Genomic DNA, 72,089 nt, shown 5'->3' with positions numbered 1-72,089 from the left:
CTCTTGATACATTAATTTGGCCCATGATATAATTTCCGCCCCAAACTCCTGCCATCTCATTATCTTCCATAACGTCTCCCATTCCACACTATCATTTGCCGCCTCCCAATCTATAGCCAATACCCCCCCCCCTCCCAATCTTACTCTTTCTTCAATAAAACTTCTAATCATACCGTGACCTTCATACATAGACCTGCCCGGCACCCCATATTGTCCCTTGTCAATCACTTTGCCCAGGACTTTTTTTATTCTGTTGGCCAAGATCCTTCCAAAAATTTTATAGTCCCCACATAATAACGAGATTGCACGATAATCTTTAACCGTTAATGGCTCGCCTTTAGGAACTAGGACGACCACAGCCAACCTTTGTTGTTCCCCTAAAACCCCATCCCGCTTCATGATATTGAATAAACGTACCAAAAACCCCTTTAAAACGTTCCAATTTTGAAGATAAAAGTCGCTGGGCAACCCATCTATTCCTGGCGCCTTACCCAATTGCGCCCCAGATAAAGCCTCCCAAGTCTCACACTCCATTATCGGCCCTCCCAACATCAAACGATCATGCTCCTCCAGCTCACAACGCACAAACCTACCGATTGACTGCAATGCAATTTCACTTATTCCAACACTTTGCGTTTTCAATTTAACCCAAGCATCAATATACCCACTCATACCCTCCGTCGTCGTCAACACCTGATTCACTCTATACCCCTGCATACCTACCTGGACATTCAACCCCATTAACTCCATTGCTTTGCGACGTCTGTGTTGATTCCTCAACACACACGCCGACGGCCGATCTCCCCACAAAACCTCTTCGATTCCACCCTTAAGCCTTTCCCCATCAAACCTTTCGTTTTGTAAATTTCGTAGTTGCTCCTTAATTCGTTCAATTTCTGTAACAGGATAATTAGCATTCGCTTGTACATAGCAGTCGCGCAACTGCCCCTCTAAATATCGTTGGAAACCATACTGTAACTGATTATATCTCACTCCCTGACTAATATAAAATTCCTTAATTCGCTTTTTGGCTATCATTTCCCACCAATTAACCAAAGCCACATCTCCAGGTGCTTCAACCACAAGACGTTCCCACATATGCCCAAAAGACAAACGACTTTCCTCTCGCTTCAATAACTTTACATTTAATTTCCAAAATGACGGACCCCTTCTTTGGCTATCATTTCCCACCAATTAACCAAAGCCACATCTCCAGGTGCTTCAACCACAAGACGTTCCCACATATGCCCAGAAGACAAACGACTTTCCTCTCGCTTCAATAACTTTACATTTAATTTCCAAAAAGATGGACCCCTTCTAGGCACACCCTCAATATCTACATCCATTACAACTCCTCTATGATCCGAAAAAAACACATTTATCACACTCACTCTCCGCACTGTAACCGCACTAGACACGTACATTCTATCCAATCTCGCCGCATAATCTCGTCTAATGAAAGTATGCTCCACATTGCCACCCCCCCCCACACACATCCATTAAACCCACACTCGTCAATAAATCTCCCAGGAACCCCAAGCAACAACCCGTTCCTCGAGGCTCCACATCTTTTCGTCGTATAACACAATTCCAGTCTCCCCCTATTATCGCTACATTTGGTAAACTACGTAGATAATATACTAATACATCTTGTACAAAATGAGTTTTAAGTCGTACATCTCCCTCGGCCGGCCCATATACACCTACAAAACTTATATGTACTCTACCCCATAAACTATCCACCCTAATCACTCTCCCCTCCCCCCTTTCACTATGGCGTATTACAAACGGGCTATTTTCCTTTACCAGTATGGGGACGCCTCCTTTTAACCTCGTCGCATATTCCATATACACATCGTAACCATCTATTTCTAACTCATATCCAATTCTGTAATTGTGTTCTTGGATAAATACCACATCCACATCTAGACGCATCAAAAATTCATTAAACCACTTTCGCTTCCGCTCAGATCTCAAACCGTTAATATTTATTGTCAAAACCTTAAAGTCAATTAATGGGATTTTCCTTTGGTTCTAGGTATAGACTTTTCACTTATACATTTTACACCTCTATCCCTCTCCCCTTTTTTGGGAATCACCTTGATAAACTCTTGTTTCGTGGATTCACTGTTCCCTTTCCTCTGTACATCCGCCCAAGACTTTTTCCCTGGCCTTTGGGCAGGAGTAAGCACGTCGTCTGAGTCTGGTGGGGTCGCAGTTCGCTTTCGCGTCCTACCCTCCACCTGCATTGGGATTTCTTTAGTACTATCATGATGCACTTCCACTTCTGCTATATTTACCATCATACCATGCGACACCCTAGACTCAATGCTTTCATCCATCGCCTCACCATGATGCTCAACCGATCCCAAATTTGCACCTGGATCCTCCACACGGTTGACGATCGACTCGTCTAACAATACATCCAGTTCCTTCACTAAAGACGCCGCTACATCCTCATCCCCCATAGTGGGCAGAGTCTCTTCAAATACTTTATGTATGTCCAGTGATGGTGATTCTTCTCGCTGTTTTGCATCCTCCAAAGCATTCTCCTGCGCTTTTTCTACCTCTTCACTCCAAGATGTCCGTTGTCGAGACGGGTGAGCATAAGACTGTTCTCGTCCCTCAACTTCCTCGACCTCTTCCGGTTGTTGCTGTTGCGATATTTGGAGATTCCCACAACGCTTACCACACTGTGCCGCTATGTGGTCATACGATCCACACAGCCGACACGTACGACGTTGCCCTGCATATGTTACATATACTTGAGTTCGAAATGCTTGCAACATAATATAGGACGGTATGGGATGGCGTAAGGTCATTTTGACTGAATATGTTCCCTCCAAACTTCCAGCATAAGGTCCAGCGGCCCACCGACCTGCAGAGGCCATATGAACCGTACCATAATTACGTAGTTCATCTTTTATAACAAATTCATTCGCCTCAAAAGGCACATTCCTTATTTTAACCCATGTGTAGTGTCGTGATACATCATGTAGACGTACTGATACAGCTGAATTGACTGCTATAATGGTCTCTTGATACTTATCCACCACCGCTTCATAAACATTTGCTGACGTCATTTTAACGAAGATCCGTGTCGTCCCATTAAGTGCTACACCACATATCTCTTCATTTGCGATACCGTAGGTATCACGGATAATCGCCGGTAGTAACAAGTCCATCGTGGCTCCAGTGACAGCCCCACGGGTCAACTCAACGCAAACAGTGTTGATGCGCCTGTAGCTCTGCAGTGCCATGTTGGTAAATGAGCAGCGCACATCCTCACTTCTCAATGGTTGTGACGAACTGAGGTAGCTCGCCTGAAAACAGCAGAGGGGTGCCGTGCACAACCGCACTCCACCGAGGTCAGGCAGCGAATGATGAATATATATATAAGTCAAAAACGGTGGCTCGTAAGATGTACATATTTTACCAAACCAGTCAAGGGGTTAAACTGTCCAAACGTAGATCTACGTTCACCTGCGTGGTGCTCCGAATATTTTAAAAAAATAAAAAAAAATATTTTTTTGTTATTAAATTAAAGAGGGCTATTTTCTGTGTGGTATAAGACCAAAAAAAATAAAATTTAGGACCAGTACTTACTGAGATATAAGACCATGAGGTTGGCTCTGGATGCTCACCTGATGGCAACATCCAGACCTGCTGCTTTCAGAAGTGTTGCTGATTTACCTTTCTTTCTCATTTTTATTTTAATTTATATAATTTTTATACTCTGATAATTAAAATTTATAATAGTTCTTGTGATTTTGTAGCCAATCTTTGTTCTGACACTAATATTATGTACATAAATAGTACTCAAATTGCAACAATAACACTGACAGGAAAACATTTTCACCTGTCATAGTCATTTACTATTGTCTAGAAATATATGCAAAGTATTTATAGGTCCCAGCAATGTTTTAGAGATGCTGGAGTATGAAACTCCTTGAATGGTGTTATAACAAAGGTCAGATAAGTGACATTTAATGAATGTGCCCTGCTGGAGGGAACCTTGTCTTTATATGTTTCTACTCTTGCACATAAATATGTCTTTGTATGTCTGCCTGTCAGTCTATGTCTGCCTATCTATCTGTCTATCTGTACATCTATCTCTCTTCCTAGATCTGCTTATCTGTCTGTCCAGTTTAACTTATCTGTCTTTCTGTCTTCTATGTGTGCCTGAATAATGGTGTTATGACAGGCGTCAGATAGCAAGTGACATTTGATGAATATGTGCTGGAAATAAATGGTATAAAATACCGACACAATGGCAATATAAACACAAATGCAGTATAATGTGATCCTTTATTGACTACGTTTCGCCCACACAGTGGGCTTTTTCAAGTCACAAACAGAACTACCTGGGGTGGAAGGAACGCGAGTATTTATAGTCCGGCTGAGGTCAGGTGAAGAATGCTGCATCTGATGATGTACCGAGTTGGGTTGTAGAGTCTAAAAACTTGGGTAGCTTGGAAAGGAGACTGGACAAGTTTGTGAGCAGACCTTCTACAGTGTTCTTATGTGGGATAGCGATGAAGAAGTTTCTTGGCAAGTGGTTCTGCTATGTTATAGAAGCCACTATTCTGGTTGAAGTTGTCGGATATAGAAATAAGTGATGATTCCAGGATTCTTCGGTATTGAGTGTTGTCTTCTGTGGCGATAAGTCTTGAGTTTCTGTAGTTTATCAAGTGGTTGTGTGAATTACGGTGTTGTACGCAGGCATTCCTTGTGTCGTCAGACCTGCTTGCGTATTGGTGTTCTGAAATACGTGTTTGGAGGTCCCTTGATGTTTCGCCCACGTATAACTTGTTGCAGTCATTACAAGGGATTATGTATACCCCTGCAGAGGATGGAGGCTTGTCCTGCCTACTACTGGTGATGTCTTTGATGGTCGTGGTTGTGGAGGTAGATACTTGGAATGATGTTTTGGCAAAGATGTTGGAAACATGTTTGGCAATGGAGTTGGTGGGAAGGACTATGTATCTCTTCTCGGCAGTGTCTTCTCTGGGTGTGTTGAAGATGTTTAGTGCTCGCCGTCTGCAGTCTCTGATGAAGTGACGAGGATAGTGGAGTTTGGAAAATACCTGTTCAATTATAGTGCATTCTTCCTCAAGGAACTCGTTGCTGCAGATTCTGAGTGCACGCAGGAAGAAGCCTATAATTACACCACGTTTGGTTTTGGTGTCGTGGTGAGAGTAGAAGTGGAGAAGATCGTTTTGGTTGGTGGGTTTTCGATAGACTTTAAAACGAAGTTCGTGGTCAGCTTTGCAGAGTAGAACATCAAGGAAAGGAAGAGTGTTGTCGACCTCTTCTTCAAGTGTGAACTGGATTGAAGGCTCGACCTGGTTGAGCTTGTCTTGGAGAGCTTGAACGTTGAAGCGTTTAGGAGTTATGAGGAGAATGTCGTCAACATAACGGAGCCAGGTGACAGACGAAGGAATAATGGTGGAGAAACGTTCGGCTTCTAGATGTTCCATGTATAGGTTCGCTAGGACTGCACTGAGTGGCGAACCCATGGGTAGTCCAAAAGTCTGCTGAAAGAGGTGATTTTCAAAAGAGAAACACGTAAAGCCAACACATAGTTCAACTAGGTCGATGAAGTCGCTGGCTGGAATGGGAAGATCAAGTGAATCGTCAATTTTCTTGCGCAAGAGATCGATGGCTTGTTTAGTAGGTACTTTAGTGAATAGGGAAGTCACGTCAAGGCTGGAAAGTTTCTTGTTCCTGATGTTGATGTTGCGAATGCGATTGAGAAGATCACCTGAGTGTTTGAGATGTGCTGGACTGATAGTGCCCAAGAGTTTCGAGAGGTGTTTGGCGAGAATTCCTGAGAGCTTGTGGGGAGCACTGCCTATTCCCGAGGATATGGGCCTCAGTGGGATACCAGGCTTGTGAGTCTTTGGCAGGCCGTACATTCTGGCAGGTCTGGGGTTGCTGGGCATGGTGTGCAGAAGTTTCTTCCCTTGTTCTGAGCTCCTCAGAATGCGGCGAGTCCTTTGAAGAAAAGTTTTAGTAAGGTTGTCCACTTGGTTAGTTGTGAGAGGTTTGTAGGTATCTGGGTCGTTAAGTAGATTGAGCATTTTGTTCCTGTAATCGTCAGTGTTCATGATAACAACACCACCTCCTTTATCAGCGGTGGTGACCCTGATGGTCGTGTCTTCTGCTAAACCTTTGAGTGCATTGATGTAACGTCGGGGTATGACTGGGGAGCTGCGTGTTGAGATGGCTGCTGAGATGATGCCTTGAAGATAGCCTTTTTGGAAGTCGGAGTCATTGTGTCTGTAGTTTTTGGCTCCCCACAAGCTCTCAGGAATTCTCGCCAAACACCTCTCGAAACTCTTGGGCACTATCAGTCCAGCACATCTCAAACACTCAGGTGATCTTCTCAATCGCATTCGCAACATCAACATCAGGAACAAGAAACTTTCCAGCCTTGACGTGACTTCCCTATTCACTAAAGTACCTACTAAACAAGCCATCGATCTCTTGCGCAAGAAAATTGACGATTCACTTGATCTTCCCATTCCAGCCAGCGACTTCATCGACCTGGTTGAACTATGTGTTGGCTTTACGTGTTTCTCTTTTGAAAATCACCTCTTTCAGCAGACTTTTGGACTACCCATGGGTTCGCCACTCAGTGCAGTCCTAGCGAACCTATACATGGAACATCTAGAAGCCGAACGTTTCTCCACCATTATTCCTTCGTCTGTCACCTGGCTCCGTTATGTTGACGACATTCTCCTCATAACTCCTAAACGCTTCAACGTTCAAGCTCTCCAAGACAAGCTCAACCAGGTCGAGCCTTCAATCCAGTTCACACTTGAAGAAGAGGTCGACAACACTCTTCCTTTCCTTGATGTTCTACTCTGCAAAGCTGACCACGAACTTCGTTTTAAAGTCTATCGAAAACCCACCAACCAAAACGATCTTCTCCACTTCTACTCTCACCACGACACCAAAACCAAACGTGGTGTAATTATAGGCTTCTTCCTGCGTGCACTCAGAATCTGCAGCAACGAGTTCCTTGAGGAAGAATGCACTATAATTGAACAGGTATTTTCCAAACTCCACTATCCTCGTCACTTCATCAGAGACTGCAGACGGCGAGCACTAAACATCTTCAACACACCCAGAGAAGACACTGCCGAGAAGAGATACATAGTCCTTCCCACCAACTCCATTGCCAAACATGTTTCCAACATCTTTGCCAAAACATCATTCCAAGTATCTACCTCCACAACCACGACCATCAAAGACATCACCAGTAGTAGGCAGGACAAGCCTCCATCCTCTGCAGGGGTATACATAATCCCTTGTAATGACTGCAACAAGTTATACGTGGGCGAAACATCAAGGGACCTCCAAACACGTATTTCAGAACACCAATACGCAAGCAGGTCTGACGACACAAGGAATGCCTGCGTACAACACCGTAATTCACACAACCACTTGATAAACTACAGAAACTCAAGACTTATCGCCACAGAAGACAACACTCAATACCGAAGAATCCTGGAATCATCACTTATTTCTATATCCGACAACTTCAACCAGAATAGTGGCTTCTATAACATAGCAGAACCACTTGCCAAGAAACTTCTTCATCGCTATCCCACATAAGAACACTGTAGAAGGTCTGCTCACAAACTTGTCCAGTCTCCTTTCCAAGCTACCCAAGTTTTTAGACTCTACAACCCAACTCGGTACATCATCAGATGCAGCATTCTTCACCTGACCTCAGCCGGACTATAAATACTCGCGTTCCTTCCACCCCAGGTAGTTCTGTTTGTGACTTGAAAAAGCCCACTGTGTGGGCGAAACGTAGTCAATAAAGGATCACATTATACTGCATTTGTGTTTATATTGCCATGAATATGTGCTGCTGGAGAGGGAACTTTTTCTTTATATGTTTTTACTCTTGCACACAAACATGCCTCTGTATGTCTGTCTGTCAGTCTGTCTATCTATCTGTACATCTATCTGTCTATCTATGTGAGGGAAAAGTTCAATAGAGAGGGTATAGAAGGAATATATATATATATAGTATCAGTAGTTTCACTGCCGGCTTCTAGTTAAGGTAGGGTAAGTCAATCTCCCGTTTTTCCCGCCTTTTCTCCCCCTCCCTGAAATTGATAGTTTGTCTGCCGGCTACTAGTTAAGGTAGGGTAAGTCATGCTCCCGTTTTTCCCGCCTTTTCTCCCCCTCCCTGAAAGTGATAGTTTGATTGCCGGCTGCTTGTTAAGGTAGGGTCAGTCTAGCTCCGGATATCCCTTCCCCTCCCTCTCCCCCCCCCGGAAAGGTGACGTGTGGGGCTCTGGTTAAACAGTAAATCACTAGACTCACAGCTCCCAACTCTACTGTAAGTACATGCCTGCCTTGTATTCTAGTGGATTTATTGGTTAAAAGCTTCACTTTTAACCAATAATAAACTTAGTCCTTTCAGTCTTGCTCTAGGTTGACTGTTGTAATAATCACCACATCTTTTGAATATTGTACACTACCATGAAGAGTGATTATTTAAGCAGTGGGTAACCTGTCTATCTTTCCAGCTTGGATGTCAGTGAGGGTCACCTGGCAATCAACGAGGAGAAATGATGGAGAAGGACTAACGTCCAGAGACTTCGCCAATTTGATCTCACTATCTGTGCACCTGTATGAAATTGCAGGACGTAACTCCACAGCATTGCAGCGGTAAAGAACCTGCTTTCCTGTCATCGGGATATTATACTCGCTGGTATACTGTGAAGAACTAGCCAGTGGATGGTCACCAACACCTGCGACCCCCCCCCCCCCCCACATCAGCAACGGCTACGATTTCAACAAGCAGTGTCACCAACACCAGACACCCAATTACATTAGCGTTGAATTCAGTTATCATTTATATTTTTCATTTTTCATTTTCTTTAATGTAGGATTAATATTTCATATTTAAGTGTTTTACATTTTATATTTTCTATATAATAAAGTGTTTATGTTTGTCTGTTATTATTTCTTTTTCTATTCACTAATTTTCCTAAGGAGGAGCCAGCCTGAGTAATACTGACTGAAGTTGTTACAGGGCTGAGTAAGCCTTCACAAGTAGCGACCTTGCCAGGATCAACTCTACTGAATCAAGATTCAACTGCATCTCGAATCTACCATTGGAACTTCAACGCCGCATACCACAGACGGTTACCACCAGCCATGAGTAATCATTCTCTATGGTAGGACTACAGTACAGGTATTTAAAAGATTTGGTGATTGTTATAGTCTCAATTTATTGTAAGTCAAGTCAGGCAGGATATAATATTTAATTCTGCCACCATTTATATGTAGCTTGAAACACTTTGGAGGATTAGACTCTAGAGACCCGAGATTTTCCAGTGACAACTTGTTTCATTGAGCTCTTTATTGTATCAAGGGAACTGTCATAGGACACTCTTGATTTGTTGGTGAGAAGATTGGACGGTCAAGTGACCCCATTCTACTTACTGTTTGCTCAGAGCCGGCATAGAACCCTTCGTTTTCGTTAATACATATTGTTTAATTGAAGCACGGATCGAGCCCTCTTGTTTATTTACAGTTTGAGCGGAGCAGGAATTGAACCCTCCGTTTTCTTTAATACCCGTTTCATTTCCCCTGATAGTTTAAGTTATTCTTGCAAGTATGGATGAATACCAGTTTTGGATGAATGCTGGAAGTAAGTTAGGAATAACAGGGAAAAATTTAGAATCTTTCATTAGTGCTAAGATCCAGGAAAGACTTGAAATAGAGAGAATTGAGAGAGAAGAAAGACAGAAAGGGAAAGAGAAGAAGAAAAGGAGAGAGAGAGAATAGAAAGAGAAGAGAAAAAGGAGAAAGAGAGAATTGAGAGAGAAATCCGAGAAAGACAGTTAGAAAGAGAGCAAGAAGACCAAAAAGAGCGTGATAGACTTGATCGTGAGGAAAGAGCTAGAGTACGTGAAGAACAGGTTAAATTAAGAGAACTTTAGGAAAGAGCAAAGGATAGAGAACACGAGTTAATAGAGAGAGAAAAGGATCGCGAGCTCGAAAAATCTCGCCTTGAATTAGAGAATAAAAAGTAAACTTTTACACAACAACAATTAGAGGAAGGAGTAATGGAACAACGTGCAGTCAGTGCACATATTCCAACACCTAATTTACCTCCCTTCACAGAGGGGGAAGACATAACTTCATACATTATCAGGTTTGAAAATACCGCTACCCTCTGTGAATGGCCTGCTGACACCTGGGCTACCAGGTTAGGAATGTTATTTTCTGGTACAGCCTTAAATATCTATGCAACTTTGTCGCAGGATATCATATGTAATTATAACCTACTGAAGAAGGCAATCCTTAAAGCCTATCAAAAAAACACTAATTCTTACAGGAAAGATTTCAGGTGTGCCACCTTACAGCCTGGCCAGAACTTTCGGCAGTTACAAGTAAGACTCTTTCGTTTGTTCGACTTTTGGATAGAGAGTTCAGGAATTGATCACAGTTATGAATCTCTTCGAGACTTCATGGTTGCTGACCAGTTCCTGACAGCTCTTCCTCACCAGATACGAACATTCATCAGAGAACGTAACCTGATTAAAGCTGAGGAAGTTGCTGAGGCTGCTGACCTGTATGCTGAGGCTCACAATTCCTATAAAGACCTAAAGGGATCGAACCCTAAGGGTAAGGGTTCATCAGACCTTAAGAAATCAAAGCCTCTAGTGGAAAGTAAAATGAGTTCTTTTATTCCTGTTTGTCATTTGTGTGGTGTTAAGGGACATAAACGTCCAGATTGTCCTCCTAAGAAGGTCCAAAAAGTTGGAAGATGTTTTAAAGACTGTAATGACCAAGCACCCTTCTGTTCAGGAACAGTTAATGGACTTAATGTATCTACCATTTTACGAGACACTGGATGCACATGTATAGTCATTTCTGATAAGCTGTTCCCTAACCTTAAAGAAACTCATTCCTCTGCTATACTTTCAGACTACTTGGGCCTTACAGACACTTTTCCTACCATCCGTTGTTACATTAGGTCTAAATGGTTCACAGGTTGGTCAGAAGCCGTACTAGCTCCCATCACTTCTTGCTCCGTACTAATAGGTAATGTAAAAGGTGCCATTCTTCCTTCTGAGCTTGACCTGTCAGCACCAAAGATGGACATAAGTGTTTCGGATCCTCTTCCTGTAGAGTCAGAGAAGCCGCTCGAAAGTTCAGATGAGACAATGTCTCGCGAAATTCATGTGGGATTAAAAACCAGTGATGCTACTCTAGAAAGCAAGGAAGTAGGATCACAAGTTCACTTGTTAGATGAAAGTGAAGATATCACCTCCGATACCATAAATGTCTTGACTAGGGCTCAGACCAAAGCCCAGGCTTCTCCTACTGTCCATCCTTTGATTTTACCTGACTTGAAGCCTTTAGATATATCGAAGGACTCCTTTGTCAAGTTACAACGTAATTGCCCTTCTCTTCAGAATTGCCATAATGCCGCTAAACAAAATCAAGTTATCCAAAGGAAAAACTTTTCATATAAATTTGAATATATAAAAGGTATCTTGTACAAGTCAGTATTCAAATTAAATTCAGATGAGACAGACTATTCCATCTTAGTTGTTCCAAGTCAATGCAGAGAGACTGTTCTTAAAATGGCTCATGACCTGCCAGTGGCCGGACATTTCTCGCATTGTAAAACTTTAAATAAAATTAGGGAAACCTATTTTTGGCCTAAAATGTCCTCCGATGTCACTAACTATTGTAGATCGTGTAAAGTTTGCCAACTGTCATCCTCCCGAGGTACCAGGCGAGTACCTATGGTAAAAATGCCTATCTTTACGGTACCGTTTGAGAGAGTAGCTATTGACATCGTTGGTCCTTTATCTCCACTTTCATCTGGGGGACATAGATATATATTAACATTGGTTGATTATGCTTCGAGTTTCCCTGAAGCCATGCCCTTAAAGACCATAACTACTACAGAGGTGGCTGAAGCCCTTTTGTCCATCTTCTCCAGAGTGGGCATCCCTAGAGAAATTTTGTCTGACCGTGGGACACAATTCGCATCTGACTTAATGCAACATCTATACCAACTTCTGGGAGTGAAGCCTCTCTTCACAACACCCTATCATCCCAGCTGTAATGGGAGGATTGAGCGCCAGCATTCAATTCTCAAGTCCATTTTAAGGAAACTTTGCTCCCTTAAACCTAAGGAGTGGCATCGTTACCTACCCTGTGCTTTGTTTGCCATGAGGGAAGTTCCCAGTGACTCTTTGGGGTTTTCACCTTTTGAACTTCTCTATGGTAGACAGGCCAGAGGTCCACTGTCCATCCTTCATGACTTATGGACTAATGAGGAGGTAAATGCTGAGGTTCAGTCTTCTTACCAGTTCCTCCTTGACCTTAGATCCAAACTTGAGGAGACCTCTGACATAGTTTCGAAAAACCTAAGCTTGTCAATGGACCAGTACAAAACCTATTTTGATTCCAAAAGTCAGAGGAGAAGTTTTAAAGTAGGTGATGAAGTTCTTGTACTTTTGCCTATCAAGTCAAATAAATTATTAGTAGCATGGAAAGGTCCATATAAAGTATTAAAAATTTGTGGGAAAGTTGACTACCTCATAGAAGTCAAGGGGAAACCTAAGCTTTATCATATCAACATCCTTAAGAAATATTACCGAAGAAATTCGGTTAACTCCATTAACAACTTTGACTTAGTTTTTCCACACGAACTTGATAAGACAACTGAAGAATGTAAAGTGTGCGTAATTGACACCTCTAACTTAGACTATGATGAAGAACTACATGACTTGGTGACTCTTGACCACTCGGATGCAACCAACATTAATATTAATGAATCTTTGGATGACCATAAGAGGCATGAACTACTTTAATGTGTGAGTAACTTTTCAGACGTCTTTACTGATATTCCAGGTGTTACCTCCACGGTAGTCTATAAGATTGACTTATTGACGGACAATCCTATCAAACGGAAATTATACCCAGTTCCAGTTCACCTTAGGGATGCATTTGACCGAGAGGTAGACAAATTATTAAAACTAAAGATCATTGAACCTTCAGTATCCTCATATTGTTCACCAGTAGTCATGGTTAAGAAGGAGGATAATTCATATAGACTTGCTATTGACTTCAGAGGCCTTAATGCTATAACTCGGTGGGATGCTGAGCCTATGCCCTTAATAGATAGCGATCTACACAAATTTTATGACTCTTCCTTCTTTTCAGAGATTGATATTGCACAGGCATATCATCAAGTAATGTTAGATCCTTCTTCTAAGCAGTACACCGCTTTTCCTACACACCAAGGACTGATGCAGTATAGAACTATGCCCTTCGGTTTGGTAACTGCCTGTGCTACCTACGTGAGACTGATGAGAAAGGTCTTGGGTAATATGCCAAATGTTTCAGTTTATTTTGATAACATTTACGTAATGACATCTACGTGGGGCGAACATATCCAAACATTAACATCAGTTTTGCGTAGGTTACGCTCACATGGCCTCACTGCCAAGCCGAAGAAATGCTTCCTTGGGTATAACAAGATTAGATATCTTGGACTGATACTTTCTAATAACTCTCTGCAGCCTCTCCCCAGTAAGATCAAAGCTTTATTAGAATTTAAATTCCCCAAAACCAAGAAACTCATGCGTAGCTTTCTTGGTTCTGTAAATTTTTATGCACGGTTTATCCCGAACCTTACTGATCTTACAGGCATATTATCCGACTTCCTTAAAAAGTCTGTGAAGGAACCTCTTGAACTTTCTGACGTAGCTCGGGAAAAGTTTAATGAGATTAAAAGTATCTTTTCGAAAGACCCTATACTTTAGATTCCAGATATTAATAAAACATTTTGCTTAAGAACTGATGCCTCCAATACTGCCTTAGGTGCGGTGTTACTACAATACCATGATGGTACTCCCTTCCCTGTATGCTTCCTAAGCCGGAAACTCCTTCCCACAGAAACGAGATACTCCACAATAGAAAAGGAATGTTTAGCCCTTGTGTGGGGTATTTCCGAACTTAAATTTTATTTGCTGGGAAAAGAATTCATTTTAGAAACGGACCACAAACCTTTGATATACCTAGAAACTTTTAAGGGAACCAACAGTCGCCTCTTGAGGTGGACATTGGCACTCCAGGCTTTTAAGTTCCATATTGTGTATATCAATGGTTCATCCAATTATTTCTCTGACTGGTTAAGTCGTGACAGTCAGTAGAAGATTTCTTGCCTTACACGACTTCCACATGTTAGAACTTTTTCCTCGCATATTCTTCTTATACTCCTTGACTATAAGTCTTGGTATGGGGGAGTGTGAGGGAAAAGTTCAATAGATAGGAGTAGCGATATAGTAACAATAGTTTCATTGCCGGCTACTTGTTAAGGTAGGGTAAGTCCAGCTCCCGCTATCCCTTCCCCTCCTTCTCCCCCCCCCCCCCCGAAAGGTGACGTGTGGGGCTCCGGTCCAGACAGCAATCACTAGACTCACAGCTCCCAGCACTACTGTAAGTACATGCCTGCCTTGTATTCTAGTGGATTTATTGGTTGAAAGCTTTACTTTTGACCAATAATAAACTTAGTATTTCAGTCATGCTCTAAGATGACTGTTGTTATTATCACCTCATCTTTTAGGTATTGTACTTATCATGGAGAGTGATTTCTTAAGCAGTGGGTAACCTGTCTATCTTTCCAGCTTGGATGACAGAGAGGGTCAACCGCCAATCAACGAGTAGAATTGAAGGAGACGGATTAACGTTCTGAGATGTCCCGAATTTTGATCCACTTACCTGTTTGCGTATGCAAGTAGCAGGATATAACCCCTCATCATTGCAGTGGAGAAAACCTGCTTTCCTGTCATCTGGAAGGATTATTGAAAGCTAGAAAATCTGTGAAGAACGAGCCGGTGGGTTGTCATCAACACCTGCGACCCCCCCATCCCCATCATCAGCAACGGCTACGATTTCAACAACACAGTGTCACCAACACCAGACACCCCTATATATATTAGCATTGAATTCAATTATCATTTATATTTTTCATTTTTCATTTTCTTAAACTAGTGTAGGATTAATATTTCATATTTAAGTGTTTTATATTTTATATTTTCTAAATAATAAAGTGTTTGTTTCTCAGTTTTTAATCTTTTTCTATACATTAATTTTTCTGAGGAGGAGCCATCCTTGGTAATACTGACTGAAGCTGTTACAGGGCTGAGTAAGCCTTCACACAGGAGAACTGTTCTAGTGTACCAGGAGAACTGTTCGAGTGTACTCGTAGAACTGTTCTAGTGTATCTGTAGAACTATTCTAGTGTACCAGAAGAACTGTTCCAGTGTACCAGTAGAACTGTTCTCGTGTACCAGTAGAACTGTTCTAGTGTACCAATAGAACTGTTCTAGTATACCAGTAGAACTGTTCTAGTGTACAAGGAGAAGTGTTCTAGTGTACCAGTAGAACTGTTCTAGTGTACCAGGAGAACTGTTCTAGTGTACCAGAACTGTTCTAGTGTACCAGTAGAACTGTTCTAGTGTACCAGTAGAACTGTTCTAGTGTACCAGGAGAACTGTTCTAGTGTACCAGGAGAACTGTTCTAGTGTACCAGTAGAACTGTTCTAGTGTACCAGTAGAACTGTTCTAGTGTACCAGGAGAACTGTTCTAGTGTACCAGTAGAACTGTTCTAGTGTACCAGTAGAACTGTTCTAGTGTACCAGTAGAACTGTTCTAGTGTACCAGTAGAACTGTTCTAGTGTACCAGGAGAACTGTTCTAGTGTACCAGTAGAACTGTTCTAGGGTACCAGTAGAACTGTTCTAGTGTACCAGTAGAACTGTTCTAGTGTACCAGTAGAACTGTTCTAGTGTACCAGGAGAACTGTTCTAGTGTACCAGGAGAACTGTTCTAGTGTACCAGTAGAACTGTTCTAGTGTACCAGTAGAACTGTTCTAGTGTACCAGTAGAACTGTTCTAGTGTACCAGTAGAACTGTTCTAGTGTACCAGGAGAACTGTTCTAATGTACCAGTAGAACTGTTCTAGTGTACCAGGAGAACTGTTCTAGTGTACCAGGAGAACTGCTCTAGTGTACCAGTAGAACTGTTCTAGTGTACCAGGAGAACTGTTCTAGTGTACCAGTAGAACTGTTCTAGTGTACCAGTAGAACTGTTCTAGTGTACCAGTAGAACTGTTCTAGTGTACCAATAGAACTGTTCTAGTGTACCAGTAGAACTGTTCCAGTGTACCAGGAGAACTGTTCTAGTGTACCGGTAGAACTGTTCTAGTGTACCGGTAGAACTGTTCTAGTGTACCGGTAGAACTGTTCTAGTGTACCAGAAGAACTGTTCTAGTGTACCAGTAGAACTGTTCTAGTGTACCAGGAGAACTGTTCTAGTGTACCAGTAGAACTGTTCTAGTGTATCAGTAGAACTGTTCTAGTGTACCAGTAGAACTGTTCTAGTGTACCAGTAGAACTGTTCTAGTGTACCAGGAGAACTGTTCTAGTGTACCAGGAGAACTGTTCTAGTGTACCAGTAGAACTGTTCTAGTGTACCAGTAGAACTGTTCTAGTGTACCAGTAGAACTGTTCTAGTGTACCAGTAGAACTGTTCTAGTGTACCAGTAGAACTGTTCTAGTGTACCAGGAGAACTTTTCTAGTGTACCAGTAGAACTGTTCTAGTGTACCAGTAGAACTGTTCTAGTGTACCAGTAGAACTGTTCTAGTGTACCAGTAGAACTGTTCTAGTGTACCAGTAGAACTGTTCTAGTGTACCAGTAGAACTGTTCTAGTGTACCAGGAGAACTTTTCTAGTGTACCAGTAGAACTGTTCTAGTGTACCAGTAGAACTGTTCTAGTGTACCAGTAGAACTGTTCTAGTGTACCAGTAGAACTGTTCTAGTGTACCAGGAGAACTGTTCTAGTGTACCAGTAGAACTGTTCTAGTGTACCAGTAGAACTGTTCTAGTGTACCAGGAGAACTTTTCTAGTGTACCAGTAGAACTGTTCTAGTGTACCAGTAGAACTGTTCTAGTGTACCAGTAGAACTGTTCTAGTGTACCAGTAGAACTGTTCTAGTGTACCAGTAGAACTGTTCTAGTGTACCAGTAGAACTGTTCTAGTGTACCAGGAGAACTTTTCTAGTGTACCAGTAGAACTGTTCTAGTGTACCAGTAGAACTGTTCTAGTGTACCAGTAGAACTGTTCTAGTGTACCAGTAGAACTGTTCTAGTGTACCAGGAGAACTGTTCTAGTGTACCAGTAGAACTGTTCTAGTGTACCAGTAGAACTGTTCTAGTGTACCAGTAGAACTGTTCTAGTGTACCAGTAGAACTGTTCTAGTGTACCACAAGGAAAGATTGCTTTATGGGATTGAAAATTCATATATAACAAACTTATATATATATATATATATATATATATATATATATATATATATATATATATATATATATATATATATATATATATATATATATATATATATGTCGTGCCGAATAGGCAGAACTTGCCATCTTGGCTTAAATAGCAACGCTCATCTTGCCATATAAGACAAGCGAAAATTTGTTTATGCAATTACTTCCCAAAAATCATTCTGAACCTAACGAAAAAATTTATTTCATTGCGTTTATTTATTATTAAATTATTGTAAACAAATCTAATATATTTCGTTGGGTTAGGCTAAAATAAATTGTTCTTGTTATAATAAGGTTAGGTAAGTTTTCTAAGATTCTTTTGGTGCAAAATTAAAAAATTTTACATTAAGATTAATGAAAAAATATATCTTCAAACGTATAAGAGAAAATTTTAGAAAGGACATAATTTTAAATGAGTTCTTGCTAATTGACCAGTTTTACATATTCGGCACGACATATATATATATATATATATATATATATATATATATATATATATATATATGAACACTGATCTCTGGCTGAAGGAGACTCGAACCTACGAACCTTGGAACAAGGTACGCAGTGCTTCACCAATCTACCCTCACTGGACAATACCTTGGAGGCCAGCTAGCGCTAGACTTTGATCCTAGGCAGCCAGCTTTCAGGGAGAAGGCTTACAGCTTTTCATCTCATCCCCTGCATGCATCAGCCTTACTAGAGATATTATCTATGCAAGGAATTCGCAAGAGCTGGCGAAATATTCTCTAACACTGATCTCTGGCTGGAGGAGACTCGAACCTACGAACCTTGGAACAAGGTTCGCAGTGCTTTACCAATCTACCCACACTGGACCAATGCCTTGGAGTCCCTGAAAGCTGGCTGCCTTGGATCAAAGTCTAGCGTAATCTCGACTCCAAGGTATTAGTCCAGTGTGGGTAGATTGGTAAAGCACTGCGTACCTTGTTCAAAGGTTCGTATGTTCCAGTCTCCTTCAGCCAGAGATCAGTGTTGGTGTATATTTCGCCTGCTCTGGCGAATTCCTTGCATTGTTAATATCTCTAGTAAGGCTGATGCATGCAAGGGATGAGATGAAAAGCTGTAAGCCTTCTCCCTGAAAGCTGGCTGCTTTGGATCAAAGTCTAGCGCAAGCTGGACTCCGAAGTATTGGTCCAGTGTGGGTAGATTGGTAAAGCACTGCGTACCTTGTTCCTAGGTTCGTAGGTTCGAGTCTCCTTCAGCCAGAGATCAGTGTTTATCTATATTTCGCCTGCTCTTCCGAATTCCTTGCATATATATATATATATATATATATATATATATATATATATATATATATATATATATATATATATATATATATATATATATATATATATTTGTCGTGCCGAATAGGTAAAAGTCGTCAGTTAGCAAGAACTCATTTTAAATTAAGTCATTTCTAAAATTTTCTCTTATACGTTTACAGAGGAGTTTAGCAAATGCTATTTTAGTGGAGATCACCCTGTGAGGCAGCTCAGATGAAAATTCCCACATACATGAGCGATTAAATCTCTGCACCAAATTCACCTTAAATCAGCAAATATTAGAGCCTTCAAGACTAGAAAATATGATGGATCTCATCTTTAATAACAATGACGATCTGGAATGTAACATAACCGTATCAAAGACAATACTCCCAGATCACAACATAACAGTGGTACAGACATGTATGTAAATGGCCCAACACCAGCGAAATGTGATCAGTCATGAGGGTGTCTTCATAAAATAAAATTCAACTTCAATAACTAAACATTCAATGGGAACAAGTCAACCATGTCCTAAATGTAACAAGCTGGGAAGATATCCTATACAACACAGATCTGAATCTATGCCTAGAAAAAAATAAGTCTGTGGTTCTTGAGATCTACTCAAGGCACATTCCATTAAGGAAAACAAAGAGAAGATATAAACTAGAAAAAGAGAGACGCTCCCTTTAGAGATGAAGGCGAAGAATCACAGAGCTGGTAAGAGGGGCTAATGCATCTGAAATACAAAGGGAGGCACTCTTCAATGAAATAGAAAATATCGAACTTAAGTTAAGGTGAAGGAATCTTACAGGAGACAAGAATCGCAGGAAGAGCTAAAAGCCATAGAGGAAATTGAAAAAAAAAAATACTTCGTCTCTTATGCCGAATCTAAGGGAAAAACAACATTCAGTATTGGGCCCCAGCATAGGAGAGATGTGACATACACAGATGACAGCCAAGAAATGGGTGAAATACTAAAGTTCCAATACGACTCAGTGTTCAGTGAGCCGATAACCAGACAAACGACACCCAAAATTTGGTCATCTTAAAAATCGCTGATAGTATCCTAATACGACAAAACTTTGGAAAGGCAATAAATAACATGCCCATGCACTCTGCCCCAGACTCGTGGAATTCCGAATTCATCAAGAACTGTAAGACGCCCCTGTCACGTGCCTTCAGCATTTTATGGAGGAGCATGGACACAGATGTCGTCCCACACTCACTTAAAACAACAGACATAGGCCCACTCTACAAAGGTGGCAGTAAAGCAGTTGCAAAGAACTACAGACCGATAGCACTGACATCCCATATCATAAAAAAACTTTGAAAAGGTTCTAAGAAGCAAGATCGCCAACCATCTAGATACCCATCAGTTACACAACCCAGGACAACACTGTTTTAGAGAAGGTCGCTTCTGCCTGTTCCAGCTACCGGACCACTATGACAAGGTCCTGGATGCAATAGAGGACAAACAAAATGCAGATGTAGTAGACACAGACTTTGCAAAAGCCCTCGACAAGTGTGACCACTGTGTAATTACACACAAAATGAGTGATAAAGGAATAACTGGAAAAGTTGGTAGATCAATCTATAACTTCCTGACATATAGAACACATAAGAACATAAGAACGAAGGAACACTGCAGAAGGCCTACTGGCCCATGCGAGGCAGGTCCAAGTCTCCTACCAGCTTAAGCCAATGCACCCAACCTAGTCAGGTCAGGTCACATTGACTTAAGGGAGGAACACGGCAACCGACCTGGTAGCACAAGCTATCAGGTCCAACTCACACCCACCCACATCCACTCATGTATTTATCCAACCTATTTTTAAAGCTACACAACGTTCTGGCCTCTATAACTGTACTCGGGAGTTTGTTCCACTCATCCACAACTCTATTACCAAACCAGTACTTTCCTATATCCTTCCTGAATCTGAATTTTTCCAACTTAAAACCATTGCTGCGAGTCCTGTCTAGGCTAGATATTTTCAGCACACTATTTACATCCCCTTTATTTATTCCCGTCTTCCATTTATACACCTCAATCATATCCCCCCTAATTCTACGTCTTTCTAGAGAGTGCAGATTCAGGGCCTTTAGTCTATCCTCATAGGGAAGGTTTCTGATACATGGGATCAACTTTGTCATCCTCCTTTGTACATTTTCCAGAGAATTTATATCCATCCTGTAATACGGTGACCAAAACTGTGCAGCATAATCTAAATGAGGCCTAACCAAGGATGTATAGAGTTGAAGAACAACCTGAGGACTCCTATTATTTATGCTTCTTGATATGAAGCCAAGGATTCTATTAGCTTTATTGCGAACACTTATGCACTGTTGTCTTGGTTTCAGATTACTGCTAACCAGAACTCCTAAATCTTTTTCGCAATCCGTAATATTAAGATCTACATTATTTAGTTTATATGTGGCATGGTTATTGTCCTGTCCAACGTTTAGAACTTTGCATTTGTCTATATTAAACTGCATCTGTCACTTCTTCGACCACTGCATCAGTCTATTCAAATCTTCCTGGAGTGCTCGAATGTCCTCGTCAGAATGAATTCGACGGCCTATTTTGGTGTCATCGGCAAACTTGCCGATGTCGCTCTTTATGCCCTCATCTATGTCGTTTATGTAGACTGTGAACAGCAGGGGGCCCAACACTGACCCCTGTGGAACACCGCTCGTAACGCTTCCCCACTCTGATTTCTCCCCATTTATGCAAACTCTCTGCTGCCTATTTGTCAATCATGCCTCTATCCAGGAAAAAATTTCTCCTCCTATTCCATGTGCTTTAATTTTCCTCAATAGTCTCTGATGTGGGACCCTGTCAAAAGCCTTACCGAAGTCCATATACACAATATCATATTCATTACCATGATCTACCTCCTCAAATACCTTAGTGAAAAAAGTTAATAAATTCGTAAGGTAGGAACGCCCCTTTGTAAAACCATGCTGAGATTCGTTGATTAATTTATGCTTTTCAAGGTGGCTACGAACTGCCTCGGCATTTATTTATTCCATAAATTTTCCCACTATGGAGGTTAGGCTTATTGGTCTATAGTTCGAAGCTAAGGACCTGTCACCTATTTTGAAAATAGGTATCACATTTGCCATTTTCCACTTATCTGGCACCATGCCAGTTTGTAGTGATATGTTGAAAAGATTAGCCAAAGGTGTGCTAAGCTCCTCTTTACATTCCTTTAGAACCCTTGCATACAGTTCATCAGGGCCTGGGGATTTGTTAGGTTTTAATTTATCTATTTGCCTAAGGACCATGTCACTTGTGACCCTAATCGTGCACAGTTTATTATCGTCCTGTTCTACATAATTTATCATTACTGGAATATCGCTGGTATCCTCCTGTGTAAAAACTGAGAGGAAGTATGTGTTAAAAATTCTACACATTTCCTTATCACTCTCAGTGAGCTGACCCGAGGAACTTTTGAGTGGGCCTATCTTGTCCCTGATCTAACTTCTGTATACCTGAAAGAATCCTCTTGGGTTAGTCTTCGATTCTCTTGTAACTTTAACCTCATAATCTCTTTTTGCTTTTCTAATTCCCTTTTTTATTTCTCTCTTTAACTGAATATATCGATTTCTTAATTGCCCCTCTTCTCTTTTGATTTGCCTATATATGCCTCTCTTTTGACCAATCAGATATTTTAATCTATTGTTCATCCATTTAGGATCATTTTTGTTTGATCTGATTTCCCTATTTGGAACATAATTTGACTGAGCAGCTAGAACTATGCCCTGGAAAGCATCATATCGGCAACCATCACCACCTACCTGACCCTTAGTCAGGTCATTCCAGTTCAGCCCACCTAAGTAATTTTTCAGTCCTATGAAATCAGCCAAGCGAAAGTCAGGGACGGAGACTTGATTGCCATTATTAGGGGAATTCCATGATATATTAAAACTGAGTGATTTGTGATCACTTTCCCCAAGCTCATCATTAACCTCAAGATTATTAATTAGTGTTTCCCTACTGGCAAGAACCAAGTCAAGGAGGTTATTTCCCCTAGTAGGCTCTGTCACAAACTGTTTTAAAAAACAATCCTGGATCGTATCAAGAAAGTCACCTGACTCTAAATTTCCTGTCAAATTGCTCCATTCACTCTGTCTATAGTTGAAATCTCCCATTAGCACAACATTTTCGTATGTAGATGCCTTACGAATTTCGTCCCATAGAAGTTTACTGCACTCCCTATCAAGATTTGGGGCCCTGTAAATCACACCCAAAATTAGTTTTTCTCGGCCCTCGAGAAGCTGTAACCAAACAGATTCAGTGGCTGACGCTTCTAATTTAATATCTTGTCTAACACAACAATTTAAATTGTCTCTGACATACATCACTACTCCACCACCTTTCCTGTTGACCCTGTCAGTGTGGAATAATTTATAGCCTTGTATGTGACATTCAGAGGGCATCTCTCTATCTTTCAGATTGAGCCAGGTCTCTGTTATAGCAATAATATCTATGTTTCCTGCACTTGCAATTAATCTTAGCTCATCTATCTTATTTCTTACACTCCTGCTATTAGTATAGTAAACCTTAAGGGAGCTAGTCCCTTGCTGCCCTCTGCTGTCCCCCTTTGTTTGCTGACCTGATCTATTGTCTTTATTTATAACTTCTTGCTGAATGCCTTTTATACATTTACTGTTTCCAACCCAAGTGTTGCAACCTGCTTGTTTCCCACACACACCCATACCTCTATCTTCCATCAGTTTAAAATCATAGGCATTTCACCAATGGCCTTCTCAATCGAGTCTGCAAGTACTACCACCCCTGCCCCAGAGAGATGTACCCCATCCCTTGCATACATATCATGTTTGCCATAAAAGTTGTTCCAGTTGTCAATGAATGGGATTGCAAGTTCCTTGCAGTATCTGTCTAGCCAGCAATTTACACCAATTGCCCTAGACAACCATTCATTTCCTACTCCCCTTCTAGGCAAGATGCTACATATGATTGGGATCCCTCCCTTAGACTTAATGAAATCTATAGCTGACCTGTACTTATCTAGCAGCTCTTCTCTCCTACCCTTCCCAATATCATTTCCACCAGCACTGAGACAGATAATGGGCTTGTTCCCATTACCTGACATGATATTATCCAGCCTGTTGACTATGTCCCCAACACCAGCTCCAGGGAAGCACACTCTATCTCTCATCTTCTTATTCCTATTACAAAAAGCACGGTCAATATATCTTACCTGAGAGTCACCAACCACAAGAATGCGCTTACCTCCATTAGCAGGGGCAGTAGTACCCTTACCTTCACTGGCCACTGAAGTACATTCATCCTGAAGAACAGAGAAGCGATTTCCTACCTTCAGATCTTCACTCTTAACTTTCCTTACTCTGATGCGCCTCCCATTACTGTGAACCACTCGCCACTTGTAGCAGGTGCTGGGCTGCACCTCACTGCTGGTAGCCGTTGCTACCTCCCCAACTACAGCCTCCTCACAGCGAGAGACAGACTGCACCTCACTGCTAGAAACCTCATTCCCCACAACTCCAGCCACCTCACACTCTCTCCCAGACCAAATACAGAGATGTAAGCCATAGCTCCGTGTCTTCCTTTGTGGATGACACCCGGATCACCATGGCAGTGACCTCCATTGAAGACACTGCGACACTCCAAGCTGACATCAACCAAATCTTCAAATGGGCCACTCAAAACATTATGACGTTCAGCAAAGAGAAATTTCAACTACTCAGATATGGAAAACTTAGAGAAATTAAAACTGTTTCAGGGTATACAACAAATTCTAACCGCACAAAAGAGCGAAAAAGTAATGTGAAAGACCTGATAGCGTTAATGTCATAGGATTTCGCCATGAATGACCACAACAATGTATCTACCTCATCCGCTAGGAAAATGATAGGATGGATAATGAGAACCTTCAAAACTTGGGAAGCCAAGCCCATGATGATTCTCTTCAAATCACTTGTTCTCTCTAGGCTGGAATACTGCTGTACACTAACTGCCCCCTTCAAGGCTGGCGACATTGCTGACCTGGAACTTTCACTGCACGCATAAGTACGATAAGGCACCTAAATTAGTGGTAATGGTTGAGGTCCCTTGATTTGTATTCCCTGGAACGCAGGCAAGAGAGATACATGATAATATACACTTGAAAAATCCTAGAGTGATTAGTACCAAATCACTCCCTGCAAAAGCAAAAGACTCGGCAGGATAATGCAACATTTTCCCAGTGAAAGCAGGGGCTCCACGAGTACACTAAGAGACAACACAATAAGTATCAGGGGCCCAAGACTATTCAACTGCTTCCCAGCATACATAAGGTATATTACCAATAGACTCCTGGCTGTCTTCAAGCAGGCACTGGACAGACACCTAAAGTCAGTACCTGACCAGCCGGACTGTGGTTCATACGTCAGTTTGCGTGTGGCCAGCAGTAACAGCCTGGTAGATCTCACACCCTGATCCATCACTAGGCCTGATCTCAGACTGGGCAACGGGGGCACTGACCCCCGAAACACTCTCCAGGTATTCTCCAGGTATACACTTACATAAGCGCTAACCTTGGACTAGAGATGCACTGCTGTTGCAACGTGAGGTGAGGGAGTGTGTTTGGTAACGTGAGGTGAGGGAGAGTGTTTGGTAACGTGAGGTGAGAGAGTGTGCTTGGTAACGTGAGGTGAGGGAGTGTGTTTGGTAACGTGAGGTGAGAGACTGTGTATGGTAACGTGAGGTGAGGGAGTGTGTTTGGTAACGTGAGGTGAGAGAGTGTGTTTGGTAACGTGAGGTGAGAGAGTGTGCTTGGTAAGTAAGTAAGTAAGTAAATTTATTCAGGTATACACAAATACAGTTATATAGAATTATCATACATAGCAGCATATGTGTAGAGAACCTGGGATAACCCAAAAAAAGTCAGACAGAGTGACTTATTTCCATTGGGGTCCTTTACTTATTTCCATTGGTAACGTGAGGTGAGGGAGTGTGTTTGGTAACGTGAGGTGAGAGAGTGTGTTTGGTAACGTGAGGTGAGGGAGTGTGTTTTGTAACGTGAGGTGAGGGAGTGTGTTTTGTAACGTGAGGTGAGGGAGTGTGTTTTGTAACGTGAGGTGAGGGAGTGTGTTTTGTAACGTGAGGTGAGGGAGTGTGTTTTGTAACGTGAGGTGAGGGAGTGTGTTTTGTAACGTGAGGTGAGGGAGTGTGTTTTGTAACGTGAGGTGAGGGAGTGTGTTTGGTAACGTGAGGTGAGAGAGTGTGTTTGGTAACGTGAGGTGAGAGAGTGTGTTTGGTAACGTGAGGTGAGGGAGTGTGTTTTGTAACGTGAGGTGAGAGAGTGTGTTTTGTAACGTGAGGTGAGGGAGTGTGTTTGGTAACGTGAGGTGAGAGAGTGTGTTTGGTAACGTGAGGTGAGGGAGTGTGTTTGGTAACGTGAGGTGAGAGAGTGTGTTTGGTAACGTGAGGTGAGGGAGTGTGTTTTGTAACGTGAGGTGAGAGAGTGTGTATGATAACGTGGTGACACGACTGATCTCCAGGGAATACCCTCTACCTCACTCTGGGAAAGTTTTAATCCAGATATTTTTGTGCTGGAAGGTTTGTTTACAGACAGTTGACATATTTAGTGAACATTATGTTTACTGTTTTTATATTTATAAGTCTGTCAGTCTTGTAACTTATTCAGATCAAATAACATTAAGTATGAAAAGTATCTTGTTTACTTATATATATCATAGTTACTTAAATATATTGTAAGTGATGATGGGTGGCAGTTGATGGTTCGTAAGTTGTATATAAGGAGGAGATGTGTGGTGATGTTACTCAGTGTGAGTCTCACTCTCTTACAAGTAACACCAGGTACGTAAAAGCCCAAACAAAAACAGTGGCACACAGCTCTTATTGTAGCGCTCTTAAGTGGTGATATCCAGATTAATCCAGGACCTCAAACTATTGTGCAGAGGCAAAATAGACAGATAAATGACGGTGATAATGACGGTCTAGTAGCTAGGGATGATAACCTTAAGTCCATATGTAATATATACATAGGTCAATGTGAGACAATGCAGCCATTATTATCTCAAACACTACTAAACAGGTGCATACACTGTACTAAAGTACGCATGAAAAACAGAAAAGGCACCTTATGTAAAATGTGTAAGGGGTGGGTGCATGATGGATGTATGTTCACTTACAGTAACGGTGCCAGAGTTCACTTTGTGTGTAACAAATGCTCTTTGGCACAGTTACCCTTTAGCAATGATGACATTGATTTACCTAATTTTAATACATATGGCCCATTGCCATATATTGATGATTATAATTGTTTTATGAAAGCAGGCCTTCACTTTATTCATGTCAACGCAAGATCATTTCTTCCTAAATTGGCAGAGATTAGGATTCTAGTTAACAAAATTAGGGCAGCAGTTATAACCATCTCTGAATCCTGGTTGGATGATACTGTGACTGACGACGAGGTCAAAATAGAAGGTTACAATATAAAACTCTTAGACAGGAACAGAAAGGGTGGTGGAGTATGTGCCTACATAAGAAATGACTTAGCTTACAACCCAAGACCTGATTTAAATAACAATAAACTGGAGATTCTATGGTTTGAAGTGCTGCTTCCCAAGACCAAACCCATCTTAGTAGGAACTAGTTACCGCCCTCCTACCCAGGACCAGTTCTTAGAAGACTTTTCCAGAGTCTTGTTCGGACTTTAAAACAATTGCGAGACAATAATACTGGGCGACTTCAATATCTGTTTTCAGCAGCAAAATAACGGGCTATGCAAAAGGTATAAGCAAATTCTAGGTTTAAATGGTTACACTCAACTATTTATCACACAGTTCTCAGCCACCCTAATTGACCACATACTTTGTAACCGCACTGAGAACATTAGTCAGTCAGGCGTCATTACCACAGGTCTTAGTGATCATTTCATCATTTACTGCACCAGGAAAATCACTAGGGATAAGATAGGTCTACACAGGACAATAAAAATGAGGTAAACTAGAAACTACAGTAAAGAAACACTGGTAAATAGGCTACACAATTGTGACTGGACAGAGATAACAAGTTACACGGACGTAAACGATGCCTGGGAAAAATTCAAAACAATGTTCACTACCATCCTTGATAATATTGCACCAGTTAAAGAGGTTAGGATTAAACGAAGAACTGAACCCTGGATGACTTCTGAGATATTAGATAATATGAAATTCAGAGACCAGCTGCTAAAAAGATTTAAAGCAAACAGACAGGATATTACAGCACTAAATGAATTCCAAAGGGTGAGGAACAGAGTACAGAGACTTATAAAAGGAGCAAAGGCAAAGCACTAATGCTCAAAAATTGAAGAGTATAAGCATAACCCCAGAAAGCTCTGGCAACAACTAAAACAGTTGGGGTATAGCCATAAGCCAGTAGATAGGTCTAACATAGTACTCACTATCGATAACGAGGTATGCCACGAAACATCTAAGGTGGCAAATTGCTTTAATTCCTACTACACATCTGTTGCGTCAACACTAGTAAGTAAACTACCAGCTGCATCAAATACCTTTAACACAGACTCTGATAAGTTTCAAACATACTATACCAATAAAGGGGTAACTCCAAACAGTTGTCAACTAGTAAGTGTATCTCATGACTTTATTCAAAAAGAACTAAGCAGGTTAAACCCAGCTAAGAGCACTGGCCCGGATAACATCCCGTCTAAGTTCCTAAAAGATGGTGCTTCTGAACTGTCAGTCCCTATTGTTCACATAATAAATCTATCAATCACCACTAATACTATACCGGATGGGTTCAAGGATGCCAGAGTTGCTCCTATCTTCAAGAAAAATAGTAGGCCTGATAATATACTCAGTATAATATTCAAAATTCTAGAGAGGGCGGTGTACCCAAGCATGTCAGGAGAATTGATAGGGAACAGTGTAGTAAAGAAAGCGAATGCCAGACTGAATTTCCTGTTTAGACAAGCACAGTGTCTACCTACTGAGGCTCGCAGGACCCTATGTCTAGCCCTTATACAATGCCATATGGATTACGCTTGCTCTTCATGGTACTCTGCCTTGACAAAAAACTGAAAGATAGACTGCAAATCACACAGAACAAAATCGCAAGATTCATCCTGGGGCTGGGATCAAGAGAGCATGTAGGCCAGGATGAATTACAGCAGTTGGATATGCTGAATGTTGAAGACAGAGTAAAACAACTGAAGCTAAATCATGTTTATAAAATTGCTCACAAACAGTGTCCAGAATATCTTGCTGTCAATTTTGTCAAGGTTGGGAACCAAAGCAATCATAGTACTAGGGGGAGAGAGCACAACTTTGTAGTACCCACAGTCAGTGGCCTGGCTTCAAACACCTTTTATTGTACAGCAATAAAGGAATGGAACAGACTACCTGCACATGTCAAAGCCAGTCATAGCATGAACCAGTTCAAGAAGAGTGCCAAAAAGTGTCTGATGAATGTAGCTACAGAAAGGGAGGGGAATGATTTTCTATTTTTTAGCAAACATACTTGTAAATTTTACCTTATTCCTAGTAATGACCCTCGTATTGTAGATAGTCTTAATGACCCTCGTGTAGTAGATAGTCTTAATGACCCTCGTGTAGTAGATAGTCTTTTTAGTATAATAACAAGATGTTTTCCTCATTATAGAATAATGAGAAAATATTATAACCTCTATATCATAATAATAAGGTAAAAGGATCCTAATGGAAATAAGTCACTCTGTCTGACTTTTTTGGGTTATCCCAGGTTCTCTACACATATGCTGCTATGTATGATAACATATGTAACTGTATTTGTGAATACCTGAATAAACTTACTAACTTTCTTACTTACTCACTCTCTCACAAGTAACACCAGGTACGTACCAGACTCACTCTCTCACAAGTAACACCAGGTACGTACCAGACTCACTCTCTCACAAGTAACACCAGGTACGTACCAGACTAACTCTCTCACAAGTAACACCAGGTACGTACCAGACTCACTCTCTCACAAGTAACACCAGGTATGTACCAGACTCACTCTCTCACAAGTAACACCAGGTACGTACCAGACTCACTCTCTCACAAGTAACACCAGGTACGTACCAGACTCACTCTCTCACAAGTAACACCAGGTACGTACCAGACTAACTCTCTCACAAGTAACACCAGGTACGTACCAGACTCACTCTCTCACAAGTAACACCAGGTATGTACCAGACTCACTCTCTCACAAGTAACACCAGGTACGTACCAGACTCACTCTCTCACAAGTAACACCAGGTACATACCAGACTCACTCTCTTACAAGTAACACCAGGTATGTACCAGAATCACTCTCTCACAAGTAACACCAGGTACGTACCAGACTCACTCTCTCACAAGTAACACCAGGTACGTACCAGACTCACTCTTTCACAAGTAACACCAGGTACGTACCAGACTCACTCTCTCACAAGTAACACCAAGTACGTACCAGACTCACTCTCTCACAAGTAACACCAGGTGCGTACCAGATTCACTCTCTTACAAGTAACACCAGGTATGTACATAAGAACATAAGAAAGAAGGAACACTGCAACATGCCTACTGACCCATGCGGAGCAGGTCCATGTCCCCACCCCGGATTAGACCAATGACCCCCCCCCCCCGGATTAGCCCATTGACCCACCCAGTCTGGTCACTTCCAATCAAGTATGGAGCACTGCACCAGACCCAGCAGCACAAGCTAGTCAGGTCTAACTCACCCACCCACACCCACTCATATATTTATCTAACCTATTTTTAAAACTACACAACGTTTTAGCCTCAATAACTGTACTCGGGAGTTTGTTCCACTCATCCACAACTCTATTATCAAACCAGTGCTTTCCTATATCCTTCCTGAATATGAATTTTTCCAACTTGAAACCATTGCTGCGAGTCCTGTCATGGCTGGAAATTTTCAGCACGCTATTTACATTCCCTTTATTCCTGTTTTCCATTTATACACCTCGATCATATCCCCCCTAATACTACGCCTTTCGAGAGAGTGCATAGATGAGGGCATAAAGAGCGACATCGGCAAGTTTGCCGATGACACCAAAATAGGCCGTCGAATTCATTCTAACAAGGACATTCGAGCACTCCAGGAAGATTTGAATAGACTGATGCAGTGGTCGGAGAAGTGGCAGATGCAGTTTAATATAGACAAATGCAAAGTTCTAAATGTTGGACAGGACAATAACCATGCCACATATAAACTAAATAATGTAGATCTTAATATTACGGATTGCGAAAAAAATTTAGGAGTTCTGGTTAGCAGTAATCTGAAAACAAGACAACAGTGCATAAGTGTTCGCAATAAAGCTAATAGAATCCTTGGCTTCATATCAAGAAGCATAAATAATAGGAGTCCTCAGGTTGTTCTTCAACTCTATACATCCTTGGTTAGGCCTCATTTAGATTATGCTGCAAAGTTTTGGTCACCGTATTACAGAATGGATATAAATTCTCTGGAAAATGTACAAAGGAGGATGACAAAGTTGATCCCATGTATCAGAAACCTTCACTGTGAGGATAGACTAAGGGCCCTGAATCTGCACTCTCTAGAAAGACGTAGAATTAGGGGGGATATGATTGAGGTGTATAAATGGAAGACAGGAATAAATAAAGGGGATGTAAATAGTGTGCTGAAATATCTAGCCTAGACAGGACTCGCAGCAATGGTTTTAAGTTAGAAAAATTCAGATTCAGGAAGGATATAGGAAAGTACTGGTTTGGTAATAGAGTTGTGGATGAGTGGAACAAACTCCCAAGTACAGTCATAGAGGCCAGAACGTTGTGTAGCTTTAAAAATAGGTTAGATAAATACATGAGTGGGTGTGGGTGGGTGTGAGTTGGACCTGATTAACTTGTGCTACCAGGATGGTTACCGTGTTCCTCCTTAAGTCAAGGTGACCTGACCTGACTAGGTTGGGTGCATTGGCTTAAGCCGGTAGGAGACTTTGACCTGCCTCGCATGGGCCAGTAGGCCTGCTGCAGTGTTCCTTCGTTCTTATGTTCTTATGTTCTTAAATACATGAGTGGATGTGGGTGGGTGTGAGTTGGACCTGATAGCTTGTGCTACCAGGTCGGTTGCCGTGTTCCTCAAGTCAATGTGACCTGACCTGACTAGGTTGGGTGCATTGGCTTAAGCCGGTAGGAGACTTTGACCTGCCTCGCATGGGCCAGTAGGCCTTCTGCAGTGTTCCTTCGTTCTTATGTTCTTATGTTCTCTCACAAGTAACACCAGGTACGTAGCAGACTCACTCTCTCATAAGCAACACCAGGTACATACCAGACTCACTCTCTCACAAGTAACACCAGGTACGTACCAGACTCACTCTCTCACAAGTAACACCAGGTACGTACCAGACTCACTCTCTCACAAGTAACACCAGGTATGTACCAGACTCACTCTCACAAGTAACACCAGGTATGTACGAGACTCACTCTCTCACAAGTAACACCAGGTACGTACCAGACTCACTCTCTCACAAGTAACACCAGGTACGTACCAGACTCACTCTCTCACAAGTAACACCAGGTACGTACCAGACTCACTCTCTCACAAGTAATACCAGGTACGTACCAGACTCACTCTCTCACAAGTAACACCAGGTATGTACCAGACTCACTCTCTCACAAGTAACACCAGGTAGGTACCAGACTCACTCTCTCACAAGTAACACCAGGTACGTACGAGACTCACTCTCTCACAAGTAACACCAGGTACGTACGAGACTCACTCTCTCACAAGTAACACCAGGTACGTACCAGACTCACTCTCTCACAAGTAATACCAGGTACGTACCAGACTCACTCTCTCACAAGTAACACCAGATACGTACCAGACTCACTCTCTCACAAGTAACACCAGATACGTACCAGACTCACTCTCTCACAAGTAACACCAGATACGTACCAGACTCACTCTCTCACAAGTAACACCAGGTACGTACCAGACTCACTCTCTCACAAGTAACACCAGGTACATACCAGACTCACTCTCTCACAAGTAACACCAGGTACATACCAGACTCACTCTCTCACAAGTAACACCAGGTACATACCAGACTCACTCTCTCACAAGTAACACCAGGTACATACCAGACTCACTCTCTCACAAGTAACACCAGGTACGTACCAGACTCACTCTCTCACAAGTAACACCAGGTACATACCAGACTCACTCTCTCACAAGTAACACCAGGTACATACCAGACTCACTCTCTCACAAGTAACACCAGGTACATACCAGACTCACTCTCTCACAAGTAACACAAGGTATGTACCAGACTCACTCTCTCACAAGTAACACCAGTTACGTACCAGACTCACTCTCTCACAAGTAACACCAGGTACATACCAGACTCACTCTCTCACAAGTAACACCAGGTACATACCAGACTCACTCTCTCACAAGTAACACCAGGTACATACCAGACTCACTCTCTCACAAGTAACACCAGGTATGTACCAGACTCACTCTCTCACAAGTAACACCAGTTACGTACCAGACTCACTCTCTCACAAGTAACACCAGGTACATACCAGACTCACTCTCTCACAAGTAACACCAGGTACATACCAGACTCACTCTCTCACAAGTAACACCAGGTACATACCAGACTCACTCTCTCACAAGTAACACCAGGTACATACCAGACTCACTCTCTCACAAGTAACACCAGGTACATACCAGACTCACTCTCTCACAAGTAACACCAGTTACGTACCAGACTCACTCTCTCACAAGTAACACCAGGTACATACCAGACTCACTCTCTCACAAGTAACACCAGGTACATACCAGACTCTCTCTCTCACAAGTAACACCAGGTATGTACCAGACTCACTCTCTCACAAGTAACACCAGTTACGTACCAGACTCACTCTCTCACAAGTAACACCAGGTACATACCAGACTCACTCTCTCACAAGTAACACCAGGTACGTACCAGACTCACTCTCTCACAAGTAACACCAGGTACATACCAGACTCACTCTCTCACAAGTAACACCAGGTACGTACCAGACTCACTCTCTCACAAGTAACACCAGGTACATACCAGACTCACTCTCTCACAAGTAACACCAGGTACGTACCAGACTCACTCTCTCACAAGTAACACCAGGTACATACCAGACTCACTCTCTCACAAGTAACACCTGGTACATATCAGACTCACTCTCTCACAAGTAACACCAGGTACATACCAGACTCACTCTCTCACAAGTAACACCAGGTACATACCAGACTCACTCTCTCACAAGTAACACCAGGTACATACCAGACTCACTCTCTCACAAGTAACACCAGGTACGTACAAAACTCACTCTCTCACAAGTAACACCAGGTACGTACAAAACTCCCTCTCTCACAAGTAACACCAGGTACGTACGAGACTCACTCTCTCACAAGTAACACCAGGTACATCCCAGACTCACTCTCTCACAAGTAACACCAGGTACGTGCCAGACTCACTCTCTCACAAGTAACACCAGGTATGTACCAGACTCACTCTCTCACAAGTAACACCAGGTACATACCAGACTCACTCTCTCACAAGTAACACCAGGTACATACCAGACTCACTCTCTCACAAGTAACACCAGGTACGTACCAGACTCACTCTCTCACAAGTAACACCAGGTACACACCAGACTCACTCTCTCACAAGTAACACCAGGTACGTACCAGACTCACTCTCTCACAAGTAACACCAGGTACATACCAGACTCACTCTCTCACAAGTAACACCAGGTACATACCAGACTCACTCTCTCACAAGTAACACCAGGTACGTACCAGACTCACTCTCTCACAAGTAACACCAGGTACCTACCAGCAAACTTTGTGTTATTCACAGCAACAAGTTGTGAAGGCTCTCTCCTCCGTCTACTCATCACTGTCCTTTACTGTGTAGTTAACCACAACATCAGTGATAATATATTTTTTTGTTCCCAACAGATAACTGGTAAATTTTGTTTATAGTTATTTTATTGCTCACAGAATTTGTTGTATATGCATTTGTTGAAATTTTCTTTAAATATTGAACCAGTTGGATTATATGATTATATAATTATATAATTATATAATTATATAATTAAATAATTATATAATTTTATAATTATATAATTATATAATTATATAATTATATAATTATATAATTGAATAAATTATTTACAGTTAAATAAACGGAGAAAGTTTAATCACAACTAAGACAAAGTTTTAATGTTTATTGATTTATATTAAAGCTAATCTATATAATGTACTTTTTATGTGACCATAACATCTGTCAGTCTTCATTACTTATGTAAGAAATGTGATTGTTACGTTTATCTGGATTTTACCTTGAGAGGGTTTGAGACCAGGCCTCATGGTGGATCAGGGTCTAATCATCCAGGCTGTTACTGCTGGTCGTACGCAAGCTGACGTACGAACCTCAGCCCAGTTGGTCAGGTACTGACTTTAGGTGCCTGTCCAGTGCCTTCTTGAAGACAGCCAGGGGTCTGTTGGTTATCCCCCTTATGTATGCTGGGAGGCAACTGAACAGTCTTGGGCCCCGGACACTTATTGTGTTGTCTCTCAGTGTACTTGTGGAGCCCCTGCTTTTCCTCGGGGAAATGTTGCATCTCCTGCCGAGTCTTTTGCTTTCATATGGAGTGATTTTCGTGTGCAGGTTTGATACCAATCCCTCCAGGACCTTCCAAGTGTATATTATCATGTATCTCTCTCGCCTGCATTCCAGAGAATACAGATCAAGGACCATCAACCGTCCCCTGTAGTTTAGGTGCCTTATCGCACTTACGTGTGCCGTGAAAGTTCTTTTACACTCTTCAGGTTTGCATTGTCGCCAGCCTTGATGGGGGCCGTTAGTGTACAGCAGTATTCCAGCTTAGAGAGCACAAGCGATTGGAAGAGAATCATCATGGGCTTGGCATCCCTAGTTTTGAAGGTTCTCATTATCTATCCCATCATTTTTCTAGCAGATGAGGTAGATCCATCGTTGTGATCTTTGAAGGCGAAATCCTCTGATATTATTACTCCCAGGTCCTTCACATTACTTTTCCATTCTATTGTATGGTTAGAATTTGTGGTATAACCTGACACATTCTTAATTTTTTCAAGTTTTCCATATCTGAGTAGTTGAAATTTCTCCTCGTTGAACTTCATATTGTTTTGAGTGGCCCATTCGAAGATTTGATTGATGTCCACTTGGAGTGTCGCAGAGGCTTCGATGGAAGTCACTGCCATGGTGATCCGGGTGTCATCCACAAAGGAAGACACATAGCTATGGCTTACATCTCTGTCTATGTCAACAATGAAGATGAGGAATAGAATAGGAGCGAGTACTGTGCCTTGTGGAACAGCTTTTTACCCTGGCTGCCTGGAACTTTACTCTGTTTACTATTACTCTTTGTGTTCTATTTGTCAGGAAGTTCTAGATCCATCTACCAACTTTTCCCATTAATCCTCTATCCCGCATTTTGTGTGCTATTACACCATGGTCACACTTGTCGAAAGCTTTTGCAAAGTCTGTGTATACTACATCTGTATTTTATCCTCTACAGCATGCAGGACCTTGTCATAGTGGTCCAGTAGCTGGGACAGGCAGGAGAGACCTGCTCTAAACCCTTGTTGCCCTGGGTTGTGTAACTGATGGGTATTTAGGTGGTTGGTTATCTTGCTGCTTAGAACCCTCTCAAAGATTTTTATGATGTTGGATGTTAGTGCTATCGGTCTGTAGTTCTTTGCAATTGCTTTACTGCCACCTTTGTAGAGTGGGGCTATGTCTATTGTTTATAGTGTGTGTGGGATGACCCCTGTGTCCATGCTCCCTCTCCATAAAATGCTGAAGGGGTGCGATAAGGGCTTTTTGCAATTTTTGATGAACACGGAGTTCCACGAGTCTGGGTCTGGGGTAGATTACATGGACATGTCGTTAATTGCCTCTTCAAAATCTTGTGGAGTTATAATAACATCCGAGAGTTTTGAATATTTATTATTTGTTTACTTACACCTTAAACGTTGATCAGTCTTGTTTAGAAAACACGGCGATGGCAGGGTTCGATTCCCGGCGAGGGTAGAAACATTGGGCGTGTTCCTTTACACCGGTTTTCAATGTTCCCCATCAGTAAAATGTGTACCTGGGTGTTAGTAAACTGTTGTGGGTCACATCCTGGGACAAAACTGACATAATTTGCGGGAAATGCTCAGCATAACAAGCGGCTTTCTGCATAGTAGTATGTCAGTGGTGTCAGCTATGATCTGTATACCTTGTACATGTACTTGTAGCAAATATATATACATATATTATTATCTTATATTTTTTGAGTGCCTCATCTGATTGGCTTCGTCCATTCGCCTCATGAAACTTCTGAGTAGCTTTAAGTATAACATGCTGGGTTGTTAAAGAACTCTATTCTCTCTGAGATAATAAGTGAAGGTCACTACAGTCTGGACTGTGTATGGTCTAATTATCTACTTTTATTGAAGAAATTTGTATATTAGGTTCCTTGTGATAACCTGTGAATAATTCTTCTGGTCGGCTTAAAATTTCGTTGCTAAATTTTAACTGCATTAGAAGCCTACGTTGCTTCGTGTATTATACCTGTCCCGTTCACTAAGATCAAAATTTCTAGGGTTATGAAATACAGTATATTACTTACAGTTGCTCAGTGACTGAAATACATTAGGTTATCTTAGGTTTCAGGTCTTCACCGGGTAGAATAATATAATATTTTCCACACTCCAGGATCAGTTCTGCTGCGCTGGGAAGCCATGTTAACAATGCGTTCACTGGCTTGTACTACAGCACTTCTAGTGATGGTGCTGCTGCCTCTAACTCGTAAGTTATCACCTTTTATTATGTCTCCTTACTCTTTCTACATTCTTAGTTATAATGTTTTTGTTCTGTTTCATTATTTGATCTATTTAATTACTTTTTCTGTCCCTGATTTGATGCAAAATTTAAATTTCACTAAAATTGTTAACTTGCAATCGTTGAAATCAGATCTATTACTGGAGAATGACTTTTCCGATCGGTTTCAAACTTTTAACATTGTTAAGCATTTTTAAAATAAATCTTGCCAATAACTTTGACAATTAAGAAAATTGTTACCCTAGAGAATGCCTCTTCAGATGTACTTCAAATCTTAAATGCTATTGCATCTTAAATTGAAGTATTTATGTATTAATTTTTGGCTGTTTGATGGACAATTTTTCATTTTCGGCCAATTTTATCAAACTGAATTTTCTTAAAAAAATCAAAATCAAATATTATTCTTCTAGTATTGCAGAGAATTTGGAATTAATTACAAATGAAAAAAGTAAGCGACAAAAGTATAAATTCACTAATTTATGATAATTATAAGTTTAAATAAGAAAGGAGACTCTTCTAATTTTTTTTTCTCAACGAACAAATTTCTTCCTCAATTGTTTTTGTTTATTCCTCAAGTATGTGTTATTCGATCGGCTTCAAATTTTCACCACTGGTGTAATATATCTTGTGCAGGATTCCTGAGAGTGTTTACATATGTGGACGACCTGTGTACAACGTAGCTTAGTACAAACACTGAGTACTGAGAGTGTTTACATATGTGGACGACCTGTGTACAACGTAGCTTAGTACAAACACTGATTACTGAGAGTGTTTACATAAGAACATAAGAACGAAGGAACACTGCAGAAGGCCTACTGGCCCATGCGAGGCAGGTCCAAGTCTCCTACCGGCTTAAGCCAATGCACCCAACCTAGTCAGGTCAGGTCACATTGACTTAAGGGAGGAACACGGCAACCGACCTGTTAGCACAAGCTATCAGGTCAAACTCACACCCACCCACATCTACTCATGTATTTATCCAACCTATTTTTAAAGCTACACAACGTTCTGGCCTCTATAACGGTACTTGGGAGTTTGTTCCACTCATCCACAACTCTATTACCAAACCAGTACTTTCCTATATCCTTCCTGAATCTGAATTTTTCCAACTTAAAACCATTGCTGCGAGTCCTGTCTAGGTTAGATATTTTCAGCACACTATTCACATCCCCTTTATTTATTCCTGTCTTCCATTTATACACCTCAATCATATCCCCCCTAATTCTACGTCTTTCTAGAGAGTGCAGTTTCAGGGCCCTTAGTCTATCCTCATAGGGAAGGTTTCTGATACATGGGATCATCTTTGTCATCCTCCTTTGTACATTTTCCAGAGAATTTATATCCATTCTGTAATACGGTGACCAAAACTGTGCAGCATAATCTAAATGAGGCCTAACCAAGGATGTATAGAGTTGAAGAACAACCTGAGGACTCCTATTATTTATGCTTCTTGATATGAAGCCAAGGATTCTATTAGCTTTATTGCGAACACTTATGCACTGTTGTCTTGGTTTCAGATTACTGCTAACCAGAACTCCTAAATCTTTTTCGCAATCCGTAATATTAAGATCTACACTATTTAGTTTATATGTGGCATGGTTATTGTCCTGTCCAACATTTAGAACTTTGCATTTGTCTATATTAAACTGCATCTGCCACTTCTCCGACCACTGCATCAGTCTATTCAAATCTTCCTGGAGTGCTCGAATGTCCTCGTCAGAATGAATTCGACGGCCTATTTTGGTGTCATCGGCAAACTTGCCGATGTCGCTCTTTATGCCCTCATCTATGTCGTTTATGTAGATTGTGAACAGCAGGGGGCCCAACACTGACCCCTGTGGAACACCGCTCGTGACGCTTCCCCACTCTGATTTCTCCCCATTTATGCAAACTCTCTGCTGCCTATTTGTCAACCATGCCTCTATCCAGGAAAAAATTTCTCCTCCTATTCCATGTGCTTTAATTTTCCTCAATAGTCTCTGATGTGGGACCCTGTCAAAAGCCTTACTGAAGTCCATATACACAATATCATATTCATTACCATGATCTACCTCCTCAAATACCTTAGTGAAAAAAGTTAATAAATTCGTAAGGCAGGAACGCCCCTTTGTAAAACCATGCTGAGATTCGTTGATTAATTTATGCTTTTCAAGATGGCTACGAACTGCCTCGGCAATTATTGATTCCATAAATTTTCCCACTATGGAGGTTAGGCTTATTGGTCTATAGTTCGAAGCTAAGGACCTGTCACCTGTTTTGAAAATAGGTATCACATTTGCCATTTTCCACTTATCTGGCACCATGCCAGTTTGTAGTGATATGTTGAAAAGATTAGCCAAAGGTGTGCTAAGCTCCTCTTTACATTCCTTTAGAACCCTTGCATACAGTTCATCAGGGCCTGGGGATTTGTTAGGTTTTAATTTATCTATTTGCCTAAGGACCATGTCACTTGTGACCCTAATAGTGCACAGTTTATTCTCGTCCTGTTCTACATAATTTATCATTACTGGAATATCTCTGGTATCCTCCTGTGTAAAAACTGAGAGGAAGTATGTGTTAAAAATTCTACACATTTCCTTATCACTGTCAGTGAGCTGACCCGAGGAACTTTTGAGTGGGCCTATCTTGTCCCTGATCTTACTTCTGTATACCTGAAAGAATCCTTTTGGTTTAGTCTTCGATTCTTTTGCAACTTTAACCTCATAATCTCTTTTTGCTTTTCTAATTCCCTTTTTTAATTCTCTCTTTAACTGAATATATCGATTTCTTAATTGCCCCTCTCCTCTTTTGATTTGCCTATATATGCCTCTCTTTTGACCAATCAGATATTTTAATCTATTGTTCATCCATTTAGGATCATTTTTGTTTGATCTGATTTCCCTATTTGGAACATAATTTGACTGAGCAGCTAGAACTATGCCCTGGAAAGCATCATATCGGCAACCATCACCACCTACCTGACCCTTAGTCAGGTCATTCCAGTTCAGCCCACCTAAGTAATTTTTCAGTCCTATGAAATCAGCCAAGCGAAAGTCAGGGACGGAGACTTGATTGCCATTATTAGGGGAATTCCATGATATATTAAAACTGAGTGATTTGTGATCACTCTCCCCAAGCTCATCATTAACCTCAAGATTATTAATTAGTGTTTCCCTACTGGCAAGAACCAAGTCAAGGAGGTTATTTCCCCTAGTTGGCTCTGTCACAAACTGTTTTAAAAAACAATCCTGGATCGTATCAAGAAAGTCACCCGACTCTAAATTTCCTGTCAAATTGCTCCAGTCAATCTGTCTATAGTTGAAATCTCCCATTAGCACAACATTTTCGTATGTAGATGCCTTACGAATTTCGTCCCATAGAAGTTTACTGCACTCCCTATCAAGATTTGGGGCCCTGTAAATCACACCCAAAATTAGTTTTTCTCGGCCCTCGAGAAGCTGTAACCAAACAGATTCAGTGGCTGACGCTTCTAATTTAATATCTTGTCTAACACAACAATTTAAATTGTCTCTGACATACATCGCTACTCCACCACCTTTCCTGTTGACCCTGTCAGTGTGGAATAATTTATAGCCTTGTATGTGACATTCAGAGGGCATCTCTCTATCTTTCAGATTGAGCCAGGTCTCTGTTATAGCAATAATATCTATGTTTCCTGCACTTGCAATTAATCTTAGCTCATCTATCTTATTTCTAACACTCCTGCTATTAGTATAGTAAACCTTAAGGGAGCTAGTCCCTTGCTGCCCTCTGCTGTCCCCCTTTGTTTGCTGACCTGTTCTATTGTCTTTATTTATAACTTCATGCTGAATGCCTTTTATACATTTACTGTTTCCAACCCTTGAGTTGCAACCTGCTTGTTTCCCACACACACCCATACCACTATCTTCCATCAGTTTAAAATCATAGGCATTTCACCAATGGCCTTCTCAATCGAGTCTGCAAGTGCTACCACCCCTGACCCAGAGAGATGTACCCCATCCCTTGCATACATATCATGTTTGCCATAAAAGTTGTTCCAGTTGTCAATGAATGGGATTGCAAGTTCCTTGCAGTATCTGTCTAGCCAGCAATTTACACCAATTGCCCTAGACAACCATTCATTTCCTACTCCCCTTCTAGGCAAGATGCTACATATGATTGGGATCCCTCCCTTAGACTTAATGAAATCTATAGCTGACCTGTACTTATCTAGCAGCTCTTCTCTCCTACCCTTCCCAATATCATTTCCACCAGCACTGAGACAGATAATGGGCTTGTTCCCATTACCTGACATGATATTATCCAGCCTGTTGACAATGTCCCCAACACCAGCTCCAGGGAAGCACACTCTATCTCTCATCTTCTTATTCCTATTACAAAAAGCACGGTCAATATATCTTACCTGAGAGTCACCAACCACAAGAATGCGCTTACCTTCATTAGCAGGGGCAGTAGTACCCTTACCTTCACTGGCCACTGAAGTACATTCATCCTGGAGAACAGAGAAGCGATTTCCTACCTTCAGATCTTCACTCTTAACTTTCCTTATTCTGATGCGCCTCCCATTACTGTGAACAACTCGCCACTTGTAGCAGGTGCTGGGCTGCACCTCACTGCTGGTAGCCGTTGCTACCTCCCCAACTACAGCCTCCTTACAGAGAGAGACAGACTGCACATCACTGCTAGAAGTCTCATTCCCCACAACTCCAGCCACCTCACACTCTCTCCCAGACCCATTGAGGTGGACCTTCAGCCTCCTAATCTCCTCCTGGAGAAGCAAGACCTCCTCCTTCAACTCTCCAACCTCAGTTTTTAAAACACTGCAGAAGCAAGCCATGCTTTGTAACCGTCCACGCTAATCCCCAAAGCAGCTCAGGGTCTGTGACCTCACGTGACGACTGACCACTGACGACTGTTTACATATGTGGACGACCTGTGTACAACGTAGCTTAGTACAAACACTGATTACTGAGAGTGCTTACATGTGTGGACGGCCTGTGTACAACGTAGCTTAGTACAAACACTGATTACTGAGAGTGTTTACATGTGTGGACGACCTGTGTACAACGTTGCTTAGTACAAACACTGAGTACTGAGAGTGTTTACATATGTGGACGACCTGTGTACAACGTTGCTTAGTACAAACACTGAGTACTGAGAGTGTTTACATATGTGGACGACCTGTGTATAACGTAGCTTAGTACAAACACTGAGTACTGAGAGTGTTTACATGTGTGGACGACCTGTGTACAACGTTGCTTAGTACAAACACTGAGTACTGAGAGTGTTTACATGTGTGGACGACCTGTGTACAACGTAGCTTAGTACAAACACTGAGTACTGAGAGTGTTTACATGTGTGGACGACCTGTGTACAACGTAGCTTAGTACAAACACTGAGTACTGAGAGTGTTTACATGTGTGGACGACCTGTGTACAACGTAGCTTAGTACAAACACACTTTGATTCCTTGTTATTAGTTAAGAAACGTTCCTTTTAAGATAATTGAAATATTTAATGTAGTTTGCAGATGACATGTTTTCACTTAATTTAAAAATGAAAGAGTACTGTTTTACATTAGTGCATTTAATGATGATGGGCTTTTGATCCAAGGAACTGAGCTTCTCTTCCCTTGCTAGGATTGAATTTGAGCGACTTCCATTCAATAGATGCTATACGGCACCCACGGGTGTAACACTTTCCTCTGATTAATTTAAAACAACTTCGAGCATCACCAATCTTCAATGGTCGGTGCATGGCATGATACATGAAATTCTTCATTGGTTTAGGCACAGTGGAACCTCTGGTCACGAACGAAAATCGGTTCAAGACCAAAAAATTCGCCATTTTTTTTAATCTAGTCACGAACAAAAACAGCAGCGCCAATTTTTTCATTCTACACCATTTTTTTTTTCACATGCGCCAATTTTCCCCACTTCCTGTTGTTTGTGTACACCTAACTCTGTTATTTAAGTTTTTTTCTAATAAACTGTGCATTATTTTTTATAATTAAGGATTTTTCAAACTCTGATTATTTTTTCAGTGCTTAAAACTCTTAGGAGTCTTGCGATGTTAGTTTTATCTGTTCAAGGTTTTCTCAGGGTTATTCAAGGTTTTTTTATATTCAGTTTACTATTACACTTTACATTCTGTGGTATAATTAACAATTTTTGTGATTAAAAATAAAAAAAAAAATACATACAGTTCATAAGGGTATGGAACAGATTAATCATATTTACGTATAATCCAATGGGAAAATTAGGTTCGGGTCACGACCAAATCGGGTCACGACCAGAGTTTTGGAACGAATTATGATCATGACCAGAGATTCCACTGTATAGATATTATTTGATTTTGTTCAGTAACTGGAGAATTCATCTTCTGGTCGGCTTTAAACTCTTAGGAATGGTCAGTTTTAAACTGTTAGTACTGGTCAGTTTTACTCAAAGAAAACAATGTCTTGTTCCTAAGTTGTATAAGTTAGTGTGTAACAGTTTTATTCACATTAGTTTCTGTGTAATAATTGAACAATGTCTCTTCTGATGAGTAATAAATCACAATGTTCAACATCATAATATTTGTTCATTTTAGGTTTAATCAACATAATGTACATTTATGTGTCCATAACATCTATGTCCTCAAGACCATTGTTAAAAAATTTAGTTTAAGCTCACTAAGCTTGAATAAATTTATTTACTTACTTTCCTATTTACATTCTTGCTTATGTACTTCCTTAAAAACAATCTGTTCTTTATTGCTAAGAAATTTGGATTGATTTTCTTCTGTGTAGATCTCAGTCTGCTTTGTTGGAAATAGGAAAAAGTCCTGTTTTTCATCCTATGATTTCTGAGTGCCGCATCTGATTAGCATCAACCCTTCCATGCTGCTAGTTTGATAATACAACTTTTGAGCGACTTCAAGCTTAATATGTTTGTGTACTTTAGGATATGGGTCTTTTTTTTCGAAGGTTTAATTTAAATTTGGGCCTTGAATGTCCTAACTTAATTTTCCTAAAGAAGAAGTTTACCTATTAGTTTCCATGTAATAACTTGTGAATGTCTCTTCTGATTCCCCTGAAATCACGAAGATAAATATATAAATGTATTTTCTTCTTATGTCGCGTCACTCACTATATCATTCGTATGCACTGAGACACTGGATTACAGGGACGTCTTTCTCAGATCAAGAAACGATCAAAATATTTTTAATTCAGGAGAGATAATGATTCACCTGTTAAGTAATTATCCCTTTTTTGGTACAATAAATTTAAAAATATCTTTTCATAAGAGAAACATTATTCTTGTTCCCATACCATTACTGGTCAGAAAATTATCTGTCAGCGAATGTTGAATAATTTCACTGGATGTCCAGACATTTTATATATGTTGGTAGAATTACCAACAATATGTAAGGTAAAAGCATGCACGTGCAACTAATGTGACACTTTATTGTGGCAACGTTTCGCTCTCCAGGAGCTTTATTAAGCCCTTACAAACAACTCTTGGACACAGAGGGTATATATAGGATCAGAGTGAGGTGCAATACTAGTGGTAGTAGTAGTAGTAGTAGTAGTAGTGATATAAGTTGAAGCAGTAATAGAATGTGGTAGAACAATTAACTTGCACATAGTGTTCTCATTAGAATGAATTGGATGGCTTATTTTTCTGTCATCAGCAAATTTGCTTATGTCGCTATTTATTCCCTCATCTATGTCGTTTATGTAAATTGTGAACAACAACGGGCCCAACACTGACCCCTGAGGAACACCGCTTGTGACGTGCCCCCATTCTGATTTCTCCCCATTTATGCAAACTAGGAAAGGTTGGAGGGAGGGGGTAAAGGAGGTTTTGTGTGCGAGGGGCTTGGACTTCCAGCAGGCATGCGTGAGCATGTTTGATAGGAGTGAATGGAGACAAACGGTTTTTAATACTTGACGTGCTGTTGGAGTGTGAGCAAAGTAACATTTATGAAGGGGTTCAGGGAAACCGGCAGGCCGGACTTGAGTCCTGGAGATGGGAAGTACAGTGCCTGCATTCTGAAGGAGGGGCGTTAATGTTGCAGTTTAAAAACTGTAGTGTAAAGCACCCTTCTGGCAAGACAGTGATGGAGTGAATTATGGTGAAAGTTTTTCTTTTTCGGGTCACCCTGCCTTGGTGGGAATAGGCCAGTGTGATATGTGATAATATTATGCAAACTCTCTGCTGCCTATTTGTCATCCACGCCTCTAACAAGGAAAAAATTTCTCCTCCTATTCCGTGTGCCTTAAGTTTCCTCAATAGCCTCTGATGTGGAACTCTATCAAAAGCCTTACTAAAGTCTATATGCACAATATCATATTCATTACCATGATCTACCTCCTCAAGCACCTTAGTGAAAAATGGCGTTCCTTTCGTAAGACAGGACGCCCCTTTGTAAATCCGTGTTGAGATTCATTTATTAATCTGTGCCTATCAAGATGGCTACGAATTGCTTCGGCAATATTTGATTCTATAAATTTTCCCACTATGGAGGTAAGGCTTATTGGTCAATTGTTCGAAGCCAAGGACCTGTCACCTGCCTTGTAAATATGTATTACATTTGCCATTTTCCACTGATCAGGCGCTGTGCCAGCTTGTAGTGATATGTTAAAAAGATTAGCCAAAGGTATCTGGAGTTTATCTGGAGAGAGTTCCGGGGGTCAACGCCCCCGCGGCCCGGTCTGTGACCAGGCCTCCTTAGGTCAGTGTCCCAGGATGCGACCCACACCAGTCGACTAACACCCAGGTACCCATTTTACTGATGGGGAACATAGACAACAGGTGAAAGAAACACGTCCAATGTTTCTACTCTGGCTGGGAATCGAACCCAGGCCCTCACCGTGTGAAGCGAGAGCGTTAACCACCAGGCCACCAGAGCCTCCTAAGTTCCTCTTTACAGTCCTTTAACACCCTTGCAAACAGTTTATCAGGGCCTGGGGATCTGTTAGGTTTTAGTTTTTCTATTAGCTTTTCTTATTCCTTTCTCTATTTCTCTCTTTAATTTATTATGTTGATTTCTTAACTGCCCATCCCCTCTTTTGATACGCCAATATATGCCTCTCTTTTGACCAATGAGATGTTTTAATCTATTGTTCATCCATTTGAGATCATTTTTGTTAGATCTAATTTCCCTACTCGGAACAAAAGTTGTCTGGGCAGCTAGAACTATGCTCTGAAAAACGACATATTGGCAACCAAAATCACCTACCTGACCCATAGTCAGGACATCCTAGTTTAGCCCAACCAGGTAATTTTTCAGTCCCATAAAGTCGGCCAAGCAAAAGTCTGGGACAGAAATTTGATTGCAGTTATCTGGGTAATTCCATGATATATTGAAACTAAGTGATTTGTGGTCACTTTCCCCAAGCTCATCATTAACCTCAAGATTATTAATTATTGACTCTTTGTTGGCAAGAACCAAGTCAAGCCAATTGTTTCCTCTAGTTTGTTCTGCCACAACCTGCTCTTAAAAGCAATTCTGGTACCGTATCAAGAAAGTCACTAGACTCAAGATTTCCTGTCATATTGCTCCAATCAATTTGTCTAAAGTTAAAAATCTTCCATTATCAAACATTTTCATATATAGATGACTTATGAATTTCGTCCCATAACAGCTTACTGCCCTCCCTATCAAGGTTTGGGGGCCTATAAATCACATCCAAAATTAATTTGTCACGACCCTCTAGAAACTGTAGCCAAGCAAATTCTGTGTTCGATGTTTCTAATCTTATATCATGTCTAAGACAACAATTTAAATTTTCGCTGACAAACATCGCCACTCCACCACCCTTCCTGTTGACTTTGTCAGTGTGGAATAGTTTGTAACCCTGTATGGTGCATTCAGAAGGCATTTCTCTATCTTTCAGGTTGAACCAGGTCTCTGTTATGCCAATAATATCTATATTATCTACACTTGCAGGTAATCTTAGCTCATCTATCTTACACAATATACAAATAACCCACACATAGAAGAGAGGAGCTTACGACGACGTTTCGGTCAGACTTGGACCATCTATCTTATTTCTTAGACTCCTGCTATTTGTACAGTAAACCTTAAGGGAGCTAGTCACTCGTTGCCCTCTACTATCTCTCTTTGTTTGTTGATTAATTGATTATCCATTACTAGCAACTTTATTTTGAATATTGTCTTTTAATCATATCCCTGAGGTATCCCGGTAATAACTGTTGTTTTTAACCCTAATACTGCAGCCTGATTGTTTCCCTCAAACACCCATACCTCTATAATCTATCAGTTTAAATTCCTAGATAAGTCATCAATTACCCTCTCAATCGAATTGGCTAATGGAACCACTCCATCCCCAGAAAGATGAGCCCCATTCCTTGCATACATATCACGTTTGCCTTAGAATATGTCCCAGTTATCAAATAATTGGACTGCAAGTTCCTTGCAGTACCTGTCTAGCCAGCAATTTATACCAATTGCCCTAGACATCCATTCATTGCCCACTCCCTTTCTAGGCAAGATGCTACATATGACTGGGATCCCTCCCTTAGACCTAACTACTTCTAAGGCTGACCTGTACTTATCCAGCAGCTCCTCTCTCCTGCCCTTCCCAGTGTCATTACCCACAGCACCGAGACAGATAATGGGCTTTTTCCCATTACCTGACATAATATTATCCAACCTGCTGACTATGTCACCAGCACCAGCTCCAGGAAGGCACACCCTCTGTCTGACCTTTCTGTCTTTGTTACAAAAAGCACGGTCCATATATCTTACCTGAAAATCTCCTACTATTACCTTCGACCTCACTAACCACTGAAGTGCACTCGTCCTGGTGAACAGAGAATCGATTTCCTACCTTCACATCTTCTCTATTAACCCTCCTCATCTTCCTTCTTCCTGAGCTGTGAACCACTTGCCACTTAAAGCGGCTGCCCCTATCACTGTTAGTGACCATTTCCTCCTTACCAGCACTCTCCCCCAAACTCATCTAGGCGAAGCTTCAGCCTCCTATTTTCCTCCTGAAGAAGTAGAACCTCCTTCTCAACAATTTAACCTGAGCTTCTAAAACACTACAACAAGCCATGGTGCTTGGTAACACCCTACGCTAACTCCCAGAGCTTAAGCAGGTATGACCGCAGGTGACCACTGACCTCTGCTAGGTGCTTGTGAAGTATTGACAGAGTTCCTGGAGAGCAAAACGATGCCACAATAAAATGTCACATTAGTTGCACTTGTGTCTTTTTACTTTACAGACATTTTATATTTAGTTCATATAAGTACTTGTAGATAATATTCATCTTTGTCTGCTAATATATATCCTTTGCAGTAAATATTCACTTAAAATATTGATTAATGTTGGTGTATAGACCATTCTGATCAATTGCTATACTTTACAGAGTCGAGGTCTCACTGTTCACAATTTTGTGTCTTGGTTGTCGATCCTGTGTGTGGCACTGATGGTAATACCTACAGCAATTCTTGCTTCCTGGGACTTGCGGCTTGCGAGAACCCTCAACTTAATCTACGCATCGCCCATAAGGGCCCATGTCGTAAGCTTTGACACTTGTGTAGCTGTTTATATTTTAATGTTGATAAACGGATGAGCAGAGAGCACATGGTGGGTGATCAGTCAGCAAGGTAAAAAGAGACCAAATGAGAGAGTGGGTGAGATGTTATCAACAATTTTTGTTGAAAATAAGAAAAAGCTTTGGAGTGAGATTAATAAGTTGAGGAAGCCTAGTGGACAAATGGATTTGACAGTTAAAAATAGGAGAGAAGTGTTATTAAATGGAGAGTTAGAGGTATCGGGAAGATAGAGGAAATATTTTGAGAAATTGTTAAATTTTGATGAAGATAGGGAAGCTGTGATTTCGTGTATAGGGCAAGGAGGAATAACATCTTGTAGGAGTGAGGAAGAGCCAGATGTGAGTGAGGGGGAAGTTCGTGAGGCAGTAGGTAAAATGAAAGGGGGTAAGGCAGCCGGGATTGATGGGATGAAGATAGAAATGTTAAAAGCAGCTGGGGATATAATTTTGGAGTGGTTGGCGCTATTATTTAATAAATGTATGAAAGAGGGATTGGCAGAGAGCATGCATACTTTTTTGTATAATGGCAAAGGGGATAAAAGAGAGTGCAAAAAATATAGGGGAATAAGGCTGTAATAAAGTTGGTAGAATTACCGACAATATGTAAAGTAAAAGGACGCAAGTGCAACTAATGTGACATTTTCATTGTGGCAACGTTTCGCTCACCAGGAGTGTAACGGCTTGACAAAGCTCCTGGAGAGCGAAACGTTGCCACAATGGAAATAAGGCTGTTTAGTATACCTGGTAAAGTGTCTGGTAGAGTTGGATAGCAGATGAACAAGGAGGCTTTAGGAAAGGTGTGTGGACCAGGTGTTTACAGTGAAACGTATAGGTGAACAGAATTTAGATAAGGCAAAAGAGTTTTTTTGTGGCATTTATGGATTTGGAAAAGGCGCATGACAGGGTGGATAAGGGGGCAATGTGGCAGATGTTTCAGGTGAAGATTTTTTACGAGGATAGTAGAGTATGTAGGAAAGAGGGAGATTATTTCCCATTAAAAGTAGGCCTTAGACAAGGATGTGTGATGTCACCTTGGTTGTTCATTATAATTATAGATGGAGTTGTAAGAGAAGTGAATGTTCTGGTGAAGGCAAGAGCTGTGGGGTTAACAGATAAAGAATCTAATACAAAGTGGGAGTTGTCACAGTTGCTCTTTGCTGATGACGCTCTGCTTTTTGGAGATTCTGAAGAGAAGTTGCAGAGGTTAGTGGATGAGTTTGGTAGGGTATGTAAAAGAAGAAAATTAAAAGTGAATATAGGAAAGAGTAAGGTGATGAAGAAAACAAAAAAAAAATAGGCAATGGAAGATTGGATATCAGATTGAAGGGAGAGAGTATGGAGGAGGTGAATGTATTCAGATATTTAGGAGTGGACGTGTCAGCAGATGGGTCTATGAAGGATGAGGTGAATCATAGAATTGATGAGGGGAAAAAAGTAAGTGGTGCACTTAGGAGTCTGTGGAGACAAAGAACTTTGTCCAAGGAAGCAAAGAGGGAAATATATGAGAGTATAGTTATACCAACGCTCTTATATGGATGTGAAGCATGGGTGATGAATGTTGCAACAAGGAGAAGGCTGGAGGCAGTGGAGATGTCATATCTCAGGGTAATGTGTGGTGTGAATGCAATGCAGAGAAATCGTAGTTTAGAAATTAAGAGGAGGTGCAGGATTACTAAAACTATTATCCAGAGTGCTGAGGAGGGGTTGTTGAGGTGGTTCGGACATGTAAAGAGAATGGAACAAAATAGAATGACTTCGAGAGTGTATAAATCTGTAATGGAGGGAAGGCGGGGTAAGGGTCAGCATAGGAAAGGAGGTTTTGTGTGAGAGGGGCTTGGACTTCCAGAAAGCACGTGTGAGCGTTTTAGGAGATAATGGAAACAAATGATTTTTAGGACTTGACGTGCTGTTGGAGTGTGAGCAAGGTAACATGAAGGGATTCAGGGAAACTGGCAGGCCGGACTTGAGTCCTGGAGATGGGAAGAACAGTGTCTGCACTCTGAAGGAGGGGTGTTAATGTTGCAGTTTATAACTGTAGTGTGAGTGCACCTCTGGCAAGACACTGATGATAAAACAGTGATGATAAAAGGGTTTTTTTCTCAGGCCACCCTGCCTTGGTGGCCACCCTGCCTTGGTGGCCACCCTGCCTTGGGGCCACCCTGCCTTGGTGGCCTTCATGCTTTGGTGTCCACCCTGCCTTGGTGGCCACCCTGCCTTGGTGGCCACCCTGCCTTGGTGGCTACCCTGCCTTGGTGGCCACCCTGCCTTGGTGGCCACCCTGCCTTGGGGCCACCCTGCCTTGGTGGCCTTCATGCTTTGGTGTCCACCCTGCCTTGGTGGCCACCCTGCCTTGGTGGCCACCCTGCCTTGGTGGCTACCCTGCCTCGGTGGCCACCCTGCCTCGGTGGCCACCCTGCCTTGGTGGCTACCCTGCCTCGGTGGCCACCCTGCCTCGGTGGCCACCCTGCCTCGGTGGCCACCCTGCCTCGGTGGCCACCCTGCCTTGGTGGGAGACTGCCGATGTGTTAATAAAATAAATTCCCCTGTCAGTATATTCACATTAAACGCAAGTTTAAAAAAAAATAAGGCTGAACAAGACTTTTAAAGTTGCTAATGATTTACAAACTAATCGGAAAGTTATTTTCAAGTTTCTTGAACTAAAGTTAGAAAAATGTTAGATCCTCTTAAAACTAATTCTGGACACCTTACAAACAATAAGAAACAAATATGTTGTTTTTAACAATTATTTCTAGTCAATATTTACACAAAAAAAATAATTGATATCCAGCTAATTATTATAGTGGGCCTGAAGAAAATAAATTATGTAATATGACAATTATTAGGAATATGATAATCAAACAGCTTGACCTATTTAAGCTAAATAAGTTTCCGGCACTGATTATTTTTTTATGGGTTCATAAAGAGTGCAAAATAGAACTAACGAAGTATTAACTAACATATTAAATATAACTCTTCAGATAGTAGTAGAGTACATGATCAAAATGGGTAATGTAATTCCTATTTTTAAAACAGTCATTGACGTCATATTACGTCCCAGTAAGCCAGACTTCAGTTGAAAGCAAATTATTAAAGTCATTTACGGCTGTTATTATAAAAATTCACCATGATGATTGTCTTTCATGACATTCTGCATGAATTCACGAATTTACTAATTAACAGTAAATCACAGAACAACATAAGAAAGAAGGAACATTGCACCAGGCCTACTGACCCATGCGGAGCAGGTCCATGTCTTTCCCCCAGATTAGACCAATGACCCACCCAATCTGGTCACTTCCACTTAAGGAAAGAGCATGGCATCAGACCTAGTAGCACAAGCTAGTCAGGTCCAACTCACACCCACCCACATCCACTCATGCATTTATCTAACCTATTTTGAAAACTGCACTGAGTTTTAGCCTCTATAACTGTACTCGGGAGTTTGGTTTAGAAAGACACGTAAGCAAACACTATAACATATTTATTAGAAAACGTTTCGGTCCTTGGACCTTGATCAAGGTCCCAGGACCGAAACGATTTCTAATATGTTCATCCACAACTCTATTACCAAACCAATGCTTTCCTATATCCTTCATGAATCTGAATTTTTCCAACTTGAAACCATTGCTGCGAGTCCTGTCTTGGCTGGAAATTTTCAGCACACTACTTAAATTCCCTTTATTTATTCCTGTTTTCCATTTATACACCTCGATTATATCCCCCCTAATTTTGCACCTTTCGAGAGAATGCAGATTCAGGGCATTCAGTCCTGAATCTGGGAAGATTTCTGATACATGGGATCAACTTTGTCATCCTCCTCTGAACGTTTTCCAGAGCATTTACATCCATTCTGTAATACGGTGACCAGAACTGAGCAACAGTCTAAATGAGGCCTAGCCAAGGATATATAGAGTTGAAGAACAACCTGAGGACTTCTATTATTTATACTTCTACATATGAAGCTAAGAATTCTGTTAGCTTTATTGCGAACACTAATGCACTGTTGTCTTGGTTTTAGATTACTGCTAACCAGAACTCCTAAATTCTTTTCGCAATCAGTAGAATTAATATCTACATTATTTAGTTAGGACGTCGCATGCTTATTTTCCTGTTCATCATATAGAACTTTTCATTTGTCTATATTAAACTGCATCTGCCACTTCTCCGACCATTGCATCAGTGTATTCAAATCATCCTGGGGTGCTCTAGTGTCCTCATTAGAATGAATCGGATGGCCTATTTTCCAGTCATCAGCAAATTTACTTAAGTCGCTATTTATTCCCTCATCTACGTCGTTTATGTAAATTGCGAACAACAACGGGCCCAACACTGACCCCTGCTGAACCCCGCTTGTGACGTGCCCCCATTCTGATTTCTCCCCATTTATGCAAACTCTCTGCTGCCTATTTCTCAACCATGCCTCAATCCAGGGAAAAAATTCTCCTCCTATTCCGTGTGCCTTAAGTTTTCTCAATAGCCTCTGATGTGAAACTCTATCGAAAGCCTAACTGAAGTCCATATACACAATATCATTTCATTATCATGATCTACCTCCTCGAAAACCTCAGAGAAAAAAGTTAGTAAATTCGTAAGACAGGAACGCTCCTTTGTAAAACCCTGTTGAGATTCATTAATCAATCTGTGCCTATCAAGATGGAATTGATTCGGCAATCATTGATTCCATATACTTTCTCACAATGGAGGTAAGGCTTATTGGTCAATAGTTCGAAGCTAAGGACATGTTACCTGTCTTGTAAATAGGTATTACATTTGCCATTTTCCACTTATCAGGCACAATGCCAGTTTGTAGTGATATGTTAAAAAGATTAGTCAAAGGTATGATAAGTTCCTCTTTACATTCCTTTAACACCCTTGCAAACAGTTCATTAGGACCTGGAGATTTGTTAGGTTTTAGTTTTTCTATTTGTCTGAGGACCATGTCACTAGTTACCGCAATCGTGCATAGTTTGCTATCGTCCTGTTCTACATAATCTATTATTTCAGGAATATTGCTAGTATTTTCCTGGGTAAAAACTGAGAGGAACTAAGTATTGAAAATTTCACACATATCTTTATCACTGTCAGTGATGTGACCTAGGTTACTCTTAAGTGGGCCTATCTTATCCTTAATCTTACTTCTGTATACCTGAAAAAACCCTTTTGGGTTAGTCATCGAATCCCTTGAGACCTTAGCCTCATAATCCCTTTTTGCTTTTCTTATTCTTTTCTTTATTTCTCTCTTTAACTGAATATATTGATTTCTTAACTGCCCATCTCCTCTTTTGATACGCCTATATATGCCTCTCTTTTGACCAATGAGATGTTTTAATCTATTGTTCAACCATTTGTGATCATTTTTGTTAGATCTAATTTCCCTACTCGGAACAAAAGTTGTCTGGGCACCTAAAACTATGCTCTACAAAACGTCATATTGGCAACTAAGATCACCTATCTGACCCATAGTCAGGACATCCCAATTTAGCCCAACCAGGTAATTTTTCAGTCCCGTGAAGTCGACCAAGCGAAAATCTAAGACAGATTTGATTGCAGTTACCTGGGTAATTCCATGATATATTGAAACTAAGTGATTTGTGGTCACTTTCCCCAAGCTCACCATTAACCTCAAGATTATTAATTAGTGACTCTTTGTTGGCAAGAACTAAGTCAAGCAGTTTGTTTCCTCTAGTTGGTTATGTCACAAACTGTTCTAAAAAGCAATCCTGAAAGTCACTAGACTCAATCCTTCCTGAAAGTCACTAGACTCAAGATTTCCTGTCATATTGTTCCAATCAATTTGTCTAAAGTTAAAGTCTACTAACACAACATTTTCATATCTAGATGCCTTATAAATTTCGTCCCATAACAGCATACTGCCCTCCCTATCAAGGTTTTGGGGCATATAAATCACACCCAAAATCAATTTGTCACGACCATAGAGAAACTGTAGCCAAACAAATTCTGTGTTCGATGTTTCTAATCTTATATCATGTCTAAGACAACAATTAAAATTTTCGCTGACATATATATGACCACACCACCACCCTTCCTGCTGACCCTATCAGTGTGGAATAGTTTATAACCCTGTATGTTGCATACAGAAGGCATTTCTCAATCTTTCTGGTTGAACCAGGTCTCTGTTATACCCACACTTGTAAGTAATCTTAGCTCATCTATCTTATTTCTTAGACTCCTACTATTTGTATAGTAAACCTTAAGGGAGTTAGTCACTCGTTGCCCTCTACTATCTCTCTTTGTTTGTTGATCAATTGATTTGCCATTACTAGCAACTTTATGTTGAATATTGTCTTTTAAACATATCCCTGAGGTATCCCGTTAATAACTGCTGTTTTTAACCCTACTACTGCAGCCTGATTGTTTCCCACAAACACCCATACCTCTATAATCTATCAGTTTAAATTCCTAGACAAGTCATCAATTACCCTCTCAGTCGAATTGGCTAATGGAACCACTCAATCTCCAGAGAGATGAACCCCATCCATTGCAAACATATCACATTTACCAAAGAATAGGTCCCAGTTATCAATGAATGGGATTGCAAGTTCCTTGCAGTACCTGTCTAGCCAGCAGTTTATACCAATTGCCCTAGACATTCATTCACTGCCCACTCCCTTTCTAGGCAAGATGCTACATATGACTGGGATCCCTCCCTTAGACCTAACTACTTCTATGGCTGACCTGCACTTATCCAGCAGCACCTGTCTCCTGCACTTGATCATAATAATGCAATTAAATGGTATATTGTACCTGTAAGATGAAGAATTAGACACATGTGCAACATCTGATTATCTTTACACACATGTTGCATATGTTTAAGTCATAAAAATAATGAATACATAATTAATTTTTTGAATTTCAGTTAAAGTCCCAGATTTTCGTTCGGCCGATTATGATGAAATTAGTGAACATGTGTCTAGCCTTGACTGGGGATAATGTGTGTAGGATTCGAACCTGCTCACTCTGTATCACAGTACGCAGTACTTTAGCCACACAGGCAGATCACAGAATATGTATCAGCTCCTAAACGAAGCTAGACTATAACTCCCATATCCCGGAGCACCTGACTCAAAAGTTATTACTATTATCATTATTACATTTATAAAGCAATAAACCCGTATGAGTCATACAACGTCTTGGAAATGTGAGGTAATTTAATTTGTTTAAATACATAGGCGGATGGTTTCAGTTCTCTGCATTGAAGACTATTCACCAGTATCAAAGACCATTCACCAGCACCAAAGACCATTCACCAGCATCAAAGACCATTCACCAGCACCAAAGACCATTCACCAGGATCAAAGACCATTCACCAGTATCAAACACCATTCACCAGTATCAAAGACCATTCACCAGCATCAAAGACCTTTCACTAGAATCAAAGTCCATTCACCAGTATCAAAGACCATTCACCAGCATCAAAGACCTTTCACTAGAATCAAAGACCATTCGCCAGTATCAAAGACCATTCACCAGCATCAAAGACCACTCACCAGTGTCAAAGACCCTTCACCAGCATGAAATATCAATCACCAGCGTCAAAGACCATTCACCAGCATCAAAGACCCTTCACCGGCATCAAAGACCATTCACCAGCATCAAAGGCCATTTGCCAGTATCAAAGACCATTCACCAGTATCAAAGACCATTCACCAGCATCAAAACCTTTCACTAGCATCAAAGACCATTCCCCAGCATCAAAGACCTTTCACTAGCATCAAAGACCATTCACCAGTATCAAAGACCATTCACCAGTATCGAAGAACATTCACATGTATCAAAGACCATTCACCAGTATCGAAGAACATTCACTTGTATCAAAGACCATTCACCAGTATCGAAGAACATTCACTTGTATCAAAGACCATTCACCAGTATCAAAGATCATTCACTAGCATCAAATACCATTCACCAGAATCAAAGACCATTCACCAGTATCGAAGAACATTCACATGTATCAAAGACCATTCACCATCATCAAAGACCATTCACCATCATCAAAGTACTTCCTTTGAAGGGCAGTTTAAAAAAAGATGCTGAGGACATCATTAAGCAGTTTACACAATGTTCAGTAGTCACAGCAGTATTCATAATCTTCTATCATGGTTGGTGTTACACAGGCAGATGTTTATATATTACCAAGGTATCAGTAATTTCCAGTATTCCTTTGTTTTTTTACATAATTTATTTCATGCTAATAAACAAAGGTATCATTTATGAAAATGTTATAACCCTGCACTCTAGACATGAGTCCTGGAAGTGCGAGGTACAGTATTGTGGGAACACTGTACTCCGGACATGAGTCCTGGAAGTGCGAGATACAGTATTGTGGGAACACTGTATTCCAGACATGAGTCCTGGAAGTGCGAGGTACAGTATTGTGGGAACACTGTACTCTGGACATGAGTACTAGAAGGGCGAAATGCAGTATTGTGGGAACCCTGTACTCCGGACATGAGTTCTGGAAGTGCAAAGTACAGTATTGTGGGAACCCTGTACTCGTGACATGAGTCCTGGAAGTGTGAGATACAGTATTGTGGGAACCCTGTACTCCGGACATGAGTCCTGGAAGTGCAAGGTACATTATTGTGGGAGCCCCGTTCTCCGGACATGAGTCCTGGAAGTGCGAGATACAGTATTGTGGGAACCCTGTACTCATTACACGAATCCTGTAAGTGCGAGATATAGTATTGGTTGAACTCTGTACTCCAGACATGAGTCCTGGAAGTGCCAGGTACAGTACTTTGGGAACCCTGTACTCCGGACATGAGTCATGGAAGTGCGAGGTACGGTATTGTGGGAATCCTGTACTCCGTACATGAGACCTGGAAGTGTGAGGTACAGTATTGTGGGAACCCTGTACTCAGTACATGAGTCCTGGAAGTGTGAGGTACAGTACTGTGGGAACCCTGTACTCCGGACATGAGTCCTGGAAGTGCGAGGTACAATAATGTGGGAACACTGTACTCCGTACATGAATCCTGGAATTGCGAGGTATAGTATTGCAGGAACCTTGTACTCCGGACATGAGTCCTGGAAGTGAGGAGTACAGTGCCTACACTCTGAGGAAGAGTGTTGATGATGATGATGCAGTTCAGAGGCTCAACTGAACTGTTATGTCAACACTTTCTGACAAGACAGAGATTTAATGTGTTTCCTTCTGTGGATCAGTCTTCATCAGTGGGAGACCGACGGGTTTGTTAAAAACTAAAAGCTTGAAACCGTTCATTAACACTTTCAGACGACTTTTAAGCACTATTAATTTCAATAAACTTTTTTAAATACGGTATTAATATACAAAAATTTTCACAGGCTGAGACCAGAAGTTTCCCACCTATGTCTAACTGGTCAAGATGATTTATATGTGAGAGGAATCAAGGCGGCCAAGACAACTCTCACACACATCTGTGTCTCCATGTGTTGAAGACTAGTTAACAACCCTCCTTGTGTTGATCATGTGTTAACTCTGCTGTGTTAACTCTGCTGTGTTAACTCTGCTGTGTTAACTCTGCTGTGTTAACTCTGCTGTGTTAACTCTGCTGTGTTAACACTCCTGTGTTAACTCTGCTGTGTTAACTCTGCAGTGTTAACTCTGCTGTGTTAACTCTGCTGTGTTAACTCTGCTGTGTTAACTCTGCTGTGTTAACTCTGCTGTGTTAACTCTGCTGTGTTAACTCTGCAGTGTTAACTCTGCTGTGTTAACTCTGCTGTGTTAACTCTGCTGTGTTAACTCTGCTGTGTTAACTCTGCTGTGTTAACTCTGCTGTGTTAACTCTCCTGTGTTAACTCTCCTGTGTTAACTCTCCTGTGTTAACTCTCCTGTGTTAACTCTGCTGTGTTAACTCTGCTGTGTTAACTCTGCTGTGTTAACTCTGCTGTGTTAACTCTGCTGTGTTAACTCTGCTGTGTTAACTGCTGTGTTAACTCTGCTGTGTTAACACTGCTGTGTTAACTCTGCTGTGTTAACTCTGCTGTGTTAACTCTGCTGTGTTAACTCTGCTACAATATTGGTAAATAAGTCACAATGAAAATTTTACAAATAAAGACTGAACTGCAATTTTATTTATTTAATTAGATTCCTTTGCTTGTGCACACGTATGTACTCACGCACGCCTGAGCACACGCATGTACTCACGCACGCCTGAGCACACGTATGTACTCACGCACGCCTGAGCACACGTATGTACTCACGCACGCCTGAGCACACGTATGTACTCACGCACGCCTGAGCACACGCATGTACTCACGCACGCCTGAGCACACGCATGTACTCACGCACGCCTGAGCACACGTATGTACTCACGCACGCCTGAGCACACGTATGTACTCACGCACGCCTGAGCACACGTATGTACTCACGCACGCCTGAGCACACGCATGTACTCACGCACGCCTGAGCACACGCATGTACTCACGCACGCCTGAGCACACGTATGTACTCACGCACGCCTGAGCACACGTATGTACTCACGCACGCCTGAGCACACGTATGTACTCACGCACGCCTGTGCACACGTATGTACTCACGCACGCCTGAGCACACACATGTACTCACGCACGCCTGAGCACACGTATGTACTCACGCACGCCTGAGCACACGTATGTACTCACGCACGCCTGAGCACACGTATGTACTCACGCACGCCTGAGCACACGTATGTACTCACGCACACCTGAGCACACGTATGTACTCACGCACGCCTGAGCACACGTATGTACTCACGCACGCCTGAGCACACGTATGTACTCACGCACGCCTGAGCAAACGTATGTACTCACGCACGCCTGAGCACACGTATCTACTCACGCACACCTGACCACACGTATGTACTCACGCACGCCTGAGCACACGTATGTACTCACGCACGCCTGAGCACACGTATGTACTCACGCACGCCTGAGCACACGTATGTACTCACGCACGACTGAGCACACGTATGTACTCACGCACGCCTGAGCACACGCATGTACTCACGCACGCCTGAGCACACGCATGTACTCACGCACGCCTGAGCACACGTATGTACTCACGCACGCCTGAGCACACGTATGTACTCACGCACGCCTGAGCACACGTATGTACTCACGCACGCCTGAGCACACGCATGTACTCACGCACGCCTGAGCACACGCATGTACTCACGCACGCCTGAGCACACGTATGTACTCACGCACGCCTGAGCACACGTATGTACTCACGCACGCCTGAGCACACGTATGTACTCACGCACGCCTGTGCACACGTATGTACTCACGCACGCCTGAGCACACACATGTACTCACGCACGCCTGAGCACACGTATGTACTCACGCACGCCTGAGCACACGTATGTACTCACGCACGCCTGAGCACACGTATGTACTCACGCACGCCTGAGCACACGTATGTACTCACGCACACCTGAGCACACGTATGTACTCACGCACGCCTGAGCACACGTATGTACTCACGCACGCCTGAGCACACGTATGTACTCACGCACGCCTGAGCACACGTATGTACTCACGCACACCTGACCACACGTATGTACTCACGCACGCCTGAGCACACGTATGTACTCACGCACGCCTGAGCACACGTATGTACTCACGCACGCCTGCGCACACGTATGTACTCACGCACACCTGAGCACGCGTATGTACTCACGCACGCCTGAGCACACGTATGTACTCACGCACACCTGAGCACACGTATGTACTCACGCACGCCTGAGCACACGTATGTACTCACGCACACCTGAGCACACGTATGTACTCACGCACGCCTGAGCACACGTATGTACTCACGCACGCCTGAGCACACGTATGTACTCACGCACGCCTGAGCACACGTATGTACTCACGCACGCCTGAGCACACGTATGTACTCACGCACGCCTGAGCACACGTATGTACTCACGCACGCCTGAGCACACGTATGTACTCACGCACACCTGAGCACACGTATGTACTCACGCACGCCTGAGCACACGTATGTACTCACGCACGCCTGAGCACACGTATGTACTCACGCACGCCTGAGCACACGTATGTACTCACGCACACCTGAGCACACGTATGTACTCACGCACGCCTGAGCACACGTATGTACTCACGCACGCCTGAGCACACGTATGTACTCACGCACGCCTGAGCACACGTATGTACTCACGCACACCTGAGCACACGTATGTACTCACGCACGCCTGAGCACACGTATGTACTCAAGCACGCCTGAGCACACGTATGTACTCAAGCACACCTAAGCACACGTATGTACTCACGCACGCCTGAGCACACGCATGTACTCACGCACGCCTGAGCACACGCATGTACTCACGCACGCCTGAGCACACGCATGTACTAACGCACGCCTGAGCACACGCATGTACTCACGCACGCCTGAGCACACGCATGTACTCACGCACGCCTGAGAAGACGCATGTACTCACGCACGCCTGAGCACACGCATGTACTCACGCACGCCTGAGCACACGCATGTACTAACGCACGCCTGAGCACACGCATGTACTCACGCACGCCTGAGCACACGCATGTACTCACGCACGCCTGAGAAGACGCATGTACTCACGCACGCCTGAGCACACGTATGTACTCACGCACGCCTGAGCACACGCATGTACTCACGCACGCCTGAGCACACGCATGTACTCACGCACGCCTGAGCACACGCATGTACTAACGCACGCCTGAGCACACGCGTGTACTCACGCACGCCTGAGCACACGCATGTACTCACGCACGCCTGAGAAGACGCATGTACTCACGCACGCCTGTGCACACGCATGTACTCACGCACGCCTGAGCACACGCATGTACTCACGCACGCCTGAGCACACGCATGTACTCACGCACGCCTGAGCACACGTATGTACTCACGCACGCCTGAGCACACGCATGTACTCACGCACGCCTGAGCACACGCATGTACTCACGCACGCCTGAGCACACGTATGTACTCACGCACGCCTGAGCACACGTATGTACTCACGCACGCCTGAGCACACGTATGTACTCACGCACGCCTGTGCACACGTATGTACTCACGCACGCCTGAGCACACGTATGTACTCACGCACGCCTGAGCACACGTATGTACTCACGCACGCCTGAGCACACGTATGTACTCACGCACGCCTGAGCACACGTATGTACTCACGCACGCCTGAGCACACGTATGTACTCACGCACACCTGAGCACACGTATGTACTCACGCACGCCTGAGCACACGTATGTACTCACGCACGCCTGAGCACACGTATGTACTCACGCACGCCTGAGCACACGTATGTACTCACGCACACCTGAGCACACGTATGTACTCACGCACGCCTGAGCACACGTATGTACTCACGCACGCCTGAGCACACGTATGTACTCACGCACGCCTGAGCACACGTATGTACTCACGCACACCTGACCACACGTATGTACTCACGCACGCCTGAGCACACGTATGTACTCACGCACGCCTGAGCACACGTATGTACTCACGCACGCCTGCGCACACGTATGTACTCACGCACACCTGAGCACGCGTATGTACTCACGCACGCCTGAGCACACGTATGTACTCACGCACACCTGAGCACACGTATGTACTCACGCACGCCTGAGCACACGTATGTACTCACGCACACCTGAGCACACGTATGTACTCACGCACGCCTGAGCACACGTATGTACTCACGCACGCCTGAGCACACGTATGTACTCACGCACGCCTGAGCACACGTATGTACTCACGCACGCCTGAGCACACGTATGTACTCACGCACGCCTGAGCACACGTATGTACTCACGCACGCCTGAGCACACGTATGTACTCACGCACACCTGAGCACACGTATGTACTCACGCACGCCTGAGCACACGTATGTACTCACGCACGCCTGAGCACACGTATGTACTCACGCACGCCTGAGTACACGTATGTACTCACGCACACCTGAGCACACGTATGTACTCACGCACGCCTGAGCACACGTATGTACTCACGCACGCCTGAGCACACGTATGTACTCACGCACGCCTGAGCACACGTATGTACTCACGCACACCTGAGCACACGTATGTACTCACGCACGCCTGAGCACACGTATGTACTCACGCACGCCTGAGCACACGTATGTACTCACGCACGCCTGAGCACACGTATGTACTCAAGCACACCTGAGCACACGTATGTACTCACGCACGCCTGAGCACACGCATGTACTCACGCACGCCTGAGCACACGCATGTACTCACGCACGCCTGAGCACACGCATGTACTAACGCACGCCTGAGCACACGCATGTACTCACGCACGCCTGAGCACACGCATGTACTCACGCACGCCTGAGAAGACGCATGTACTCACGCACGCCTGAGCACACGCATGTACTCACGCACGCCTGAGCACACGCATGTACTAACGCACGCCTGAGCACACGCATGTACTCACGCACGCCTGAGCACACGCATGTACTCACGCACGCCTGAGAAGACGCATGTACTCACGCACGCCTGAGCACACGTATGTACTCACGCACGCCTGAGCACACGCATGTACTCACGCACGCCTGAGCACACGCATGTACTCACGCACGCCTGAGCACACGCATGTACTAACGCACGCCTGAGCACACGCGTGTACTCACGCACGCCTGAGCACACGCATGTACTCACGCACGCCTGAGCACACGCATGTACTCACGCACGCCTGAGCACACGCATGTACTCACGCACGCCTGAGCACACGCATGTACTCACGCACGCCTGAGCACACGCATGTACTCACGCACGCCTGAGCACACGCATGTTCTCACGCACGCCTGAGCACACGCATGTACTCAGGGACGCCTGAGCACACGCATGTACTCACGCACGCCTGAGCACACGCATGTACTCACGCACGCCTGAGCACACGCATGTACTCACGCACGCCTGAGCACACGCATGTACTCACGCACGCCTGAGCACACGCATGTACTCACGCACGCCTGAGCACACGCATGTACTCACGCACGCCTGAGCACACGCATGTACTCACGCACGCCTGAGCACACGCATGTACTCACGCACGCCTGAGCAGACGCATGTACTCACGCACGCCTGAGCACACGCATGTACTCACGCACGCCTGAGCACACGCATGTACTCACGCACGCCTGAGCACACGCATGTACTCACGCACGCCTGAGCACACGCATGTACTCACGCACGCCTGAGCAGACGCATGTACTCACGCACGCCAGACCAGACGCATGTACTCAAGCACGCCTGTGCACCCACATGTACTCACGCACGCCTGAGCAGACGCATGTACTCAAGCACGCCTGAGCACACGCATGTACTCACGCACGCCTGAGCACATGTACGTCCCAAGCACAGGACATTGTTGTGTACTACAATGAATGTTCAAGAGAGGGAATTATAATGAAGAAACAAGTGAACATTATTACAGTCAAAACAAGGAATGACGGACATTTATGTCTGAATAAATCTGCGAGAACATAAAGAGTGAATAACGAAAAGGGAGAGTGAGGAAGACACAAATAACTGGCCAGAGAATGAAACAACTAGTAAGTAAGTAAGTAAGTAAGTTTATTCAGGTATACATAAATACAGTTACATAGAATTATCATACATAGCAGCATATGTGTAGAGAACCTGGAATAACCCAAAAAAGTCAGACAGTGACTTATTTCCATTGGGGTCCTTTTACTGAAGACAACTATGATTATTATTAATATTATCATTATAATAATTATTATCATTTTTATTATTTTGATTGATGGGAAAATGGGAGATAATCAGGTTTAATCAAAGGGAAAGATAGCTCTAGTTCTTTGGATCAAGAGTCCTTATTTGGCATTTACCAAGAGGGGTTCCAGGGGTCAACACCCCCGCGGCCAGGTCCGTTGCCAGGCCTCATGGTGGATCAAGGCTTGATCAACCAGTCTGTTATTACTGACTGCGCGTAAACCGATGTACGAACCACAGCCTGGCTGATCAGGTACTGACATTAGGTGTCTGTCCAGTGCCGTCTTGAAGACAGTCAGGGGTCTATTGGTAACCTCCCTCAGTAGCGTCGTTAGTGTTGGTGCCACCCAGGGTTGCATCTTTGGTGTCACCCCATGAAATCCAAGGTCGGGGGGATGGGGGAGTAATCTTCAGTTACGTCACTACTGCATGACCAGTTACGTCACTACTGCATACAAGTTACGTCACTACTGCATGACCAGTTACGTCACTACTGCATGACAAGTTACATCACTACTGCATGACCAGTTACATCACTAATGCATGAACAGTTAAGTCACTACTTGTAGACAGCATGTACTGTCTGCACAGACAGTCATGCTGTCTGCCAGCTTAGTTCATATTTCGCGCCACTCAGGTGCTGCCCTCTGGGCCTGTCCAAGTCTGTGGGATGCTGGGCCCACACTCTCAGACTCTCCCAGCGGCCTGGCAGCAAGACAGAAGGCCTACTAGCTCTCTCGTGGGATGGCCCTCCCGGGCCATGGGCACAACACACAAGCCTGTGTACCCACCACGACTGAACAATAAAGTAAGAAGCATCCGAAGACGTTTATCATTCACACGCCCGCTACAAGAATCATCAAACAAACGGGTTATAAATGGTGGGAAGCGGTGGTCGCAGCAGTTGTGTTTGCCCAGAGAGAGGAAGGAAGAGGTATGAAGTCATCTTCACTTCATCACCCCATGCAAGAAGCATCCGTCTCTAAACGAGTTATCCTGATGTCGTGTCTGCACGTTTGAGCATCCAGACACAGGTACAAGCAGGATCCAGCCGAAATTTGCCGAATTTCTTCGAGAATTGTAAGTGCGTCCCAGTGACCCCATGCTACAGCGTCCAATGCTGTTTCTCAAGTCACGTGTTCAGCGTCACTTGTATGTTCTGCTATTGTTGTTCAGCTCAGCACAGCTGTTTCAGCATGCCAGAGGTGAGTTTTATGGTGATTTCTGCATCCAGTGTGAGTTTCTTCACGTGTTTGTGAGAGGAGGAAGTGGCCGTTCCTTGCCTCGCCCTGCTGTTCTCTCACACCTCACCAGCCTACCATACACCACTCACCACTGCCCACTCCCTCTGCTATGTTTTCTGCTGTTTTCCATGTGAATTCATTGCCAGAGCTGTGTATGCGAGTGCCCAAGGCCATTCGAAGCTACGTGGATCGGCATGCCACGTAGATCAGCAAGCCACGTGGATCCCGATGCCAGGTTGGGTGGGGGCTATGTCACGTGGATCTACAAGCCACGTGAGTTACCAGATGTCCCAGGCCACATGCTCTGGTCTGCTGCCTGCATCACATTGACGTCACCGACGATGCTGCCCGACTTCATGACATCATGATGTCTGCCTGACGTCACCTCAAGATGTCTGCTGACGTCACAGTGCTGCTGACGTCACCTCGCGACATCACATGATGTCACATCGAGTGTTTTTAGTAATTATTTCAATAGTGTCAAGAAGATTGACAGAAGATATATGTCGTGTGTTAATTAATTCCTCTCAGTCAGTGTTCTTACATGTTAGTGTACCGCATGTACCGCGGGTGTGTGTAGTTTCTGTGTGTCTAGTGAGGTCTGAGCCAGACCTGAGTAGCACCACTGTGCTAAGTCACCCGATGTGACCAGTGCATTTCACAGTTCCTATTCGTCAGCTCTTAGCCCAAGCCCCCTTGTACAGAAGCCTCTTATGCTCGTCGCTCATAGATGTTCTGCAGAATCGTACCTGCTACGATTCTCATCGAGATTTGTTTCACTTCACCTCCAGACCTTCAGAGTGCAGTTATATTGTAGAGAAACAAGTCTGGGCACTCTTAGACTAACCTCTGCTATAACTCCAACTGCCGAGAGAATGGCACTCATCAAGCCACAGTTAGCCCTGTCGGCAGGCGCTGTGACAGCCTCGTGTCACAAGCTTCAGTGAGCAGCCTGCACAAAGAATATGTCACTTTGGCTGCTAGCTCCCTCACTGCAGTCTGGTGTATGATGTTACGACTCCCAGATGTTTCGCCCAGTCGTCTCTGCCACGACTTGCTCCAAAACTCGCTCCACGCTCGCCGGCAGTGACAGCCCAGCGACAATACCAGTAAAGAAGTGTCCTCCTGAGTCGCTTGCCAGAAGTCCTGCCCAGTTGCCGAGTTTTGTCGACGCCTCCCTCGAGGGCACCAACATGTCGTGCACCAGGTTGGAGACCGTACCCTGTTACGTCACAGCTCAGCCGCAGCGATGTCTCCCGTGTTGCAGTATCTGTCCAGACTCAGGAAGGCATACAGTGATGCCCTTCGACGCTCACTGCCTATGACCACGATATTTAGCACACCCCACATGTTTTTTTCTTCCCTCCCTGCAGGAAGTTTTTTTTCCATGTCCATATGCATATACATGTTTTTATTTTGTGTTCTGTGCCTTGTTCCTACAAGATAGAGACCGACTTTCTTTTACCACAAGTATTGTCGCGAGGTAAGTGGCCAAGCAAATGTAGACAGCCTGTACTGTCTGCACAGTCATGCTGTCTGCCAGCTTAGTTCATATTACGCGCCACTCAGATGCTGCCCTCTGGGCCTGTCCAAGTCCGTGGGATGCTTTGCCCACCCACTCAGACTCTCACAGCGGCCTGGCAGCAAGACAGAAAGAAGGCTTACTAGCTCTCTCGTGGGATGGCCCTCCCGGGCCATGGGCACAACACACAAGCCTGTGTACTCACCACGACTAAGCAATAAAGTATGAAACATCTGAAGACGTTTATCATTCACACGCCAGCTACCAGAATCACCAAACAAACGGGTTATATACTGCATAACAAGCTACGTCACTGGTGCATGACCATTTACGTCACTACTGCATGACCATTTACGTCACTACTGCATGACCAGTTACGTCACTACTGCATGACCAGTTACGTCACTACTGCATGACAAGTTACGTCACTACTGTGTGACCATTTACGTCACTACGGCATGAGCAGATACGTCACTTTTGCATGACCAGTTACGTCAGGAGGCCTGGTCACAGACCGGCCCGTGGGGGCGTTGAACCCCGGAACTCTCTCCAGGTAAACTCCAGGTAAACTTCTGCATGACCAGTTAAGTCACTACTGCATTACCAGTTACGTAACTACTGCATTATCAGTTACGTCTCTACTGCATGAGCAGTTACGTCACTACTGCATTACCAGTTACGTCACTACTGCATGACAAGTTACGTCACTACTGCATGACCAGTTACGTCACTACTGCATGACCAGTTACGTCACTACTGCATGACCAGTTACGTCACTACTGCATGACCAGTTACGTCATTACTGCATTACCAGTTACGTCACTACTGCATGACCAGTTAAGCCACTACTTCATGACCAATTACGTCACTACTGCAGTACTAGTTACGTCACTACTGCATGACCAGCTAGGTCACTACTGCATAAGCAGTTACGTTACTACTGCATGGCCATTTACGTCACTAATGCATGACCAGTTAAGTCACTACTGCATTACCAGTTACATCATTACTGCATGACCAGTTACGTCAAAACAGCATGACCTGTTAATTCACTACTGCATGACCATTTACGTCACTACTGCATATAAAGTTACGTCACTATTGCATGACCAGTTACGTCACTACTGCATGACCAGTTATGTTACTACTGCATTTCCAGTCACGTCACTACTGCATGGCTAGTTAAGTCACTACTGCATTTCCAGTTACGTCACTACTGCATTACCAGTTACGTCACTGCTGCATGAGCAGTTACGTCACTACTACATTACCAGTTACGTCCCTACTGCAAGAGCAGTTACGTCACTACTGCATGAGCAGGTACGTCACTACTGAATGACCTGTTACGTCACTACTGCATGATCAGTTACGTAACTACTGCATGACCAGTTACGTCACTACTGCATGACCAGTTACGTCACTACTGCAGCACGACCAGTTACGTCACTACTGCATTACCAGTTACGTCGCTACTGTATGACCAGTTACGTCACTACAGCATGACCAGTTACGTCTTTACTGCATGACCAGTTACGTCACTACAGCATGAAAAGTTATGTCACTACTGTATGAACAGTTACTTCGCTACTGCATAACCAGTTACGTAACTACTGCATGAGCAGTTATGTTACTACTGCATTACCAGTTATGTCGCTACTGTATTACCAGTTACATCACTACTGCATGAGCAGTTACATCACTACTGCATGAGCAGTTACATCACTACTGCATGAGCAGTTACGTCACTACTGCATGAGCAGTTACGTCACTACTGCATTACCAGTTGCGTCACTACTGCATGAGCAGTTACGTCACTACTGCATTAGCAATTGCGTCACTACTGCATTACCAGTTGCGTCACTACTGCATGAGCAATTACGTCACTACTGCATGGGCAGTTACGTCACTACTGCATGACCTGTTACGTCACTACTGAGTGACCAGTTACGTCACTACTGCATGACCAGTTACATCGCCACTGCATGAACAGTTACGACACTACTGCATTAGCAGTTACGTCACTTCTACATGGCCAGTTACGTCACTGCTTCATGTCCACTTACGTCGCTACTGCATGATCAGTTGCGTCACTACTGCATGACCAGGTATGTTACTACAACATTACCGGTTACGTCACTACTGCATTAACAGTTACGTCACTACCGCATGAGCAGTTACGTCAGTATTGCATGAGCAGTTACGTCACTACTGCATGAGCTGTTACGCCAGTTCATCATGACCTGTTACGTCACTACTGCATGTCCAATTACGTCACTACTGCATTAACAGTTACGTCACTACTGCATGACAATGAACGTCATTACTGCATTACCAGTTACGTCACTACTGCATGACCAATTAAGTCACCACTGCATTACCAGTTACGTCACTACGGCATTACCAGTACGTTACTACTGTATGACCAGTTACGTCACTACAGCATGACCAGATAAGTCACTACTGCATGAACAGTTGCGTCACTACTGCATGACCAGTTACGCCACTACTGCATTACCAGTTACGTTGCCTCTGCATGAGCAGTTACGTCACTACTACATGACCTGTTACGTCACTACTTCATGTCCAGTTACGTCACTACTGCATAACCAGTTACGTCACTACTGCATGAGCAGTTACGCCACTACTGTATGACCAGTTGCGTCACTACTGCATTACCAGTTACGTCATTTCAGCATGGCCAGTTACGACACTGCTGTATGACCAGTTACGTCACTACTGCATAAGCAGTTACGTCACTACTGCATGACCAGTTAAGTCGCTACTGCATGACCAGTTACATCACTACTGCATTACCAGTTACGTCACTACTGCATGACCAGTTAAGTAACTACTGCATGACCAGTTACGTCACTACTGCATTACCAGAGACGTCATTACTGCATGACCAGTTAAATCACTACTGCATGATCAGTTACGTCACTACTTCATGGCCAGTTACGTCACTAATGTATGACCAGTTACTGCACTACTGCATAAGCAGTTACGTCACTACTGCATAACCAGTTACGTCACTACAGCATGACCAGTTAAATCAGTACTGCATGACCAGTTACATCACTACTGCATTACCAGTTACGTCACTACTGCATGACCAGTAAAGTAACCACTGCATGACCAGTTACGTCACAACTGCATTAACAGAGACGTCACTACTGCATGACCAGTTACGTCACTACTGCATGACCAGTTACATAACTTCTGCATAACCAGTTACGTCACTACTGCATTACCAGAGACGTTACTACTGCATGACCAGTTACGTCACTACTGCATGAACAGTTATGTCGCTACTGCATGACCAGCTACATCACTTCTGCATGACCAGTTACGTCACTACTGCATGACCAGTTACGTCACTACTGCATGACCAGTTACGTCACTACTACACAACCAGTTACATCGCTGCTGCGTGATCAGCTACGTCACTACGGCATGAGCAGTTACGTCACTTCTGCATGACCAGTTACATCACTACTTCATGTCCAGTTACGTCACTACTGCATGACCAGTTATGTCACTATTGCATGAGCAGTTATGTTACTACTGCACTACCAGTTACGGCACTACTGCATTACCAGTTACGTCACTACTGCATGAGCAGTTACGTGAGTACTGCATGAGCAGTTACGTCACTACTGCATGACCAGTTACGTCACTACTGCATGACCAGTTACGTCACAACTGCATGAACAGTTACGTCACAACTGATGACATGTTACGTAAATACTGCATGACCAGTTACGTCACTACTGCATGTCCAGTTACGTCACTACTGCATGACCAGTTACGTCACTACTGCATGCGCAGTTACGTCACTACTGCATGACATGTTACGTAACTACTGCATGACCACTTATAGCACTACTGCATGGTCAGTTACGTAACTACTGCAGCACGACATGTTACGTCATTACTGCATTACCAGTTACGTCACTACTGCTTGACCAGCTAGGTCACTACTGTATGAGCAGTTACGTTACTACTGCATGGCCATTTACGTCACTACTGCATGACCAGTTACATAACTTCTGCATAACCAGTTACGTCACTACTGCATTACCAGAGACGTTACTACTGCATGACCAGTTACGTCACTACTGCATGAACAGTTATGTCGCTACTGCATGACCAGCTACATCACTTCTGCATGACCAGTTACGTCACTACTGCATGACCAGTTAAGTCACTACTGCATGACCAGTTACGTCACTACTGCATGTCCAGTTACGTCACTACTTCATGACAAGTTACGTCACTACTGCATGACCAGTTAAGTCACTACTGCATGACCAGTTACGTCACTACTGAATGACCAGTTACATCACTACTGCATGACCAGTTACGTCACTACTGCATGACCAGTTACGTCACTATTGCATGACCAGTTACGTCACTACTGTATGACCAGTTACGTCACTACTG

The 72,089-nt window shown here is 42.9% G+C and overlaps 1 protein-coding gene across 1 annotated transcript; it reads left to right on the top strand.

Annotated features, from left to right (window-relative positions):
- Positions 1–30,182: 30,182 nt before the first annotated feature.
- Positions 30,183–59,183, top strand: LOC138851085 (PI-actitoxin-Avd5a-like). Its single transcript, XM_070079518.1, has 4 exons — positions 30,183–30,200; positions 37,441–37,533; positions 48,929–49,081; positions 58,445–59,183. Exons 2-4 carry the CDS (start codon positions 37,467–37,469, stop codon positions 58,447–58,449), a joined length of 225 nt encoding a protein of 74 aa, XP_069935619.1. The 5' UTR covers positions 30,183–30,200; positions 37,441–37,466; the 3' UTR covers positions 58,450–59,183.
- The last annotated feature ends 12,906 nt before the right edge of the window (positions 59,184–72,089 follow it).

The sequence above is a fragment of the Cherax quadricarinatus genome, chromosome 99 (genome assembly GCF_038502225.1).
Source record: "Cherax quadricarinatus isolate ZL_2023a chromosome 99, ASM3850222v1, whole genome shotgun sequence".
In the NCBI taxonomy this organism is placed as follows: domain Eukaryota; kingdom Metazoa; phylum Arthropoda; class Malacostraca; order Decapoda; family Parastacidae; genus Cherax; species Cherax quadricarinatus.
Note: the sequence above shows the minus strand (reverse complement) of the source record. Positions and strands in the feature narration are given on the sequence as shown.

Excerpts from the sequence above, each read along its gene's own strand:
- LOC138851085 (XM_070079518.1), top strand. The coding sequence starts at position 37,467 with ATGTTAACAATGCGTTCACTGGCTTGTACTACAGCACTTCTAGTGATG. Across the intron at positions 37,534-48,928 it reads GGTGCTGCTGCCTCTAACTC|AGTCGAGGTCTCACTGTTCA; the intron begins GTAAGTTATCAC and ends TATACTTTACAG.